The sequence below is a fragment of the Nannobrachium achirus genome (genome assembly GCF_963921795.1).
Source record: "Nannobrachium achirus genome assembly, chromosome: 17".
NCBI classification, from domain to species: Eukaryota; Metazoa; Chordata; class Actinopteri; order Myctophiformes; family Myctophidae; genus Nannobrachium; species Nannobrachium achirus.
In genome coordinates this window covers 15,762,330-15,834,418 of record NC_137824.1, presented here as the reverse complement: position 1 = coordinate 15,834,418, position 72,089 = coordinate 15,762,330, and positions in this window count along the sequence as shown.

Sequence of the window (72,089 nt, the reverse complement as noted above, 5' to 3'; positions counted from 1 at the left end):
TTTAGTTTTACATTGGAACATGTAAATCTCCGCTGGGGACAGATTTGGCCACGGGCCGCCAATTGAATTGCCCAAGAGGGCGATAGCAAGAGGGCGGGACAGACATGTACTTCCCATTTCTGCGTGACGTGGGTGATGCTGTACAGATCTGCTTTTAAAAAAAAAAAATTGAACATTTGTGCAAGTGAATATTTCAAATCCTTCTAAGGTTTTTTGAAAAACATGTTTCTAATGATACTGATTGGTTCAAATGTTTACGTTTTGGCATTGCACAACATGACACGAATGCTAATGAGGTCTTGTGTATTTTTACTTGCGTGCATTAGCTGGGATTATGTCCATGCGCTGAGAGGAAGGCAAGGTGCGCATTCTCTCTAATGCATTTGTAATTATATTTAGCGCACAGACTAAAGTCATTTTGTTTTCTTGATTAAATCATGGTGAATGTGGAGAAATGTCGCGAGCCGTTTCCTTTTAGAGTTTGTTTTCCTCCATCTCGCCTGTTATGTGACGTGAAAGGGGAGGTGAGTGGCAGGTTGCACGAAACCACTTACTGTAGGATAAGGTTACCCTTCACTTTGCATCCTTTTGATTGACGTTTTTTATTGACAAAAATTCATCTTCAGGAAACTAACGTTGTTGTCGGGTGGAAACCTTGCATGTCCAAGACCGTTCGTTTTGTATTTATCATTTAAAAAAATAACTAAACTAGTGAAAACAGCAGATCTACAAGCACACAACGCCTCGCACTGCTTGCAGATCGGCTGTTTTCACTACTTTTGTGTGACAGCCTTGTATGATGAAGCAGGGCTTTACTTGGTGAAAAAAACGTACAAATGTGAAACTTGGAGATACGAGGTTTCTGCCCGACAGTGACGATATATTTGCACAAATCTGTGGTCCTTTGGGTGTAGATATGTGCGTGTGTGTGTAAACTGAATGCTACATGTTGGGGTGAGTAGCAGAGCCATACAGACAAATAAAATCAATAATACATAAATTATACAATATCCAATGTACCAGACCAGAGGTTCTCAAAGTGGGGTCCGGGGACACCCAGGGGTCCTTGAGGGGGTTCCTGCATGGGCATCCCTAGTCAAATGATTGGTCCGTGGTTCTCAACCTGTGGGTCTGGGTCCCAAGATGACAGTGAAGTGACAATTTAAGGACCTCTAAGAACGTTTAAATAAAAAATAAAAAAATAAAAAACTCAACTCTGTGCTTGTCAGGGTGGGTCCCAGTTCAAATATGATTATTTTGGGGCGTCATGGCCTGAAAAGGTTGAGAACTTGGCCTAATGCATAGTGAAGTGGGGGTTCTTGAAATTAAAAACCATACAGTCTATCTACTGTATGGCTATTTGGCGTGCCTACTGTTAGATATGAATTATGATACATAATTCTATGATTTGTGTATGAGGCTCATATGACCATATAAGGTTATATTATGAACTGAACTTACAGTATAGGAGACCATATTTTGGTCGTATACTGTAAGTTCAGGCTAAAGATTACAGGTCAACTACGAAATCATGATATACTGTCACTAGTGGAAAGTTACCAACACTACGTGTCACTGTCTTCCCTGTTATGATCTGGGAACGAATCAATGAGTCCCACGAAGATCTTACTGTCATAATCTGTACTCTTTATATACTGAATGTTAACTTCCATTTTGGAAGAGAGAGAATTAGCAAAGCTGCCACCAGGATGGTTAGCTCACTGTTTGTCTCCTTGTCTGACTCTCTTCAAATACAGCAATTTATTGATAATCCTTTGGCTCGTCTCTGTCTTATTTTGGTTATGGATTTATCCATATCCATATTTATTTAACTTTATTAATAATTTATTCATCACCTACACATCCATGGTTGAATATAGCAGTTATGTGATGTCTATTGCCCATTATTGCTCACCAAAGCAGATCTAAACACAAACAAATTAGCAGATGAGATACAGTACACGTTTTCTGCTGTTCAGGTTTGGTTATTATTGATACAAGAACCAAGCATTGGTCACCTTAGAGAGCAGTATAAAGTATGTGTTGTTTTTGACAGCTTTCCATTTGTTTTGTTTTTGACAGGTTTCCACCTGCTCCCACCAGCCAGGTATGTATAAGGTCTCTTCTGGATGCAAGCCAGAAGGCATGTTATCTTGTTTTGTAGTTGTCGGGCAGAAACTTCTTTAATCTCCATATTTAAACGTTTAACGTATCTTCTTTTCTTCGCAAATTAAAACCTTGCTCCGTCATACAAGAGTGTCACACAAAAGTGCGGAAAATAGCCGATCGACATAGCTCACAACGCTTTGCAGCTTGTGGATCAGCTACATTTTATTTATAAAATAATAATCATACAAAAGGAACGGTTTTGGACATCCAAGGTTTCCAGCCATACAAAGGAATTCCTAAGCCAACAAGACGACAGCCAGACCCATGGCCTCCCCTAAGTAACAAGAAATCTTGTGAAATACAATGTTGTCAACCAATCATCAAGGACGATGATACACGAAAGAAGAAGAAGAATGTGATGATCGGGTCATGGTCAATAGGACCAACTCCACCGGTCATCAAATTATTGGCATAGTAATGCAACAGAAACTAAAGTCTCCATGAATTCAACAATAATAATAATAATCTTTATTTGTATAGCACTTTTTAAGACAGTCACAAAGTGCTTGACGCAATGGTGCAAAAAAAAAATAAAAAAAAAATCAACATTATCAATACAACAACACATCAGCAATAGAAAAAGAGAATAAGAATATATGAAAAACAGCCAAAAAACTATAAAAGACATAACAACTCTCGAGTGCTAGGGGTTGAAGGCAAGTCTATAGAGGTGGGTTTTTAGCAGTGATTTAAAGCGGGGCAGAGAATCAGCAAGTCTTATTTCTTCGGGTAGAGCATTCCAAAGTATTGGTGCTCTGAAAGCAAAGGCTTCGTGGGGTGTGTAACCAAAATACGATATTCTTTTTGGTGAATTACTCTGCTAACTCCTGCAGTTGTCACACAATGCCACAGACATTGAAACAGACATTGAGAGCCTTCTTCAACCAAGTGCTTGGTCAGAACCAACACCTGTACTCCACTTGTGTATTTATTCTTCTTTTTTGGGAGACTCCTCTGAGTACCACCAGAGGGGGGCTCAAGTACCACCAGTGGTACGTGTAGGTTGAGAACCACTGATCTAGACAGTATATATATATATATATATATATATATATATATATATATATATATATATATATATATATATATATTAGGGCTGTCAGTCGATTAAAAATTTTAATCCCATTAATCGCATATTGCACGATTAATCGCAATTAATCGCATATTTTGTATTTGTTCTAAATCTACCTTAAACAGAACTAGGGCACCCTAGTTCACTATGAGAAACCCAGCTGTTATGATGTAGAGTGTACTAGAGACACTGATGGCTCGTTGGAGATGTGTGGCACACAAGCCATAGTCAGCCAGACTTGCCGGATTTCAGCCGGATTTGGGCCATAACAGGGCCCAAACCTGTTTGCTACACTAACCACTAAGCTACAGCTGTCTAGGCCAGGATATATACTTGTTAGTCAGGAGATCAGGGTTTGATTGTTACTTTAGCCTCTAAAATGTTGTCCATTCAAACTGTTTCCAATGTTTTTATTTAAACCGTATTTATCTAATTGTTGACTGAATATTTTATGTACTACTATTATTATTATTATTATTATTTTCCTGTCGTGGGGAAATTAGAATTCATTAGCATACTTATTATTACAAATCTAGTTGAGTTCTAGGCACATCTAGTTTTTCATTTGTCAAATGTTTTTAACTCATTGAGTGCCAATCCCGAACTAGTTCGGCTTTATTATCGTATCGCAGAGTGCCGATCCCGAACTAGTTCGGCGATTTTGCATGTTCCACCCCCATACAACCCCATCTAACATACAGGGCAGCCATTTTTGTTTACATAACATGTAAAACATAATGGCTATTATCTCAAGAATGCCTGAACGGATTTCCAATCGGATTTTTTTGTTTGAAAGCTGTGAACAAACTGCACAAATCCACTCCAATGCAATCCAGGATTGCATTGGATTTTTTAGAGCTCATTCTTCTCTGTTTTTTTCCCATGCATGAGGTGTGCAAGGTTTAATCGTGGCTAAATTGCAGAAAATAGATCTTCTAAAATGCTTGGTAGCCAATAGCTAACTTCAAGCTAACTTCATCCTCTTCCTGTACATGCACAAAGGAAAGTGTTCAGGCATGTCATGGCTGCAGGGCTTGTGCATATACCAGCACTGTCTAAGTAGAATTCTCTGGTCATTGGGGCCCTCTAGTGGTGAAAAAGGGGGCACTCAAAGAGTTAAGTATAATAAACACAGTTGTGTATAAAGCAACAATTGCATTTCAATTCAACCAAGTTTTCTTTAATTAATAACAATCACAATGAATCTGTTCACCCTTGCTGTGTTGCCAACACTGTAATGTAGGGTTCATGGACTCACATGTGCCTCCCTGTGGCAGATCAGCCACATTACATGCTGTAACACCTCTAAAAAAGGTGGTACCACATTTACTCAGTGGCACTACAGTGGTGCCACTGAGGCAGCCAACTGGTGACACTGCCAATCTTAACTGCTAACCACTGTATGTGGGTTCTCTGGCCGTTGTTGCAAGCATTTGTTAGCGTGTTGGTGCCGGGGTCTGGGGAGGCAGGGAGGCAGGGAGCACTGTATAATAAAGGACGTCGTAGGCAACTATGTGCTCGTGTCCAAGTTGGAGCGCTCCTGTTGGGAGCGTGTGTGTCTGGGGCTCGCGCTGTCCAGATGTGCCGTTTCAACGCTTCGGTATTGGATGCGCGCGACGCCGTTAGCGGTGATATTGGGGTTGTCTGCTGCAAAAATCTCCGCCGTTTTGTCTGTCTCATACATAAAGTTATGGGGTCTCATACTATGACTAGCCCTGCTGCTAGCCGCATCACACACTGACCAATCTGGGAACCCATCGTCAAAGAAGAAAGGGCGACACCTATCGGTCGGCCTCTCTTCCTTTGACTCTGGGACCAACATAGAAAGGGGCGGGGATACATGGAATTCCCCGGTTGAGAACGAATTTTAAAACTAGTTCCGCTTTGAAGCCTGGTCCGCCCCTTGGTTTGGTTCCCTCCTAGGGTTGCCAACTCCCAGAGTTTCAAATACGGGACACTTTCTAAGGAAACATGCGCCGCCAAAGGCGGCGCCGAAAAATCGCATATTTTCGGTTATAAAGTTGGCTAAAACGGGCATTTTCCTATATTAAATCATATTTTTCCTTTCACAATATTAATTCGGGGGTCTTTAGGCCGAAAAAAAGGATATTTTCGGTTATAACGTTGGCTAAAATGTGTATTTTCCTCTATTAAATCATATTTTTCCTTTCACAATATTAATTCGGGTGTCTCTCAATTTTCCAAAACATATCGCCTAGGTCTACCTGGTCCTTATGTGCCCACTCTCTGGTTACCCAACACTAGTTTAATCATATTGGCATACAACAATAACCATTAGGTTTTAAAAACAAAATCAACGCATGCTTATGTTATTTCACATACCAGCCTGTCTGGGGTCGCTTTAGTTGGCAGACAAGATTACTGTAGTGTTCCCAGGAATACCAATATCCATGGCTTATTTTCTGTTGCTTGCCTGCTTTTTCACCTTTTTGTTTAGCCTATCACCTATCATGGATTCATGTCTAATATGTTTGTACACAATCTTCTGTCACACGTTTTTTTAAGACATTAAACAATGTTCTGAGCCGAGCACTGTCGTATGGTCGCTTGCACGCACTCGTTTCGTCTCTCGCAGGCAACTTGTGTGGAGTGAACCTACAGCCCATGCTTGGGAAGGGAGTGTGTAGGGGGCGGAGACTGTGTCTTAGCAACACTCAGAGCCGTATGTTAATAAGCCAATCAGCTGCTTACAAACAGCGCAGCGCCTCTCACAGCAATGGGATGCAGCACTTGTCTCAGAGGAGAGAGAGCAGAGTGGAAGTGGAAGCTCTCTGACAGGCAGAATCGCTGTCATTTCTCAATTAAATCATCCCGTCATTCATATTTATCCCCCAACCTTAAAATACGGGACAAAGAGCGTCCCGTTTCAGTTCAATACGGGACACGTCTTTTAGTTTCCAAAAAAGGGACGATCCCGTATTTTACGGGACGGTTGGTAACCCTATTCCCTCCCGAAACTACTATAGCGGAACTGCTACTCTACACACGGAACACAAGTTACACAACAGACAACCACAACAACGACGACGCAACATAGATGCTACTGTGGACGAGGAACTGTTTTCTAGCGTGCTTACAAGTGTTTCTCAGTTACACAATATTGAACAATTAAAACCTCTTCAGCCCATTTGTTTTAAGTACTTGATAGATCGGCGACGACGGCGAGATGTTTGGCATGTTTGGCCGCCTGGATCCTGTTATCCTGCTTTCCCAGAGAGAAGGAACAAGGACCCCATCGTTTTTACCCCATATGCTGCGCTGAATGAAGCTGGATGATCTGCTGATGATCTGCTGCAGACCAGTGACCAAGACACAACGAATTTACCCACAATAAGCAAACGTTTATATAGCCTCGGATGTCATGGTGTGTTGCAATACAGTGGATTGATGTTTTAAATCAATATGGGATGTTATGATAATGTATAACTGCTTTAACCTCGCCTACCAGGCTTTCTCCCGGCTGGCTAACTGCAGTAAGCTAGCGTGTTAGCATACGGCCGTCATGTTTTCAGCTCGTCTTTTTAAACATTTACAGTTGCCTTATATTACTCTATAAATCTATCTGTGATGTGTGCTTTTACTAATACTGGCGTGCTTAGGCAATGTAGTGGGAAAAGTACTCGCATTCTTTACTTAAGTATCATGCACAAGTCTTGTATTCAAAATGTAGCCCTTGAGTAAAAGTATAAAAGTATTGCAAAAGCAGAAAGTAGTACTCAAAGTACCCATTGTGCAGAATGTAACCACAATGCGACGTTGTTGTGAGCTTGTAGATCAGCTATTTTTAAATAGCCTGTCTAGGAATAAAATAGGGCTAGTTGATTAATGTATGTTTTATAATATAATAATTTAATACATGAGTCTTTTAGACTAGAAGTTGCAACGTTTACATTTACTCTATACTAATAATAATACACTAAAATCTAAATTCATATAGGCATATTGCTGCACTTTACTGTGTAGACTAACAAATGTAGTTCGTTATTGTAATGTAGGCCATTCTTCCTTCCATTTAATTCTATTGTTATGCACAACGATTTCCAAAAGCATTCTTTGATTGTGCAAATAGTGGCAATGTGAAACCCATACATTGTGTGGAAAACCGGGTGGGTCAATGAATATTTAAATGGAGCAATTCGCTTGTCTATATAGACTACAGAGGGATTTATTTAGCTGCACAAAGAATATGTACAGTTGAAAGATGGTTTGTTTCCACCCGTGAGGGGGAATGCATAGTCAACGCACACATTAGATACCGCCCACTATGTTTGATTGGTCAAAAGCGCTGCCTGTCACCAGACTTGGGTACCGCCCAAAATCCCTTCCGTGAGTTTGGTGTGTGACAGACTCAGTAGCGTAGCGTTCTCTGAGGCTGTTCTTGAGAGACTACACACTGACTGACTGTTGTCAGCGCATTTGCTTCCTCACTCTCTATACTACGGAGCGCACCGAGGCTCAAACATCAGCTGCGTTAATCGCACGTTAAATAAAGTTCTCTGCATTAAAAGGATTGTGAGTAAACTAGTTAATAGCGCGCTAAATTCGACAGGTATAATATATATATAATATATATAGGCCTATATACATCTGATTCTGCACACACAGAATCTGTAAACTGACGGCGTGGGCGAATGGGTCAATTTGTTCCTCAATGCTGAAAGGACAGGAGTGATGGATTTATTTATTTTTCCTCTTCTTTCTTTTTTTTTACACAGGATGTGAGCAGCATAACAGGCAATGCCATGGCAGCTGAAATATGGGCTGAAAGCTTACTGACAGTCAGGCTTTATATACTGTCTTCAGTGGTTCAGTTTATTTTGTATTTTATTTTTTATAAAAGGTGTTAATATTTTACAGAAGGGCGCACAGAATTCGAGAGGATGAACTTTATAGGATGACAGCTTTGGACATTTCGGAGTTGCTTGTGAATGATGCAACACTGGAAAAGGATACGGGGAAAAGAAACAACAGTCGGGTATTATTTATGATCGGCTGTGGGAGAGAAAGGGAATAACAAGACTAGTTCCCTGTGACAAAGCTGCCTTTAACACGCCGCTATTTACACTTCTACTAACACCAGATTAGGGTGTTTTACTGTCAAAATCCACCCATTAAACAGACAGTTATTTTTTTATCATTTCCTGTTCGTGGCTTTTTAAGCCACTTAAGAGGAATTTAGACTGCTCTGTAAAACAGGATTCTACCCTCTAATTCTAACGTCTCGATTTCCTGTTTGAAATGGAAAATAGTACTAAAAGTCTATCAAAGGAACACATTTACATTTTCCTGAATGTGCGCCGCGGCATTCATCATGTCATTCCCGCTTGTTACTGAACCCGTTTCATAGAGAGAGAGAGAGATATTCAATTTGAAAGATTTTTTTTTGTTGTTGTTGAAAATGACATCTAAACAGCCAACAATCCTGAATAACAGCCGAAACTCAATTTATGCTCCGTCGTACGACGCCGAAAACTGCCGATATATAAGCTCACGACGTGCAGCGTCCGCGACGCGTCGTGAGCTTGGAGATCGTCGGCAGAGCATCGATTTAAATTGCATAAATCAGGCCTCATCCGGGCTGCCACCCCCTCTCTGTGCCACCACAAGTGCAGCTGACAGCTCGCGTGGCTGTCTTTTGTCAGTAAATGAGAGTTTAAACCATTTAGTCCTAGAATTATCTAATGCTTTTTAACTATTGAAAAATAGCAGATCTACAAGCTCGCAGCGCGGCACCAAGTGCCACGCAGCGAGCTTGTAGATCTGCTATTTTTTTAAATCGTGATTTCAAATCTTTGAATATATCTTTTTAAAAGCGAACATTTATCCAAACTAAAATATTTGCTTCAGCGGGGTCCCTGCAACAACATATTTTGAGATCTGTGGCCAAATACATGTCATTGTGGGGGTCCTTGACATGAAAAAGTTTGAGAACCACTGACCGCCTGTCCATAGTATCTCCGAAACCTCAGAAATGTTCGGTGAGTTGCGACTTACCAACGTGCAAATTTCCGAACTCTAAAGGTGGTTGCACACTGCTGCGTTTTTCGGGCCGAATATCGGAGTGAATTTCGGAGCGCGTGAATAAAAAAATCAACCTCACGTTATGTCAGTCACGTTTGCACACTGCCGCCCGTTTCGCGCACCACTCGGTCCCTTGCTCTCTCTATCTCTCTCTCTCTCCTTGCCCTGAAAAACGCATTTCGCAACGAAAAACGCAGCAGTGTGCAACCAGCTTAATTCGGTGTAATGCTTTTCAGAAGTCAAAATCAAGTCATATCGGACCTTTCCGCTGAAAAGTTCGGTTTCGGAGAAAGCATGGACAGGACTTTAGAAGAAGGATTTAGAAAACATTTAGAGAATCGGGTCAAAAATATTCAAAGACTTATAGCAGAAAATAGCAGAAAAATGTAAAGAAAAATAGCAGATCTACAAGCTCGCAGCGTGGCACTCGGTGTCTCACTGTGAGCTTGTATATCTGCATTTTTTTTTTTCTTTTCGTAAAATAATGTTTTATGTGATTAAAATCTAGAGTGACACGTACCTGTTCCCGGTGTTGATGGCTTAATACGTGGCACCATGGCGATGGGACGCAGAGTGTGTCCCCCCCTGCTGTGTTCCCATCACTGCCTCGCCTCGTCACCCAACCGCCCTGCTTGAAACCTCTCTCATCTTCAACGACAGGAATCTAGGAAAAAAAAATTACGTTAATGCACGAATATAGGACTGAGGTGCTTTGCGGCGTTTCTTTTCCCAGTATTGCCCTCCTGAATATGCATCGGACGAGACGGCTGGACTCAGAGCTACATGTGTGAATAAATCTCCATTATGATGCTCGCACACGGTGAAGGTCGTTTATACCTCGGCTTTTCCACGAGCTACAGGATCCTTTCAATAATCAGGTTGAGCCGCAAAGCGATGGCCGTCTCTCTCTGCCTGCCTGCGGCATTGTGTGGTTTGACTACCAGAGGGTACTCGACTAGGCCCACCTCGAGGTTCCATAGTTGAGTTCGATTTTTTTACCCGTATCTTCCAAATTGTGTTGTCAATAAACGTTAGGTTTAAAGATTTGTTGTTTTTGGGGCTTCTATGCCTGAGGGGAGAGACAGGGAGCGACACACGGCAAAGGTCGTCCGGATCGGGAATCGAACCGGCGGCACCGCCGCCAGGCATCCATGCCTATGTGGCGATGCCTAAGTGGTATGCGCCCGGACCAGTAGGCCAGCGGGCGCCCCTACGGAATAGGTTCCGGCACACGTCCTTCATAGTACATGTTGTAAATGCAGAAATAGCAAGAGCAGGGACATGCTGGCCATTGGTAAAAGCGGGATAACTCCCGAACGGCCGGTTCATTGCTGGCCGGTCCAGGCCGGCAGTTAGGGAAAAAAAAAAAAAAAAAAGAAATGTCGTCCATTTGGGGGCTGGGCGGGCAGAAACCTCGTATCTCCAAGTTTCAAATGTGTACATTTTTTTTGCAAAGCAAAGCCCTGCTTCATCATTCAAGGCCGTTGCACAAAAGTAGTGAAAACAGCAGATCTACAAGCACACAACGCCTCGCACCGCGAGGCGTTGTGTGCTTGTAGATCGGCTGTTTTCACTAGTTTAAATCATTTTTTAAATGATAAATACAAAACATTTTTTTTCCACCCGACAACGACGAAATATAACTCATGTAATTGGCCCACTGGCTTGTCACTTGTCATGATCTGAAATGGCAAATCTTTGGGTAGCAGCAGCGCTATAGAGAGAGATCTCTCGAGGGCCTCTCCAACTCTTTTTCCCGGGCTGAATCAGGGGCCCAGCACGTCCCTGAGCAAGAGTTCGTTCTGCCCGCGAAAACGGAAAAATGTGTTGAGTCGGAGCGAGGCGTGCGAGAACAGACACTGAAGTGAACCGCAGTGACATTGTCACTGAAGTTAGTTTGTCTCGTGGTGGCTTCAAAGCCTCCCACAATGGAAGCCATCTGATTAAGTGAAAGGCGTATCAGATGCGGCTGTCATGGTTTCTTTGAACTGGGTGATGAAAGGTTTATGCAGCGTTGCATTTTCTTTGATGGATTATATAACGATGATTAGACACGTCAAGGTCAATCAAGAGTATCCATAACTTATAATGACTGCATGCTTAAGTCCTTAAAGTGCATGATAATGATGTGCAATGATAACGAGGCAGCATATATTTAAGTGTTACTTAAGAGAATGCAAGCAAAGTTTCTTCCAGCAGAGTGCGGTCCAGAATATTGCTGACGGGAAGGCGGACCTTGGCCTGATGTCAGTCATCTCCAAATGTGGACACTGTTTCAGCATGCATATCATGCAGACAGACAGACAGACAGACAGACAGACAGACAGACAGACAGACAGACAGACAGACAGACAGACAGACAGACAGACAGACAGACATGCATGCATTCGGTCATTGATTATGTAGGATGTCCATTATACTGAATGGGCATATATGGTGCATTTATATAAAAGGTGCACTTTATCCAAGGCGCTTTACAGAGATTGTGCATTACATTCACACACATACACACACATTCATACACTGATGGCAGAGGAAACCATGCAAGGCTCCAACCTGCTCACCGGGAGCAATAGGGGTTCAGAGTCTTGCTCAAGGACTCTTCGAGCCCGGGATCGAACTGGTAACCCTTCAGGAACCCTTTGTGTTCCAAGACGGTTTCTCTGCTCCTGAGCCACTGTATTATGATATATGATATATGTGATGAATACCCAGTTGTCCAGAACCACCGATCCAAATATTCCCATATATGGCCATCCCAATATACAGGGTCGGCATGCAGTACACTAATGACATCAGGGATCTCCATATATGGGCACAAAGGGGATATACAGTATGGGCACAAAAGGGACACAGACGGACAGGTACAATGGATACTCTGACAAAACCTCCGACACTATGACTTCTTAAACATATTGCTTGGATCGATGGGACGTAGGTGTGAATCTCTCTCTATATATACCGTACAATGCTTCACCCAGGTCCCCTTTATAAGTGTCACATCTGCTCTGACAGTGTATTGCAATGAAGAAGGCTGCGTACTGAAACATGTCCGCTTTCTGTATGCTATCCATTACTAACAAAATAAAAAGTATCTCGAGGAACATTCCCATGTGCTATAGCAATTCCTCTTTGTGAAAGGTGCATTTCTGGACAACACCTTATAGGATGAGGAATGGCCAGCACACGGAAATGTCCCCACCAGCTGCATTCTAGTGTAGCCCACGTCCAGTGGTGGAAAAAGTACTCACATATTTTACTTAAGTAAACGTATCAATGCTGTAATATATATATATATATATATATATATATAGTAAAGGTCCGGAATTCAAAATGTGCTATACTTGAGTAAAAGTACAAAAGTATTGGCATCAAAATGTACTCAAAGTACCAAAAGTAAAAGTACTCATTAGCCAGAATGTCCCATTTCAAATTTTCAAATGTGTAAAAATCTTTTGAAAATAGGAGATCTACTAGCTCACAATGCGTCGTGAGCTTGTAGATCGGCTATTTTCAAATGCTTAATGTATGTTTTGTAATAATAATCCAAATCTACAAAGTAATTAGTAAATACAGTTTTCAAATAAATGCAGTGAAGAAAAAGTATGTTTGGATCCGAGATGTAGTGGCGTAGAAGTACAAGTATTGGAAATTAGAAATGCTCAAGTATAGTACAAATACCTCCAAATTGTACTTAATTATAGTAAATGTACTTTGTTACTTTAAACCACTGCCCACGTGGCAGAGTCTGGACAGCAGAGCAGAGTACATGGCCCAGTGTGTTTTCCACTGCACTTTGGAGAGATCTCTTTTTTTTTCCAGCGACGGGCCAAACACCCACACATGAGCTCCTGAGGCAAAGTAAGTACACTCCAGCAAGTATATACATGGCTTACTGGGGTCTGGGTATGCCAGGGCCCCTGTGAGAGCTTCTCTCAACTGATGGGAAGAAAGCAGACCTCAGCCCACTGGTACGTCTGTCTGCCCTGTGTGTGTCAGGTGGTGCAGGGGGCTGGCAAGAGGTAATTGCTGTGACGTCTCGGATTAAACGCTGATAACAGGATAGGTAGGAGTAAGAAAAACTCTGCAGCTCTCCTAGGTCAGTGTTTCTCAACCACTGTGCCAGGAGACCTTTGGTGTGCCCATGAGAAGGGTCAAGTGTGGCCCTTGAAACTGCTTGAAAGCCAGTATTGTATTTATCATTTTAAAAATGATTTAAACTAGTGAAAACAGCCGATCTACAAGCACACAACGCCTCGCGGCACTACTGTTGTGCGACAGCCTTGTATGATGAAGCAGGGCTTTACTTTACGAAGAAACGTACACATTTGAAACTTGGAGATACAAGGTTTCTTCCTGACAGTGACGCTATTTACACCCCCGTATTATGTTGGTGTGCCCATGGATTCTTGGGACATGCAGAAAAAAGGTTGAGAAACACTGGGTTCCAGGGGGCCGCCAGTCCTTGACCTTGTTTGGGTCAGTGCGTCAAACCCCTCCTGCACACTGGCCAGGACCCTCTGCAGGACCCTCTGCAGGGGGTCTCCAGGGCGTCTCCAGGGCGTTGCAGAGGCCAACGTTCATGTCAATCACAACACCGTCAGGGGATAGCCCCATCTGCCTGCATTCATAGAGCCTGTTTATCTTAATGATCAATCAGTCGAGATGGATTAAACTAACATAGAAATACTTTAGGTCCCTATAACAACGCAATATTTTTTTCTTTATTTATATACAGATCCATCTAAAAAAAATGAATATTGTGTAAAAGTACATTTTCTTGAAACTTTCATATATTCTAGATACATTGCATATTCAGTGAATTATTCCAAATTTTTTTTGTAAGAAAGATTTATGGCATACAACTCATGAATATCAAAATGTCACAATATTACAATATTACACGAGAGACGAGACCACTCAAAACAAGGATTTATAACAGAGAAATGTCAACCTTCTGAAGTCAGAGTTGCTTGAATTCCAGTGGGAGGTTTCCGCAGTCAGTTATGGTTTGGGGTGCTATGGCAACTGCATATTCTTTTTGCATATTTACTTTTTTAGATGACTCTGTATATTCTGTATAAATAACATTATATTTCATGTTAATGTTATATTATCATCACTAAACTCTTGTTTGGAGGCCAATTTGCGATATCCTGGCGGTCCACCGGTGGGCTTTGGCCCACGTGTTGGGAACGGCTGCTCTAGGATATCAGCCAGGCCAGTGGCGTCAGTTCAGCAAAAGCTAGGGTATGGCAAAGATGGGAGTCCTCATGGAAAAGAAGCATTACATTTTGTATAACACAGTTTTATTGTGAAAATAGCAGATCTACATGCTCACAACGCCTCGCGCTGCGAGCATGTAGATCGGCTATTTTCACAATGTCTAAAAAAATAGTTTTGTCAGTTTTTTACACAGGTTTCTACGGTTTCTTGGGCTGGATATGGCAGCCTGGAATGGTTGTTCAAGTGCAGCTAAACTTGGCATGTTAGCAAACGTGCCACAATTAACAATAACGCATTGCACCTGTGCTGCTGACCTGCGGAACCTGGGAATATACCATTCTGTCAAGGAGAATACAAGTGGGGAGAATATAATTATACATACCTTGTTAAAGTGATCATGTTGTAAAATGTTGCATTTGTAGTTATTTTACTGTAATTTAACAATTATTTACATATTTACAAGTAACTTTTATTTTCCCCCCTGGACCCAGGGTATGGCAGCTGCATACCCCTGCCATACCCAATTGACGCCCCTGAGCCAGGCTAGAAGAACCGGTGCTGCAGGGTTCCTACTGGTCACAGCTGTCCGGAGGGACTCTTTCCCTCTCATCCAGGCTCGCTCCTCGTTCCCCCCATGCCATGCAGTCACAGTTTGAATCCCTTTCATTATCGGGGACCAAAGCAGGGGACAGGCTCCTGGTCGGACCGGGGAGAGAGAGAGAGAGAGAGAGAGAGAGAAGCCCCAGTGTCAAAGAGGGCTTGGCAGCGGATGCCATTCAGGTCACGGTTTAACCCTCGTAGGATCCTCGTGTTTTAGTCACACCCAGGGCCTTCGGGTCACTTTGACCCGGCTCATATTAAACCATTCTAAAGTAGTTAGAAATCCCCAAAAATCATATTAAACACAATTTGATTGTCATTACTAACTACTTTACTAACAATTCAATCAATATTTTGTATTATCCCCGCCAGGCCGGGATGGCCAAAGGTGAGGGATTATGTTTTCACTCCTCTGTCTGTGGACAGCTAATCTCAGGCAAATTGGACTAATTAGTGTGAAACTACACACACACACTCCCAGGAGGCCTAGGAAGAACCTCCTCCCCAAATTCTTCACATTGGCCTCTTATAGCGCCACCATCAGGCCATTGTGTGAACAGCTAATCTCAGGCACCACTTCAGCATCAAACTTGGCATTGGCACACATACGCCCAAGAGGCCTAGAAAGGAAATCTTTCCCATCTGTCTTTTATAGCACTACCATGAGACTGATCTTTGTAAAATATCTTGGTATTACCATATAGACTTTGTCTAAACCTCACACCAATTGGTACATATTATATTATCCCTATTGTCATTTGATCAAGAACTATATGTCAAATATTTCTTGTCCCACTCTGATTTGCACAAAGTGCTACAGGTGCTCGGGTGGCACAATGTCCCTGCCACCACCACAGAGGTTGTGGATTTGAATCAATCGTGGGGCATCTATGCAAACACAATTGTTGTTCGAGGGAAGGGAAGCTGGGCGGAGAGGGTGATAATTGTCACTACATGTATTCCTACAGCCAGGCTGGGCGGTAGCTGGTTTTGGGAGGGAGGAGTAGGACGAAGGGCGAAGGCCCTACGTCCTCTCGGTGGGGGCTCCTCACTGTCAGGTGATTCGGTAGGATACAACAGCAGTGACAACATAGGGGAGGAATCAATTGGCATAAGGACTGGATTGGGGAGAAAAAGAGGGTAAACTATAATTGGCTACTCAAAATAAAATAAAATAAATGCTACAAATCACGTCGGAATGCTGAGGAACTTGGAATTTGTAAAGTGGCATAGGGATGAAGTTCCCATTTGGTAGCAAAATGTGCCACTCCCGCAAAAATCGTAAGCATCTTTGGGATCGTGGCCAATCTGAATAGAAAATGTGACACATACTGTAGGTCATGACATTGATCAAATGACAAGAGAAAATCGGTATTGTAAATATCCCCCAAAACTTGTTTTGTTCAATTCTGCCTCATTGTGGCTCTATAACAGGACGATTTGGGGTTGAATATCTTCCTAGGCCTCCCGGGGAAGTACATGTAAAGTTTCACGCTGACTGGTCCAGCGGTGACTGAGATTAGCTGTTCACAGACAGAAGCAACGAAAACATATCCCTCACTTTTGGCCATCCTGGCCTGGCGGAGATAATATTGATTGAATTGTTATCAATGTAGTTTGTAATGGTGAGCAAATTATGTACTCCAAAATCTATATGTCCAATGTTTTTTCAGAAAGAAATGGTCTAAATATTAGGCATTTAGCATACACTTTCAATGGCCGGGTCAAAGTGACCCGAAGACCCTGGGTGTTATATGTTGATACAGGGGGGTGTTGCAAATGCATGACAGGTACCATTTTCATATCACATGTTTAGTACAGTAAATAAGCCAAGCAGAAGAAGTTTCATGGAAAAAATCATATTTTAACATACTTTTTCTTGATGTTGAAAATGTAAAACCGGGTCAAAGTGACCCGAAGACCCTACGAGGTAGAGTTGTGATCCTGTGTGGGAGTGGAAGAGGGATCGGACGGGCAGCTCCGCTCCGCTGTGATGCTACAGTCTGTAGTTTAACGGAGACCATGGCTGGGAAGGGGGAACGGAGGCAATTGACTTCAAATGACTTCAACATTTCTGAATCTTTTTGACATATTATTGGAATTTGGGAATTCGTCTTCGGACATAGTTTACTCTACACAAGGGTTCCCCAATAGGCGGCCCGCGGGCCATTTGCGGCCCACGGGGGGCTAATGTCTGGCCCACACCAACCCCAGTAATAATGGTGGTATAAGAGCAGCAACAACACTAGTATATCGTCGTTGTCGGGTGGAAATCTCAAATCTCCAAATTTGTACGTTCTTTCGCAAATCATACAAGGCCGTCGCACAAAAGTTGTGAAAACAGCAGATCTACAAGCACACAACGCCTCGTACCGCGAGGCGTTGTGTGCTTGTAGATCGGCTGTTTTCACTAGTTTAAATCATTTTTAAAATGATAAATTCAAAACGATAATTCGGCCCTTGGGGAAAACTAATTGGGGAACCCTGCTCTACACTGTGTCCGATTACTGTGAATGCACACTCCCTGGAGGTCAATTCGGCCTCATGGTGGTGGTATAACAGCTCACTTTGACTATAAATCTCGAACCGTAGGTCATACAAAAAATAAATAAATAAAATCTGGATCTAAACCTAATCTAACCCTGGATTCCTTGGATCATGACGCAACTCACCATATCGGCCCCGGGCCATTTGTGACGGGTAATTCTCACAATTTCTATGTGTCATTATTTCGACTAAGGGTTAGGTTTTAGGGTTAGGTTTAGGCATAGTTTTACTGAGGTTAGGGTTAGGGTTTGGGATAGGTTTAGTCATAGCGGTTAACATTCACCAGGTTAGCATTCACCAGCGTCGGCAGGTTAGCATTTCACCACGTTAACAAACGGAGCGTCCAACAAATGTTATGTTGAAATGTTGACACGCTCCCATTTTTTACAGACTAGATTTTCCGCCATTGTGTGTTTTCTTTCAAAACACACTTTTTGCTACTACTCATACGAATGTTGTCCAGAACTCGCACAAGCTGGTACACATCATCTCTGGAGTCAGCTCTTTCATTTTTCCATTCCAACTGGCTCTGACTGACTTCCATAATTTGCAGGCCCTGAGGCAGCCCGGCCTGGCAGAGACCTGTGCTCCGAGGAGTGCTGTTTTCTACTTATTAATAAATTACTTATTCATATCTCGGCAAAACTACATCAACAAAAAAACTGCACATTTCTTTCAGCATCCAAATGATTCCCTGCTTTGCGAGTTGCAACTGTACTCTTTTCCCCCCCCCCCGTCTACACCCAAAAACTCCCCAAAGATCACCGATCTACGAGTTCAAGTGGTTCAAAACATACAGTATAGCAAAAGTCTTCCCGGGATATCTTCAGCATATATCAGTAATGCCATATAAAGTACAGTACTAGGGACGTGCAGAGAATGTTAGAGAGGCAGGGGCTACCAGATTCAAAACCAGAAACTCATGTTCTTATTGAGCTGACTGAGACTCTACTCACACACAACTACTTCATGTTCCAAGACGAGAACTATCTACAAGTCAAGGGTGTGAGTATGGGCAGCAAAGCCAGCCCTTCCATAGCAAATATATATATGGGTCTTTTTGAACAGAACTATGTATTTAACTCTACGGAAAATGTGTTTCTACCCTACATTAAAATGTGGAAGAGATATATTGATGATATCTGTATACTGTGGACAGGGGATGAAACGACACTACTTAAAGGGGAAGACCACCCATTTTCAATATTGAACTGTGTCATTAATATACCTTAGAGGAGTTGTGTGGAAATAGAAAAAAAGTTCCCCCCCTTCTGTGTTGCCTAGAACTGGAGGATTGATTTTGGGGTTTGTATTGTAAAGTACAATGTGTGATGTCATCAAGTTGTACTTTACAATACAAACCCCAAAATCAATCCTCCAGTTCTAGGCAATACAGAAGGGGGGGAACTTTTTTTCTATTTCCACACAACTCCTCTAAGGTATATTAATGACACAGTTCAATATTGAAAATGGGTGGTCTTCCCCTTTAACTTCTATAACTTTCTAAATGTGAAAAATGAACATCTAAAATTTACTATGGAGCATGACCAGCACCAAGTAAATTTTTTGGATATTAATATCACAAGAGAGAATGGTACATTCCAAACAGATGTATATAGAAAACCTTGTTATAGAAACTCTTTATTGAGAAGTGATTCGTTTCATCCTACTCCTTTAAAAAACAGCTTACCTATTAGCCAGTTCTATAGAATCCGGAGGATTTGCAGTACAGAGAAGTCATTTCAGGAACAGACAGAGACTTTGAAAAATATGTTTACAACTAGAGGGTACACACAGGACATTGTAGATAAAGCAGCTGAGAAAGTTAGTCTGAAGACTCAAGATGAGTGCTTGCAGACTAAGAAAAAAGAAAATACAGTACAACCAGTGCTATGTGTGACACAATACTCACCTCTTGGTAACTTTTTTAAAAAAACTATAAAAAAACATTGGCATCTGCTGAGCTCTGATCCAACGTTAGACAAATCTTTTCAGGTACCCCCCCGTCTAGTGTATAGGAGGGCACCTAATGTTAGAGACATTGTGGTGAAGTCTGACTTGCCGCCCAAGAAAATGCATACCTTCTTAGATGACTTACCTGATGGGAATAGACGCTGTGGGTCCTGTGCCCAGTGTCACTTTACAGAAAAATGTAACTTCTTTTCTCACCCTACTACAGGGCAACAGGTTAAAATAAGAGGAAAAATATCCTGTTCAACTACTCATGTGATTTACATGCTCAAGTGTCCCTGCGGAAAGGCATATGTTGGAAAAACTACACGGGCCTTAAAGACCCGCATTGCGGAACACAGAAGCACTATTCGTAATGGGGACGAGAAAAGTCCAGTAGCGGTACACTTTAAACAGGCAAAGCACAATGTCTCATCTTTAAGATATCTAGGTATTGAAAAAGTACATTATCCAAGACGGGGAGGTGACATAGATAATCTTCTCTTAAAGAGAGAAGTGTGGTGGATTGACTACCTGAAAACAATGGCACCTGTAGGTCTGAACGAAGACTTTGACATCAGGCCCTTCTTGGAAAATAGAGGGTTTATAGCTATAGTCTGTCTATGTATATTTCTTGTGATTTGGTCAACATGAAGGTTGAAACTAAGTCAGGATCTGTTCTCCTTGGAGAGTTTTTAATTTTGTATATTTTTTATAAAAAAGAAAAAAAGAAAAAAACAATACTATAAAACCATATAATTCTTGTGAATCATGTTCTAAATCATGTATATGAAGCAGAATGTATATCACCGATACGTGCTCCAGCACACCAGGTGGGGCTAATGATCGTCAGTGTCACATTTGTATAAAAAGACATTGTTTCCTGCTTCCTGCTATACTGAAGAAGACCTCACGGTCGAAACGTCTATTTTTTGCTGTTTTGCTAAATAAAAATTGGAGCTACAGAGAAAGTGAGTGCGAGCTATTTTGTTTGTTTCTAGTACTACTGCACTGTCAGTTTTTAGCTCAGCACCAAAGACAGGAGGATGTGCGTTATATTTTTTCTCGAAGAGAGGCAGGGGCTGACATTTCTAAAAGGGCCTTTTGGTGAAAATATAGAAAATAGCAGACCTCCAAGCTCACAACGCGTCGCAGCGCGACGCGTTGTGAGCTTGGAGGTCGGCTATTTTCGGTACTTGATATCACACTAAACTTAAGCATAAAAAGGCAATACTGGAGATGTGGCGTATGGCACATCTCTAGTGCTGTTTTTTTCTGAGTGTTTTTCTGAGTTTTCTGAGTGTTGTTTTCTAGTTATTACTTATTCATATCAAGAGAACTACATCAACAAAATTATCGCATTTCCTTCAGCATTCAAATGATTCCCTGCTTTATGCGTTGCAACTCGGATTGTTTTTTTTTTTTTTTTACCAAAAACAGATCTACAAGCTCAAAACGTGGCGCACAACAAAGCGATTAAAACTTGTAGGTCAGCTATTTTTGTCTAATGTTCCCCCCATCTAATCTAACTATTAATTTACAGAATGTCTGTCCACCGGTCGCCGCCGTCTATCCGCATGATGTCCGCATGCTGAAAATCACTGATACTAAACAGCGGTAGCAGCCACATGCTGAAACAATGCCCGACATCAGTGACTGACATCACGGAACACCATATATGGGCATAAACAGGTGAAGCAGTCTGCATGCTGACATCACTGATATTAAACAGTGTCAACACCATGGTAACGTCTTGTGTTGCGAGGCGTTGTGAGTCATGTAGATCAGCTATTTTCACAATTCCTCCAATATTTTACAATTTGACCATTGTTTAATTTGTCATTTTAGAGTTATTTAAAAAGTCCTTAAATTGTCACTTTAGAAACGTGCAGATATACCCTCTATACATTTAAACTTCATCTTTGTTTGTTTACTGTTGAGAGAGAAAAGAACAAATTTGCACATTAAGTTAATCATCTGGGGACTAGGGCTGTCACGATTATGACATTTTACATGACGATTAATTTTCTCTCAAATAATTGCGATTAACGATTTAATTGTGTTTTTGTCGTTGACAATAACATTTCTGTTTGGCTTTTAGGCTTTGAAGTTGCACATGGCAGATATGACACATAACATAAAGATACAAAGACATTACTGACATATTTGACAACTTTCAACATTGATAGTTGAAATAGCCGATCTACAAGCTCACAGTAGATCTGCCATTTCCACTATTTTTTTACTTTAAAAAATATATATGAACATTTTTCAACATGGAAACGATAATGACGATTATGAAAAAGAATTGCAATTATGTCAAATAATTGCGATTAGACGATTATGTAATAATTGTGACAGCCCTACTGGGGACCGCCCCAAAATAATCTGGGGAACCAACCTGGGAGTCCCCAACCCACAGGTTGAGAACCACTGATACAAAGTACAGTACTACGGTACACTATGGACTTACATTCTTCTCATGAGTGAGTAAAGCCTGAATAAATGAAGCCTAGTAGGTTTCCTCTTCACCAGAAGCTCCCATGCTGGACCCACAGCAGCATGTACTGTACAAAGCTACAGTACGATCAGCGAAGCAGCACTGATCTAAAAATATATACAAATACAAAAAAAATAAAAGCATTTAGCTGTATCACTCCCGGAGTTTGAAGTCGAGCTTTTAGTTTGCCTGCGCGCGCGGCCCGACCAACTTATGAAATATGTTCCCTGCCGTTCCCTAAGGGGGCGTGGAACACAAAAAGCCCTCATGAAGAAAATTAACATTTCTCCACAGTTCATTGAGCTCATTTAAATTAATCACAAAAATGCAACAGGCTTAATCTTCCCACAGAAGCAGTAAGACGAGGAGGCTGAGCCGTCTTCTGTTTACTTCATTATTGCAGAAATAAGCAGAGTTCTGGAGGAATATAGTCTACTGTATGAGGGAGCAGGGACGTGCTGGCCACTGGGAAAAGCAGGGCAACTGCCGAACGGCCGGTTCATTAGGAAAGAAATAAACTGTTTGCACAAAAGTAAAAATTAAACTGTTTGCACAAAAGTAGTGAAAACAGCAGATCTACAAGCACACAACGCCTCGCACGCAATGAGGGCCTCTACAACTCTTTTTCCCGGGCTGAATCAGGGACCCAGCACGTCCCTGTGAGGGAGGGAGGCGGAGAGAATTCTACTGGTGTAATAAGAACACAATCCAGGTCCATTTGTTTGCTACTGTAACATAGTGGTTTTCAATGTGGGGTCTGTGGTCCCCAGCGAAAAGCATCTAAATCATTTTAACCACTTTATCCATAATGTATATGTTTGGCTACGGTTTGCAAAAATAGCAGATCCACAAGCTCACAGCGCATCACTTTGTGTCGCACTGTGAGCTTGTACCTCTGCTATTTATTAAAAAAAACAAAAACAAAAAAACACTTTTTTTTCAACACCTATTCTCTTCTGGGGGTGCCTGGCATAAACAAATGTCAGATGGGCCTCCGGGGACAAATACAAATTAATTTGCATTCATTAACTTCTTGACTACTGTAAAGCTATTGTGGTAGCCAGCCAGGGCAACATAGAGTCAGTCATGTCCAACATACTATTTACATACTGCTACCATGTGATGCTCACGCCGATGCCCCCTTGACATCAGCCTTTCCTTATCAATAGATAAGGGAAGGCTAACGTCAATAGCCGATGTACATGCTCCCAACGAGTCACATCGGGATACGTTGTCTGGTTGTCAGCTCGTAGATTTGTGCGTGACATCGATTTGGCTCAGTCTGTGACGACCTCTGCTGCCTCACGCAGGCTTAACGGTTGAACAATGCCTATTCATTCCGCGTACCTTTCATACAGAACAGCGATGTAGACCAAGGCCAGGGCTCCACCAAAATGACGGCGTCGTGCCGGGCGTCGGACGGCGTGAAAAAATGAACCGGGGCGAATTTGAGTGTCCGACGCTGACGTCGGCAGTGGAGCACCCTTCATTAATTAAAACGGGAGCGTTCCCAGCATTGACGTTGACGCGACGCTCGAAGTGCCCGGTGGAGCCGGGGGGTCAGGAGACCTTCTCGAAGGGAGCTATTACAATACGATGCGTCTGTGCACTCGCTTTCTTCACGTAGAAGAAAGCTGTACGCATTTTAACTCTGGCATCAAGCTTGCATGTGCGTGAGCCGCTTGTCGCCCCGCCTGTCACACTGCCTGCACCTCATTGAAAATGAAATATTAGCGGGCGCGTCAGTCGCTTCCCGTGTGAAAGGGCCTTATAACAGGGCTCCACTGCAGCCATGGAGAGTCGAGTCATCATCAACGCAGGGAATGCGTTTCCTTTTTAATCAATGAGCGGTGCTCCACTGCCGACGTTGCACTGCGTTTGGTGCCGCCCAATTCGCCCTGGTTAATTTCTTTGACGCAGTCCGACGCCGTCTTTCTAGTGGAGCCCTGGCCTTAAGCTGGGTTCAAACCTGGATGGTTTGAGCGGCACGATTACATACAAATTGAATGCAAAGACAAGACGACGTGCGGCAGAGTGTGGCGCCAACTGTCCGAAAGGGGCGGCGCGAACGGCTCGAACGGTCGTCTCGTATCATCGCCCCACTTGGAAAAATCCAAGTGAAGCGACCTTCGCTTCACCTCCACGCCACCCATCGCGTCCTGACAGCCAATCAGCGTTGATGTTGTCCGGAGACACAGACATGTTTTTGGTTTTTGGAGTTGGGAGTGGGACACACTTTTTACCGGGTGTTTCGCCTTGATTCCAACGGGACATGATTTTTTACCAACGCGGACCTGCGCGACCAAAGTGAAGCGATAGAAGTAGCTTCAGGTTTGGACGCAACTTTAGCCTCGTAACATTCCCACCTTGAACAGACTGTGTAAAAGTGGCTACTGACTGTGATCCGTGGATTGACTGAGTGTTTCATTTTTTGGTAGCGACCCCCAGCCTGGATAACCGATGGAGACGAAGTGGGAACCCCGGGGATCGGCACGGCTACAGTAGGAAATTGGACAAAAGAATTGGAACATGGATGAACAGACTTGTAAGCTTGGCGTTGCCCCTTCATTTCTCTCACCCCAGGCTTCTGCAACCCCCACCGGGTCCACTCCCCCCCCCCCCCCTCCACACTGAACCCAGAGACAGGGGCGTCACAAGGGGGGGGAAAGTGGGACTGAGTTACTAGGGCCCAAGGTGGAGGGGCCTTCGTTATTTTATACTTTAGCTATTGAAAAATAGCAGATATACAAGCTCACAGCCGCGCTGCGAGCTTGTAGATCTGCTATTTTTGAGAAGTCATGAACATGTGTGCAAATCTTTGAATATATATGTATTTTTTAAGCGAACATTTGTAACTCATATCTTGCTCCTGGGGGGTCCCTGGAACTAAATATTTTGAGATGGAGGTCCGTGGCCAAATACATATCATTTTAGGGGTCCTTCACATGAAACAGTTTGAGCACCACACTGACATAGGTTTTTCAAAAAACCTTCAAAGACTTTTTTTTCACGATTTTTAAAAATAGCAGATTTACAAGCTTGCAGCGCGGCACTCGGTGCCACGCTGTGAGCTTGTATATCTGTTATTTTTCAATAGTTAGAGCACAGAACTCTCAAAATAACGCAGTGAATCCTTGTACCCAGGGCCCAGAATTTGGTGCGACACCCCTGCCGAGAGACACTGGCTCAGTGTTCATGAGCATTGCAGAAACAGTTCCCTCCCAAATACACACACACCTTCCCTTAAACCCCTGTTGCTTTGCACTTCAGAATCTGTCTCTCTTCCATTCTCCAAGGCCAGATGCCACGAAAAGTCTGAAAGGGAAAGTAAATCCATTACATGAAGTAAACCGGGGCTTTTCAAACTTTTTATTCCGAGGCATATTGGCAAGATCTCAAGGCACACCGTGTATTAATAGTAAGTAGATTTGCATGCTCCTCACAGTGCCATTCATCGTGAGCTCATAGATTGGATATTTTCAGCATTTTCAGCCTATAGGTTACAAGCGGATAAATTATATATTGTATTGGAAAATGAGTGTGAAATAACTGTTTGTATAGTTGTATGCAGTACAACAATAATGTGATATCACAATGTAATTGTCACAAAATCCAAAGCCACACCTGGACTAGTGCCATATGGCACTGTACAATACAGTTTACAGTTTAGGCATTTAGCAGACACTTTTAATCCAAAGCGACTTACAATAAGCAGGTAATACACATCACTAAAATAAGCTAGATAATATGTCAGTTCATTAACAACAATATAACAAATGCATAATAGTGGTCCTCACTCCTCAGCACACGTTTGAGAACCACTAAGGTAAACTACAGCGCAGATAAACTATGAGGCAGTTCAGCAAGCATTTGGTTTACATTGGGATTTTATGGGGCGGCATTGTCTCAGGGGTAGAGAAACCGTCATTAGAACATGGAGGGTTGGGGTGCCCGCTGGTCTACCTAAATACCACTTAGGCATTGCCACATATGGATGCCTGGCGGTGTCGCCGGTTCGATTCCTGATCCGGACGACCTTTGCCGTGTGTCACTTCCATTTCTCCCCCCATTTCCTGTCAGTCTACTGTCCTATGCGTAAATCAAAACACCATCCCAGTTCCATCAATGGACCAAGGGCGGAGCGCTTGTTTTCGGTGGAGATGACGGAGGCGCGCCGTCTCAGGCGACCATGAGCCACGTGAGACACCGCTGAGCGAGCGAGTCACCATGTCGAGCGTTGCAACGGTCGCATGAGCCGACTCAGCGCCGTTACCGAGTTATGTGCCGTTATGGACAGAATAGTGAATCTTCGTCCCCCCGACTTTAGGCACCTCCGCGCGGTCCAGGCGAACACAACGGAGCGCTCCCTACCTCCAGTTCAGCCAATCACAAGCTTCCACTGCTGGAAGTGGGATGGTGTTTTGATACACACCTGTCCAATCAATAAAGGCATAAAAACCCCAAAACAAATCTTTAAAAAAAAAAGAGAACATGGAGGGATCCTGAAAGGTTCCCAGTTCGAATCCAGACTCCCCCAGAGTTAGTGTGGAAGAGTCCTTGAGCAAGACTCTGAACCCCTAGTTGCTCCTAGTGAGCAGGTTGGTGCCTTGCATGGTTTCCTCCACCACCGGTGTATTAACGTGTGTGTGTTTGAATGGGTGAATGTACAGTAATGCACAATCTATGTAAAGTGTCTTGGATAAAAGGCACTATACAAATGCACCATTTGGGAGCTCTGCAGTGGCAAACTCTGGAGATACATATTTCAGCTACTTTATGTACTATATGGCTAGCATGGGACACAAGCACTAATTTAAGCATAATGTGTTTTTCAAGCAATTTAGACGAGACGAGACAGTCACTCAATTTAGCAGATTTCATAATTAGTCTGTTTTTAGTATTTTTTTGTGTGTGTAAACTTTTTAACAACTGTCAGAACAAAGCAAATTGTCTGAGTAAATGTCCCATTGAAAATAATAAACTAATTGTGCAGGGACATGCTGGGCCCCTGATTCAGCCCGGGAAAAAGAGTTGGAGAGGCCCTCATTGCACGCTATAGAGAGAGAGAGATCTCTGCTGCTGCTACTCAAAGATTTGTGTGACAAGCCAGTGGGCCAATTACATGAGTTATATTTCGTTGTTGTCTGGTGGAAACCTTGTATGTCCAAAACCGTTTGTTTTGTATTTATCATTTTAAAAATGATTTAAACTAGTGAAAACAGCCGATCTACAAGCACACAACGCCTCGCACCGCGAGGCGTTGTGTGCTTGTAGATCTGCTGTTTTCACTACATTTGTGCGACGGCCTTGCATGATGAAGCAGGGCTTTGCGAAAACATTTACAAATTTGAAACTTGGAGATACGAGGTTTCTGCCCGACAGTGATGATTTACATTGTTGGCCGCCCAGCCCCCAAAATGGAACGACATTTTTTTTTCCTAATGGCCGGCCTGGACCGGCCGGGAATGAACCGGCCGTTCGGGAGTTGTCCCGCTTTTCACAATGGCCAGCACGTCCCTGTAATTGTGTATGATGCACAGCAGATGCGTCTCTGATTGAGACTTCTTTTTATTTAGGTCACGGTTTTGTTTATTCCAAATGTGTCCGTTAGCCATAAAAAAAGGAAGATTGGGAGAAGTAGCAGCTTGTTAAATTCTGCTAAGGGTTCATTTTGACATTTGATTTGCAGCATATTTGTGGTGTTTTGCATATCTCCAAATATTGCCGCTAAAAGCAATCCCTTGAAAAGTTACTTTAAATCCTTTATTTGGTGAAGGCCAGGGTACTTTAAGCTATTAAGACCGGAACGCGTCTGTGTCACGTAACCACTTTAACCTACATTTTTAATACTTTGGCTATTCAAAAATAGCAGATATACAAGCTCATAGCGCGGCACCGAGTGCCACGCTATGAGCTTGTATATCTGCTATTTTTGAAAAAGAAAAAGTGAACATTTGTCTTTGAATATATATTCTTTTCGCGTGAACATTTTTAACTGAAATATTTGCTTCTGGGGGGTCCCTGATACATAAAATTTTGAGATGGGGGGTCGACAGCCAAATATATTTCATTCTAGGGGTCCTTGACATGAAAAGGTTTGAGCACCACTGACATAGAAACATGCGTTTTTCAAAAACCTTAGAAGGATTTAGAAGACAAAATATTCAAAGAACTTGCACAGATTTTCAAGTTTTTTTCAAAAATAGCAGATCTACAAGCTCGCAGCGCGGCACCGAGTGCCGCGCTGCGAGCTTGTATATCTGCTATTTTTTAATAGTTAAAGCATAAAACAATGGTTAAAGCGCATTCCAGGTCTATATGGCTTAAAGGGATGGCGTTCATTTCACGGTTCATACTCTCTCAACGCGATTAAAAATAAATAAAAAAAAACATATTTTTTTGCGGAGACAGAAGATCCGTGGTTCAATCATAGGCTATCTCCCCCAGCGATGGTGCAGAGGACAGGCTGGGACATCATCACTGGCTGGTGTCAATCACCAGGCCCAGCGTCAAGCTTCAGCTGAAACTAGTCTGACAAGTCGTCGTCTAGTTTGACCGCTTTGACTGACTGAGACGTAAATGAGGGGTGGGCTGCCTCGTCTAAACGCATCCGCTTACTGTAATTACAGTAGTGCTGCAGTCCACACTGGAAGGATTTTATAGAGATAAGTAATAGAAATGTTGATGACTATTAACCCATTATGAAATGAGGCCAATTCTACATTGTCTTCTAATGCCTGAAAACTTATGTTGCTATTAGTGGTGCTCCAACTTTTTCACGTCAAGGAACCCCAAAAGTATTTGGCCGCCGACCCCCGTCTCAAAATATTTTTTTCCAGGGACCCCCAGAAGCAAAGATTTGAGTTCAAAATGTTTTTTTTAAGACATATATTCAAACATTTGCACAAATGTTCAAGATTTTTTTCAAATAGTCAAAGTATAAAATAATTCTTTTTAGCTCGAATCTAAAATTACACATGCTTTCCTGGGCTATTAGTTTTTTTATTTTTATAATTTTTATCCCACGATTTTGCAACCCATTTTTCACCCAGTGCCAATTGCCTATGTAATCCTGGGCTCTGCTCTCCCTCTGCCGCGCCTGGGGAGACAACGGACTGACCTCATGCTTCCTTCAATGCATGAGTAGTCCAAGTTGTTTCTTTTCACCTGACAGGGGGGATTTCCCCGGGATGGACGTAGCGCGTGGAAGGAACACGTTATTCCAACCAGTTCCTTTCCCCTCCATCAAGCGCCCCGGCTGGCCAGGGGGAGGCATTATTGAGACCAGGATTACTGCATGTTTTTGTGAGGGTATCAACCCTAGGAGACACAGGGAGAACATGCAAACTCCACACAGAAAGGCCCTATCGCCGACCCCACCTAGGTTGTGGGCGCTGATGACGCGGAGGGAGAAACACACCCCCAGCACCCACAGCGTCCCCCGGCGGGAATCGAACCCAGGACCTTCTAGCTGTGAGGCGAAGCGCTAACCACTGTGCCACTGTGCCCCTTTCCTGGGCTATTAGTGACAGTTGAGCTGATTTGGTGTTAGGGAATCACTTACTACAAGGCTCTATTTAGCTGCAATACAGTTTCACTTGAGTTTGTTGGACTGTGGTGAACATTCTTCATGTACAGCGCAAGTACTGGAAATGTCTAGTTATTTGTGTATTTGTGCAGTTGCTCTTGGATGGCTCAAGTTCCGGTCCACGACCACAGAGTCTATGAGGTTGGAATCCACCAATGCGCATCCAGTTCGGCCGGGCGTCTATATGCCGTGGCACCCTTGCGTGCCATGATGCCTGTCCAGGGGTGCCGAATACTTTGATCATATGTAGAATTCATCAGTATCACTTCAGTAAGTCTAACCACTTGGAGCCTCTATGCTTAGTAAAATAGACCAGATTTGCACTGTCCTTGATCATCAAGTACAGTGCAAATCAGGTCTGATGAGTTCTTTTTCCATCTACCTCAACTCGCTTCACCAAAAATAGCCGTGTTTGGGGGAGGGAATCCGTTCTTTGTACACTCCTATGGGCTGGGGTGGTGGTGGTGTTGTTGTACAGCAGCAGGTGTAGGACAGAGGTGATTGTGTCTTCCCGGTAGGGGCTCCTCACTGGCAGGTGAACCATAGTGTACAATGGTAACAAGTCCGTTCGCCCAAAATCCCATTCGCCCCACGGCGATCGTTCGGTGGGGTGTTTTTTTTTTTTTTTTTTTACCGAGGATAAGATGAGAAATAAGTTTAGGTTAAACATGGTTTTACGAACGGACTGGTATTCGCTACATTAGCAGTGGCAACGCAGAAATGTGTGGGGGAGGACTAATTGGCATAACTACTAATTTGAGGAGAACAAAGGGGTTTAAAAATAAATGGCTGCTCTGAACCGAACAAATTGAATAAATAAATACACGTTTTCAGCAAAAAAAACTATTTAAGACGGCGTTGTTCCTTCATTAATTTTGGTAAACATTCCTATTTTCCAAAAGCTAAACCTCGAGTGGGTGTTAAAATGTGTTTGTGATGTGTTTCGAAAAAGGCACAGATGGGTGTGTTTTACGTGCAAAGATTATCAACTACCATGCATGTACTCCATCAGTTTCACTTAGTTTTCACCTTGGCGTCCCTATTCTGGGCATCTCATTAAAGGGGCTACACACCAGGGTTCCCCAATAGACGATGAATTTAACTTTTTCTACTTTTTTCTGTGTGTTTGTTTTTGTCTCCCCGTTGACCCTTCTACCCCACCATTTTTTCTTTTCTTATAACACTCAGTCTTTCATCTTCATTTCAGGTGTTTTCTTAACGGGCCTGTTCACAGCCCCCCTCCTTTTCAGTCTTCACCTGAGGAGGGCTGGGGGAGGTGATGATTGACAGACAAACTCCCTCAATAGCGCCCCTTTGCCAACAAAGGGCATTTTGGTATTGCAGCTGAAAAGGCTTGGAATGACTGACAGACAGACAGAACATGACAATTCAATTTCGGAGTGGTTGTTTAGGCTTAAACATGTATAACAATTGTGATAAGTGGGACAAGTGAGGGAAATGGCAGTCCCACAGTAATCAGTGGGACTGGTACCTGGTGTGTGCAATGGCACCACACCTTTAAAAATGGCACCTGGACAGGCAGAGTGAGACTGCGTTTGTCCAGGTTGCCTGTATGCTTCACGCTGCTGGCGGCGTGTTGCCCTGTTGGTGCTCGTGGCATAGGCCTAATGGTAAGCTTTTGTTAATGATGTAGAACTTTCTGTTTAGTTTGATTTATGTTAGACATCCTCAAGTTACTTGTATGTTTTGTTAGACTTGGGACGAGCAGACTAGTGCCAGTCCGAGGTGTGTGTGTGCGTGGCTACACACGCCGGGAGGTACGCATGTCTTTTAGTATTGCGACATAGCACAACTGTTATGAATGAAATGAATTCGTTCTCACGATGCCTCCTTGTCCCGCAGACGGTGCAGTGCGTGCGGCGACGGCGCAAGAGTTTAACAATCAGTCTGGGATTCCCTGACCCGTCTGTTAACTGGGTATGTTTTAATGTTTGGACTAAACCTTGTAGACTTCAGTTTGCTGGTCCTTGTATTATGTGATGTCAAGTGGTACACAGAATCTGATTCTGGGTACAGCTAGACATCAGCAAACTCACACCTTACTTGTGAGACTAATTCAGTGTTTGCTTGTGTCATTACAGAGTGTATTCTGTCAGACTGCTGTTCTTTTAACCTTTGTTTTTGTATCGTTTTAATCTATGCTGCTACCTTTTGAGTCATTTGGTATAAATGGGTATATGGTATTTAGTCACCACTATTGTCACGCATCCAAGAATCAAGTGATCTTAAACCAGTACAGCAAATAAGGCAGAAATAAGTTGGGGCTTGCAGAGCTACTCCAAGGGTTTGTTGTGCTGTGTAGTAGAGTGCATTTTGCCTTTTCGTTAACCCTTTTCGTACTAATTTTGCTGTGTTTTACTATTTTGCTGTGTATTAAGTGTGGGGCTACCCCCTCCCCTTTAAGAGTACTTAACAGCAGCTACCCAGCAGTATTATTCTAGCCATTTAGTGGCGCTGTTTGGTTCACCAGCCATTGGATGCAAGTATTAGTGGTTAACCTAAATTATATTATCTGATCCCATTCGGTGGTTCAACTATTGCTGGATGTCGTAATAGTGGTGTTGAACATATTTGAAATGCATTGTACAATTCTCCTAAACTGTTAATAAATGTTACGTTTTTGCCAACCTTTGGTTATTATTCACTCAAACTGAATACTTACCTTTAAACCCGGGTCTCTCACCCTGTAATTGAGAGTGGCGTTGTCATATACATGTAATAGGAGTGCTTAGCGCCTCCACCTGGTTACACAATGTATTATTTATTTAAAAGATTTGTATCATGCATGGTTGATTGAAAGCCTTTCAGCTTATTTAGGCCTACATAATGTAGGAAACTTTTTTGTATCTCATATAACATTGAATGACAGACAGATAGAACACAGTACTATGCAGAGATATCATCAATAGCAAAAAGAAAAAACAGGAAAAATAAAATAGAAGAAAATAAATAAAAGATATTTACTGAGGAAACTGTAGTGTAGCCCCTTTAAAGGTAAAGAAATGATAGTGAAAAGGTACAGGATCACAGAGGACATTTATGCTCAACACAACCTCTTGGAAATACCTTAGAGTTTGAGAAGAAAATATATGCTTTTTTCCCACACTGGGATTGGCTCAAGTAATGGACATGATGAAATTATGTAATTGCTGATGTTAGTTGTTGATTTATCAATGAACATTTTCTCCAATCTGCCTACATTAGCTGGTTGTCCTAAGATATCTGCACTGTACATTCCTGACACTGCTTTGTTCCACCTACAGTACATTACATTGTTAATCTACAAATATATCTCCAGATATATTTGGTATATATCTATATATAAATCTCCAGTCCAGATATGCTTCTGTTTCATGACGTCATGAACCTCACAGGGTGAACTGTGTGTGTCAGGGAACCAACACACTGTACATTGTGTGCATACACAACAGGCAACCCCTCGCTGTTGTTCTGGGAGGCTTGGCATTTGGCCACGCTGTGTAAGAAAAACACCAGTCAGGACGCAACGATTGTACCACGTAGAGCACAGTCGTCAGATTTATGTTTGACGCTTCCTCCACTGCAGCACGTGGGTTAAGAAGAGCCAGGGACGTGCAGAGAAGGTTAGAGAGGCAGGGGCTGAAATCTCTAAAAGAGCTTTTTTGGTGAATATATCAAAAATAGCAGACCTCCAAGCTCACAACTTGGAAGTCGGCTATTTTTGCTGCTTGATACCACACTGAACTAATATAATCAAGTCAATACTGGAGATGTGACGTACGGCATGGATTTCTACACAGAGAGAGGGTAATTCTTTCAACATAAGATGCTGCATTCAAGTCCAGGAGAGTTTGGACAAGGCAATTCTCTTGAAAGCTGCCTTCAGGTATGGCATGGAAAGGAGGCATTTGCATTTCTTTCACCATAGTGAAAACTGCATTCATGGTCTGGAGAGAGCACTTTTTACAGACGGATTAAAGGGCAGGGGCTCAAGCCCCCTTTGATGTCTATGTGTGCACGTGCCTGAGAAGGGCGTCATTCTGCCATCTTGCATAGTATTATTTTTTCCCCTTTCCGTGGGCTATGTAACATGTTTATAAACAAAGTAGTCGGGAAGCTGTGTATAAAGAAACATGCTCAGGCCCCCCATGGGAGTACATGGTATGATTAATACTGGCCGTGTGCAGTCAGTCACTATGTAAGCAGCGTCTGGCCATGATGAAATACAGCCCGTGGCACATGAAACAATATCCATCTCATTTCTGGAGGGGTGTTGATGCCATCTCCTGCTCCATTGTCATTCCCAACAGTGGAGAATCACCTGTCACTGTGATTAAGTAAGCTTTGGATCTTCCCCGGTGTTATTAAATTAACCCATGCAGAACGGGTACACATTATTGCGTATTATTATTTTATGCTTTAGCTACTGAAAAATAGTAGATATACAAGCTCACAGCGCGGCACCGAGTGCCGCGCTGCGAGCTTGTAGATCTGCTATTTTTGAAAAATCGTGAACATTTGAATTTTGACCCGATTCTATAAGTGTCTTTTGAATTCTAAGGTTTTTTGAAAAACCTGTTTCTATGTCAGCAATCTGGCTATAGCCTTTTCACTTAACTGGAGCTCAGTTAGTCTGTTCTTGAGAGACTACTTTGTCAGTGGTTCTCAAACTTTTTCATGTCAAGGACCCCAAAATGATATTTATTTGGCCACGGACCCCCATCTCAAAATATTTAGTTCCAGGGACCCCCCAGAAGCAAAATTTGAGTAACAAACGTTCGCTTAAAAAATACATATATTCAAAGATTTGCACACATTTTCACAACTTTTTCAAAAATAGCAGATCTGCAAGCTCTACAAGAGCTTGTATATCTGCTATTTTTCAATAGTTAAAGCATTCAATAATCTTAGGCCTAAATTGGTTAAATTTCCATTTTTTCCCATATACACTCAATCAGGCGACGAAGGAGGGATGAGCAAAGTGACGCGGTCTTTTTTTCTCACTTTGAACCCTTCTGAGAGCTGTTGAGACATTTATTAAACATCACTTCAGATTCACATCCCTTGTTAATCATAATTAGCTACTCGTTAGAGCTGCATCTTCTTTTTTTATTGTGGGGGTGGGATTACGGTGGAGTGAGCGTTTTTGTGCAAAAGAGAGATAACGCGGGAGACAATAGCGCTTACAGTAGCACTTTCCTACCCTCAAATGACCATACATGTCATTTAGATAACATCTTATTTAATTTTTTTATGTCATAATTTGTAGTTTGTAATTTTGCAGTTATTACTCAAGGTGCTTGGTCTAGCATTTTTTTTTCTTAGATGATTGATGGATTGATTGAAGACTTTATTAGAAGTTTGCATAGAAAAAAGTACAGTTTCATGACGGTACAGTTCACTGGTACAAGGTCAAGTAAAAGGAGATCCTTGGAAAGCACTTGCTTGGCTTATTTACACAGGAAACCATTGAAGTATCTCATATAACATTGAATGACAGACGGATAGAACACAGTACTATGCAGTAGATATGTTCAGGAGAAAATAAAAAAATAAAATAAACAGAGACTAAAAATATATACAGTAGGTAAATACAAAGAAGGGTCAGGGGAGGGTAAGGCTGGGCTAGGTTTGTTATTGCCAGTTGCGAACGGCTGCTGCCTGTAAGTGGTTTTTCAGGAAAACTAGGGAACCACACTCCTTTAAGGCCTTCGGTAAGGCGTACAGATGGAGAGATGTGCCTACTATGTGCCTACTATTTCTTTCCATTTGTTGTATTGATGTTGATGTACTGCTCGTAACTGGTAAAAACAAACCTAGCCCAGCCTTACCCTCCCCCAGATCCTACTATTGTAAATATCTACTGTATATGTTTTTTGTACTGTTATTTAGATTTTTTATTTCTGACTATATCTACTGCATAGTACTGTGTTCTATCCGTCTGTCATTCAATGTTATATCCATCCATCCATCCATCCATCTTCAACCACTTATCCGGAATCAGGTCGCGGGGGTAACAGTTCCAACTGAGACTTCCAGATTTCCTTATCCCGAGCAACTTCCTCCACTCTCTCTGGGTGTTTACCGAGGCGTTCCCAAGCCAGTTTGGAGATATAATACTTCCATCTGGTCTTTGGTCTGCCACGGGGTCTCCTTCCAGTGGGACGTGCATCTAGGAGGACCTTCCTAGGAAGGCGCTCGGGAGGCATCCGTACTAGATGCCCGAACCACCTAAGCTGACTCCTCTCCAAGTGTATGTTTCCTGTGCAAATAAGCCGAAAAGCTTACTAGGATCTCCTTTTAGTTGACCTTGTACCAGTGAACTGTACTGTCATGAAACTGTACCTTTTCCTATGCAAACTTCTAATAAAGTCTTCAATCAATCAATCAAACTTTGCTTAGTGTAAATCGCTCTGGATTAAGAGCGTCTGCTAAATGCCCAAATTGTAAATTGCAGAAACAAAGGAGAGAGACTTTGTGTGCGTTTGAGGCTTGCACTTCAATCAACTTGGATTTTTGGCCTTTCCGGATCGGAATCAGATTAAGTTTGACTATTTTTTTAGCAAATCAAATTTGAACCCCATTCCTGTAGGTTTGTCTGAAACGTGTCAAATCTGATTTGTAACGACGGGTCTCAGTCTGGACACTCTGATGACACTGAGGCCTAATCGACACCTCGTGTGACAGAGTGTAAATGAAGCATTACTCACGCCTGTGTTGTTACATCATTACCAGCAGCAACCAGCAGTGCAGACAGATTGACGACGTGTGATAACACACACACACACACCCAATCTGATCACCCGCTAATATTAAAGTGTGGACAGTCGTCGGTCCTATAAAGGCCAGATTGGAAACAAATCAGATTTGCCTGCGGATCTGAACGAAGCCTTTAATGTCTGGTAAAGGTGAATGTGCATGTGCGTGCGTGAGTGTGTGTGTTTCTTTGTGTGAGAGAAAGGGAGAGAGAGAGCGAGATGGTGAGAGTGAGGGATAGAGAGAAAGGGAGAGGAAGAAAGAGAGAATGAGAGAGGGAGAGAGGGAGAGAGCAGGGACGTGCAGAGAATGCTAGAGTGGCAGGGGCTGAAATAAAAAACCCTTTTGGTGGAATTATAAAAAATAGCCGACCTCCAAGCTCACAATGTGTCGCAGCACAATGCGTTGTGAGCTTGGAGGTCTGATATTTTTTGTGCTCGATACCATACTGAACTAAGCATAATCAAGTCAATACTGGCGTAATGGCATAGACTTTTACACAGAGAGGGCAATTCTTTCAACATAAGATGCTGCATTCAAGTTCAGGAGAGTTTGGACATGACAATTCTCTTGAATGCCGCCTTCAGGTATGGCATGGAAATAAGGGCATTTGCATTTCTTTCACCATGAAAGAAACCATAAAAAACTGCATTTATGGTCTGGAGAGGGCACTTTTTACAGACGGGTAAAAGGGCAGGGGCTCAAGCCCCCTTTGATGTCGATCTATGTGTGCACGTGCCTGGGATGGAGAGAACGGGAGAGAAAGAAAGAGAGACTGAGAGAAGGAGGGAGAGAGAGAAAGAGAATGGGACACAGAGAGAGTGAGAGATGGTGAGAGTGAGCGATGATAGCGAGCGGCACTCATGTTGGAAACGAGGGGTTTTCTGAATAAATGTCAGCAGGCCTCCCAGCACCTCCCAAGGAGTCTATCTGGAAATGGCAGCGAGACACTGCTGACCATATGGCTCTGGTAATTAATCGCACCGATTAAAACCCATTCAGAACGGGTACACAATTTGTGTTTCATTATTTTATGCATTAACTATTGAAAAATAGCAGATATACAAGCTCACAGCGCGGCACCGAGTGCCGCGCTGCGAGCTTGTAGATCTGCTATTTTTGAAAAATCGTGGAAAATTAGAATTTTGACCCCGATTCTATAAGTGTCTTTTGAATCCTTCTAAGATTTTTGAAAAAAAAACCTAAGTTTCTATGTCAGCAATCTGGCCAGCCATCGTCAAAGAAAAGGTCCTTTTTCACTTAACTGGAGCTCAGTTAGTCTGTTCTTGAGAGACTACTATGTCAGTGGTTCTGAAACCTTTTCATGTGAAGGACCCCCAAAATGATATTTATTTGGCCACGGACCCCCATTTAAAAATATCTAGTTCCAGGGACCACCCAGAAGCAAAATTTGAGTTACAAACGTTCGCTTTGAAAATAAATATATTCAAAGATTTGCACACATTTTTCATGACTTTTTCAAAAATAGCAGATCTACAAGCTCGCAGCGCGGCACTCGGTGCCGCGCTGTGAGCTTGTATATCTGCTATCTTTCACTGGTTAAAGCAGTCAATAATCCTAGGCCCTAAATGGGTTAAGTTTTGGCTTGGCCTCAATGGCGACACACAGCCACTTATGTAATCCCACAGCCTCTCGGTGCCCGGCATTTTCCCCTCCCCAGCAGCCTTCCTCCCACAGTGAATATTACATTCTAGCCCTCTAAGGCCCACTGTTGTAATATTACAACGTTTGTATTTTATCCAAAAAAAGGTTTAAATCATTTTATTTTAGCTCCCCCTACCACCTAAACATCACCATTGGATTCTATTGTTTAGTATTACAATGCCATTGGCCACAATATTTGCATATAAATACCCCCCACAGGGGCTGACATTCACACCCGCCACACCCGCTGACATTTCAGAGTTTTGACAAACAACATCTCACTTTTTCATGGAAGCTATTCCTCACAAAAACATAAGTAAAATGCCTGTACTATTTTTTTTGGTGATCATTAGAATGTCTAGAACATGTACATATGTTATTATTGTGAAAAATATCCCCCATATGTAAATTAGAGCATGATTTATGATTTATGATTTATGGCTATAAAACCTTACAAAAACATTTAAAAAAAAAAAAACATTACATTTTCCTCTTATTAGGACTCCTACAACACCATCTGATTTTTTTCAATTTTTTATTTCAAGTATTTCTATATTTGGGCCTTAGAGGGCTAGCAAAAAAAGAAGGTCATTTGGTTGCGTCGGTCGCTCCATCGTCGTAATATAGCTGACAGCTTGAATTCATTCAGGAGAGCATCACAGTTAATTTGTCTCATTAATACATTCATGGCTATGAATTTATAACGCGATGCGGCATCTAAAGATGGGGCCGGCGGTAATCTATTGGATGTGACTCTGGATACTTTCCATCGGTTAACTCTGCATTATGTTGAGTCGTTTGTGTGTGTGCGTGCACGCGCGTGTGCGTGTGTGTGTGGATATAAATAGCAATTTTGTTAGAATCCCAAAGTTACATTTGGAATGCAAGCAGTGGCCTTGGAGGTGGAGCCAGGAGTCTGTGGCCAGGGGCGTCACACTGGGGGGGAAAGTGGGACTGAGTTTCCAGGGCCCAAGGTGGAGGGGCCTTAATTATTTTATACTTTAGCTATTGAAACATAGCAGATATACAAGCTCACAGCGTGGCACCGAGTGCTGTACAGCGAGCTTGTAGATCTGCTATTTTTGAAAAGATGTGAAAATGTGTGCAAATCTTTGAATATGTGTAAATAAACTAGAATTTTGAGATGGGGGTCCGTGGCCGAATACATATAATTTTGGGGGTCCTTCACATGAAAAGATTTGAGCACCACTGACATGGAAACATAGGGTTTTCAACAAAAGAAATACATTAGAAGACATTTATAGAATAGTGTCAAAAATATTCAAAGACCTGCACACATTTTCACGATTTAAAAAAAATAGCAGATCTACAAGCTCGCAGCGCGGCACTCGGTGCCGCGCTGTGAGCTTGTATATCTGCTATTTTTCAATGGTTAAAGCACAACAAAATGCATAATAATGCGTTCCCATTCATGGGGGGCCCACAGTGAATCCTTGTAACCAGGGCCCAGAATTTGGTGGGACACCCCTGTCAGTGGCTATACTTGGCAGATGAATTAAACATAAAAACATTCTCCTGCCCATGCTAATGAAATACTGTAGCAGGGCCTAACCCTCATTAACGGGTGGCATAGCTAATTGGGCATGTCATTATAGGTGCTTTTCCAAAACAATAATACAAAAAAAAAAAAAGATATATAAACTAACTTAACTTTAAATAAATTTCATTCTCCAATTAAAAATGCTACTGCTATGGTAACCTGGTATCCAAGACAGGTCCCAATTAGGTGCCTTTTTTCTGGTCTATGACATTGACAGTGTTTTCCCCCAAAAAATGTTTTATGGCAGACAGAATTGAAATGTAACCGTTTATTTTTATTTTTTTTAAATAACAAAGATAATAGCAAATCTATTGTCACAATTCTTGTGCGACACTGTGGTACGACAAAGTATAAAATAGGGGTTAAGTGGATAATCATACTAATCGATTTATTCGATCATAAGAAATCAATTATTCGCTTATTTCTTTTTATTATCGTGGTATATTTACGTTGTATTTAAAGGCCATTAATATACATTGTCCCGTCTAAATAAACAAAGTAAAGGTAAAGCGACTAACAGACAATGACATGAATAAACGGTAAATACACCAGTCATGATATGTGCGCATTGAACAAAACATGTAAGCCGCGTGTGTGTGTGTGTGTGTGTGCGTGCGTGCGTGCGTGCGTGCGTGCGTGCGTGCGTGCGTGCGTGCGTGCGTGCGTGCGTGTGTGTGTGTGTGTGTGTGCGCGCATGTGAGCATGCAGTGTTGTGTTTACCAATCAGGGGAAGTAATGCGTTCTCTAGAACGATATGTAAGCCAAGAGTTAGCCTGGGGACTTCTGGCCAGATGTTGAAATGCAGTCATTTGCAGAAAAGAACCTTTTTGTTGCTGTGCTTTAGCTGACTTTATCTCTGTGTTTATTTTCTTAACGATTTCACCCAGCTGTCAACTAGATTCCCAGCAAATAACCAATACAATGTGTGTTTAGTGTGTGTGTGTGTGTGTGTGTGTGTGTGTGTGTGTGTGTGTGTGTGTGTGTGCTGTCTGTCTGTCTGTCTGTCTGTCTGTCTGTCTGTCTGTCTGTCTGTCTGTCTGTCTGTCTGTCTGTCTGTCTGTCTGTCTGTCTGTCTGTCTGTCTGTCTGTCTGTCTGTCTGTCTGTCTGTCTGTCTGTCTGTCTGTCTGTCTGTCTTTCTTAAAAGTATTTCATTTTAGTTAGGGCCATAAGAGCGTCAACACGTCGTTAGTTTTTAAGTATTATTTTATTGCGACCGAAGGTCTCAGTTTACTATGAGAAACGTCACAGCTTGTCCGTCCGTCCGTCCGTCCGTCCATCCGTGTAGACGTGTACACATGTTTACGGTCTATGGGTTTGCCGCTCTGACATCATGCTCTGATGTCACTGTGATGTCAGGGGAACCACTCTACCAGAATGGGTTTGCCGCTCTGACATCACACTCTGGCGTCACTGTGATGTCACACTAACAGAATCCCTTTTATGCCCGTATATGGAGTTCCCTGATGTCATCAATATTAATGATGCCCTGTTAGAGAGATCCCTCTCTTCTCCTTCAACCTTTTCTTTATATATATATATATATATATTTCTTTTTTTGGGGGGAATGTCCAAATTCCAAAACAGCAATGAATGCATTGATATCTAAAACAAAATGTAGGCCTACTTTGTAATTTGTACTTTTGAAACAAGTTCTTAAAGTACTTAAATATTTGCCTGAGCAACTTTCACTTGTTGTTGTGTAAAATCTGACCCGGAGTATCTATATACCTACTATATATTATACTAAGTAACAAGAAATCTTGTGAAATAAAATGACGTCAACCAATCTTCAAGGACGATGATACACGAAAGGAGAAGACTCAAGTACTGCGGTTGAGTTCAATGAATTGAGTTGGTGCATTTATATAGCGCCTTTATCCAAGGTGCTTTACAGAGATTGTGCATTACATTCACCCATTCACACACACATTCATACACCGATGGCAGAGGAAACCATGCAAGGCACCAACCTGCTCACTGGGAGCAACTAGGGGTTCAGAGTCTTGCTCAAGGACTCTTCCACACTAACTCTGGGGGAGCCAGGGATCGAACTGGGAACCCTTCGGGGAACCCTCCGTGTTCTAATAACGGTTCCTCTACCCCTGAGCCAATGCCGCCCAATAAAATAAAACAATACAAAACAGTACAATACAACACAGTACGGTAACAATACAATAAACAGCACAGTACAGTGAGCCCTAATTAGTATGCACTGCAGGGCTGGAACCACCTGCAGTGTCTGAGGTCACCCCTGCTCCCCCCCCCTCCCAAAAAAACCCTGTCCTTATGACTAGAGAGAGCCCAGGATATGACACCATCCCCCGTTTATGATGCCAGTGAAAAAGGTCAGCCTCTCAGGAATATTAACCGATTTAGGCCTAGAAATTACTGAATGCTTTAACCAGTGAAAAATAGCAGATATACAAGCTCACAGCGCGGCACCGAGTGCCGCGCTGCGAGCTTGTAGATCTGCTATTTTTGAAAAAGTCGTGAAAATGTGTGCAAATCTTTGAATATAATGTATTTTCAAAGCGAACGTTTGTAACTCAAATTCTGCTTCTGGGTGGTCCCCTGGAACTAGATATTTTGAAATGGGAGTCTGTGGCCAAATAAATATCATTTTGGGGGTCCTTCACATGAAAAGGTTTGAGAACCACTGACATAGTAGTCTCTCAAAAACAGACTAACTGAGCTCCAGTTAAGTGAAAAGGACCTTTTCTTTGACGATGGCTGGCCAGATTGCTGACATAGAAACATAGGTTTTTTTTTCAAAAATCTTAGAAGGATTCAAAAGACACTTATAGAATCGGGTCAAAATTCTACTTTTCACGATTTTTCAAAAATAGCAGATCTACAAGCTCGCAGCGCTCGGTGCTCGGTGCCGCGCTGTGAGCTTGTAGATCTGCTATTTCTTTATATTTAAAGCATAAAATATTGCGTCATAATGTGTGTCTAAATGGGTTAACCGGGGCATCCTGTGTGCGAGGGGGGCCAGGGGTGCGTGAGGGTGACACCGCGGGGTGGGGGTTGGAGGGGTGCTGAGAGGGGGTTGCCGGGGCACCCTCTCATAACTCTGATCTCCGCGCGTGCTCTCTAACCCCGGACTGCCGGGATTGATAAGACTGGTGCTCCTGTGCACAGCTGAGCGCTGCCTAGGTGATAACAGACGTCAAGCTGCTATCTCCTTGAAGCTGACATTCACTTGGTACCGTGCTGCTGTGTAACACCGTGCCCGCGGGGCACGCAGGGCCCCCCGGCCCCCTCCACACAACCACAGCCTTCAGGACATACCAGGGGGAAACACTATGCTGTCCATGTTGTGCAGACTGAGAGCCAAACGCCATAAGTTCAACAACTATATTGTTTGTTGCTGTCAGGCAGAAACCTCCAATCTCCGGATTTTAAGTTACTATGAAAACCTCCACCGGCTGTCTGCTGTCAGTCTGTCCATCACATCACGTCACATCACGTCACGTCACGTCACGTCACATCACACTTTTGGCCCTACTACCAGTAAGACTCCCTAATCGGGAGATAAGCGACCGTTGGTCGCTTATCTCCACAAATAGGTCAAAAAATTTGTTTTACCAATTATCAAGACATACGGGCAGTTGACAGTTTGCCATAGTTACTCATTGAAGTTGAATCTCCATATATGGAGATAACCTACGCATCACACTAAGTCTGACCTCACCAGCCCATATTTGGGCATGAGCAACTTATGTCTCCATATATGGAGATATGATGACATCACACAGTCCTCAGCCGATGATGTGGCGTGATGTCATACAATACACAAACGAGCCCTACAGTATAAAGGGGCAATTCTTGCCAGGAAAGAAGCATTTCTTCGACTCAGACCTTATCACCAGGGTTGGCTTATAGCAGCTGTCGGTAGGACCATATATGGATTCTGTTAGTGTGGATCTCCTAACAGGGCATCATCTGGGATACAATCCCTTTTATGCCCATATATGGAGATCCCTAACAGAATCCCTTTCATGCCCATATATGGAGATCCCTAACAGAATCCCTTTTATGCCCATATATGGAGATCCCTAACAGCATCCCTTTTATGCCCATATATGGAGATCACTAACAGCTAACAGAATCCCTTTTATGCCCATATATGGAGATCCCTAACAGAATCCCTTTTATGCCCATATATGGAGATCCCTAACAGAATCCCTTTTATGCCCATATATGGAGATTCCTAACAGAATCCCTTTTATGCCCATATATGGAGATCCCTAACAGAATCCCTTTTATGCCCATATATGGAGATCCCTAACAGAATCCCTTTTATGCCCATATATGGAGATCCCTAACAGAATCCCTTGTGTGCCCATATATGGAGATCCCTAACAGAATCCCTTTTATGCCCATATATGGAGATCCCTAACAGAATCCCTTTTATGCCCATATATTATGGAGAAATCCCTGCTCTGAGTATCTGACATCAGTGTGATGTCACCTGTTTATGCCCATATATGGAGATCCCTGCTCTGCGTATCTGGTTGCTATGGTAAACAGTTGGTTGCTAGGGTAAAAAAACATGGTTGCTATGGTAAACAGTTGGTTGCTAGGGTAAACAGTTGGTTGCTAGGGTAAAACCATGGTTGCTAAGGTGGTTGCTAACGTACACTAACAAACCAGCAACAACAGACTGTTGCCACAGCAACGTACACAAAGGTTTGTGTACACATGTGGTGTGATGTCATACTGATGCGGAGATATGAGCAGGGCAAAGGTGTGACGTGTGACGTGTGACCGACCGACCGACCGACGGACGGCCGGTGGAGGTTTTCATAGTAAACTGCTCCCTGACGGTCGCAACCAGTAAGACTCCCTAATCGGGAGATAAGCGACCGTTGGTCGCTTATCTCCACAAATATCACAACCTCCACCTCTCACGTCATACGGGTAGCCATAGTTACACCTGGAATGTTGAATCTCCATATATGGAGATAACCTACGCATCACACAAAGTCTGACCTCACCAGCCCATACTTGGGCATGGACGACTTATATCTCCATATACGGAGATGGCCATATATGGAGATACGATGACATCACAGAGTCCACAGCTGATGATGTGGCGTGATGTCATACAATACACAAACAAGCCCTATATAAAGGGGCAATTCTCACCAGGGAAGAGAGCATTGCCTGGAATGTTGAATCTCCATATATGGAGATAACCTACGCATCACACAAAGTCTGACCTCACCAGCCCATACTTGGGCATGGACGACTTATATCTCCATATACGGAGATGGCCATATATGGAGATACGATGACATCACAGAGTCCACAGCTGATGATGTGGCGTGATGCATAGGCGATTCTAGCCTCTTCCAGCAGGGGGTGCACGACCTCTATTACCTCATGCACGCGCGCGCAGCGCGCGTGCGCGCACGCGAAAAAAATTGCGGATATTAGCGGTTTTGTAATGTTGTTTTAGCGGATTTCTGCAGTTAATTTTGTACCCAAATGTAACACAATATAAACAAAAAAAAGTGTAAAACAGGTGCTTCTTTTTCTAGACACCATATGTCTATCTATAGGATTTATTTACTTATTTTGCAGACAGAGGCAGCACAGCCAGGACATATAAAGCCAAACATCAAGTTAATCATCATTCATCAAGCAATCAAGCAGTCATTTACAGTGTCAAATAAGCATTTCACAAAAACAAATAGTAGACACATCCTTATTACACAATGAACTGCAGCCTCCGGGTTTTGGCACTTGCAAACCTTTCAATTATTTTCTGCACTTTAATTTCGTGTATTTTCTCAATCTGTAAAATGCCTATATCTGACACTCTTTTATCAGTCATGGTTGTCCGTAAATACGTTTTTAGTTGTCTCAAAGTAGAGAAACTGCGCTCATAACATAATAGACTATGCACTTGGAGGGAGTACAACAGCATTGTGTAAACAGAGATGTGTCTTTATGTACCTGTCCTCCTGAAAGCTTGCTCGGCGTTCTCAGAACCAAAGGCCCGACATGGAAAGCAGAACGCCCGGTCATGGCGCACGCTATACTCCAGCCAGGCAAAATCTTTAAACCACTCCTTTCTGAATTTGCGTTGTTTTTCGCCAGCGGCCTTTAATGGACATTCTACATATTCTGGCTGATATGGACCCAAAGCCAAAAACTGCTTGGCTTTATCCGGGCCATGGCAAGGGTCTCTTTCATGAACAAAGTTGGCTTCATTTGGCTCCTCTGGGTCTGGGCCTGGGGTAACAACAGTTGAGTCTGGAGTGGGGCTTGCTTGCTGTGGAGGAACCGGGGCCTCGGTCTCCGGCAACGGCGAGCCTTCCACAGTGATGTCGGTGGCTGGATCACTGCTGCTGCAAGCTCCGTCCACCTCCTCTCGTTCACGTTCATTAGCATTACTGTCAGTGTCGAGTGAACCCGTGTTCACATTTCCTGATGATGAATTATCGGTTGTGGCACTGGGTTTGCTCTTTTTTATAAAGAATTGGTCAATTGTCTTTGTATTTATAGTTCGTTTCGCCATTATTGCTGCTCTGCTGCTGTATCCATATTGTTTTAGGCGGGCGGAAACAGATAAGGAAATCACGGAATTGTGGGTCATCATATCAGAGAGTCACACAGCCGGCCAGCACAGGTGTCAATCTCACAGCCCACCCACAGTGCCTGCCAAGTCTGCCAACAGCGCCGTCGCCAAGCAAGCTGATAGGTCTTACATTGCAAGCAAGCAAGCTGAAATACTTGCCCCTCCACCTCTCTTTTTGCGCACATTTTACAAATCACGATCACTGTTTTATTTAATAATTATAAAATAAAGTTACATTACAAAAAAAAATAAAAAATCAAAATGGCCGCCTGGCGGCCAGGGGGTGCACGTGCACCCTAGGACACCCCTTAAAATCGCCTATGGCGTGATGTCATACAATAAACAAACAAGCCCTATATACTGATGCGATACGATGACATCACAGAGTCCACAGCTGATGATGTGGCGTGATGTCATACAATAAACAAACAAGCCCTATATACTGAGGCGGAGATATGAGCAGGGCAAAGGTGTGACGTGTGACGTGTGACCGACCGACCGACCGACCGACCGACCGACGGACGGACGGCCGGTGGAGGTTTTCATAGTAAACTGCTCCCTGACGGTCGCAACCAGTAAGACTCCCTAATCGGGAGATAAGCGACCGTTGGTCGCTTATCTCCACAAATATCACAACCTCCACCTCTCACGTCATACGGGTAGCCATAGTTACACCTGGAATGTTGAATCTCCATATATGGAGATAACCTACGCATCACACAAAGTCTGACCTCACCAGCCCATACTTGGGCATGGACGACTTATATCTCCATATACGGAGATGGCCATATATGGAGATACGATGACATCACAGAGTCCACAGCTGATGATGTGGCGTGATGTCATACAATACACAAACAAGCCCTATGTAAAGGGGCAATTCTCACCAGGGAAGAGAGCATTGCCTGGAATGTTGAATCTCCATATATGGAGATAACCTACGCATCAAACAAAGTCTGACCTCACCAGCCCATACTTGGGCATGGACGACTTATATCTCCATATACGGAGATGGCCATATATGGAGATACGATGACATCACAGAGTCCACAGCTGATGATGTGGCGTGATGTCATACAATAAACAAACAAGCCCTATATACTGATGCGATACGATGACATCACAGAGTCCACAGCTGATGATGTGGCGTGATGTCATACAATAAACAAACAAGCCCTATATACTGATGCGGAGATATGAGCAGGGCAAAGGTGTGACGTGTGACGTGTGACCGACCGACCGACCGACCGACGGACGGACGGACGGCCGGTGGAGGTTTTCATAGTAAGCTGCTCCCTGACGGTCGCAATTATCTCCGGCACCGTTGCCCCTATTCATGCCAAACTTTGCACATGCTCCTTGGCTGGCACCGACCACAACCTCCGCCTCTGATTTCTCACATGCCCCTCTTCTAGCGCCACTATGAGGTTGCTTTTTGCAGACAACATTAATGGACACAGCTCCTACAGTTGTTGCCTAAAAAACTGTAAATAAGACTCCCTAATCGGGACTGACGGTCGCTTATGTCAATCCTGAAAACAGAGACGATATCCAGTTATTTCATTTAAATAAAGATGATTTGTTGTGGGTTTATTTATTTGTTCTCTCTCCAAAAGGATTAATAAGAAGTCTTAGTATCTTGGTACTGTAGACTCTGTATTAAAGAGCTCACATTGTGATATTCAGTTATTCAAATACATGATGTAAGATTGTCTTGCATTCAGAAATATTTGTTCCAGCCTCACTTATCTGAACCTCATCATGCAGACATTTCAGAGCCCCAGACAACGGGCAGCATGCCATGCGGTGGCGGTTGTTTTGGTGCCATTTGTTTGCTGTCATGCCCGCTAGCAGAGACCAGGCTATACCAGGTTCAGGATAGACTTACTTTTACAGAGATAAACCTTTAAAAGATCACCTCACAGCCAGTATAAACCACTGTCAGGGAGCCCTCCTCACTTTTCTGTCCAAAATATCCGAGCACAAACAGAGGGTTGAGGCTTCTCACAGATTATGTTTTTCGGTCTAATCTCCACTGGACCACATGTTAGCTAATCGGACGGTACCGTTTCTGTTCACTGGCCATTCTTTTATTAGTAATTATTCTATCAATTAATCTTTTGGTTAATTGAATAATCAAGAAACTTGTTTTATTTGATGGTGTGTATATCAATGAATAATGATTAATAATTCTACATTTCACAATCAACTACATCAATTAGTCTAATTAGCTACTTAAGCCCTATTTATCATCCTACAATGGCACAAAATTAGCCAATCTACACGGATTACATCGCATCAATCAATATGAGTTTATAGATTAGCTAGTTACTATTGCTATTGCCTTTAAATAAGAAATACAAATGTATTATTTTATAAAAATCCATTAAATGAAATAGATTAGTTCGATTAACTATTGTACCGCTATAGGGTCCAGGCGCATACCACATAGGGTGGCTCTAATGCCTGACAGCGTGTCGCCAGTTTGATTCCCGATCCGGACAACCTTTGCTGCATGTCACTCCCCATCTCCCTCCCCATTTCCTGTCAGTCTACCGTGCTTTAAATTAAGGCATACAAAGCTCAAAAACAACTATTGTACCGCTACTTGCTCAGTGTGTCAGAGTTAAGGCCGTTCCATACATACCGAAACCGCCGTTTTCGGTCAAAAGGTCCTTTTCTACCATAAAATTATATCCCTCGGGACTTCTGAAAAGCATTGGACCGAACGAGAGTTCGGAAATTTGCACGTCGGAAAACACAACTCACCGAACATTTCGGTCGAAGTATGGAGAGGCCTTTAGGAAGTGGACAAGCTACTATTTTAATAATATAGCCAATATGCTGTGCCAACATCTTTCGAGTTGGACTGCAGGGGGAAATCATTGAGGGAATCTCAGGACGGATTTCTATGGTCTGAGACAAAAGCTGCACGCTGACACCTAAAAAGACAGCCAAGCCTCTTTAAATTAGCCTGGGCCTGCTGTGTGCCCAGCACATCACCGCTGCAGAGCCACCATGAAAACCTGACAGAAATAGATTTAGTAAATTAATCATTCAGAACCAAACATAGGAATGCAGCCTTTTGTAGCAGCTAATTGAAGTCATCTGAATAGCTTTTGTTCTTTTATAGTCTTATGTTCTGGTGATTATGGATGCAGACACACTGACTGGCCCAGGAACATTTACTTATTATTGGATTCATCTATTTATTTGTCAGGGACAATGCACATTCATCAACGCGTCAACACGTCAATTTAAATGGGCCAGAGTTTAATAGCCAGAAGCTCAATCATACAAAAACATAGTACAATACAATAATAAAATACAATACAAGACAGCTAAACATAGTACAGGGGACATAACAATTGACCTGAACATGAAACATGAATAGACCAACAGTATCCACAAGTTTCCAATGTCCCATCGTGCATGGCGCAGAAGGTGAGCGCCATTTCCGGTGTCACAGTCGAGTGTGATCTACAAGCTCACAGCGGTTGCATCTGCAACGCGACGTGAGCTTGTATGTCTGCTGTTAACCGGATGTGTCCCACACATAATTCTACAGTAAATTCTGGTGGAAACAGGTGGATACGGTTCATTCTGATTCAACCTGATCATTGAGCTTCCTAGTTTCTCCCTAAACAAGTTATGAAATCAAGGAGGAGAAATTAAGCCATATCTAGAATAGGTAATATATACACTAGGGGATCCGGTTATCCGGAAGCAAGCAATACTCACATTACAACAGGTAAACGACAGTTACAAGCCACAAGCAGCTGTGTCTTGTGTTTACATGTACATGTATAGCATGGTGTGGAGAATGCATTTGTTACACGCTTTCTGTAACTTTTTGCGCCTATAGCTAAAGTTTCTCTGATCTGCTCAGCAGAAAGGATTACTCCTCAGAGCGGCGTGTGGAAAGCCTGGTGACGCAAGGTTATTTATCGTTTTGATTAAATTGCTGTGAATCAAAAAAGGACAAGGATTTATGAAGGTGCCAAGCTTCCACATAGCGGTGACGTCACAGCCCCTTGGATGTTGCAGTGTGTTTGTGTCGGTTTCACGCCCGTCCAACTTTATAGTTATATTTATATATTTATTCATAATTTGAAAGGTGTGAGGGCCTCTAGTATGATAGTATCGTAGTATCGTTTTTAGGAAATATAGATTTTGGAATACTGAAAAATAAAGTAATGCTGACATTGGCCAGCACTTTGAAAAGCCGGGCCATAATTCACCAGGCAAACTTATGCACAACAAAGCATTAATACAATACACAGAAAGTGTCCAACATAATTCAGAAACAATCATCTCCAAACAGAAAATGGTACAAGACAGAATGCTTTGAAGCCCCAACTTCAAACATGACACGAGTCAGACAGTGTGTTGTGAACAATGTATTCTCAGGCACTTTGTTCTTCAGAATTAACCCATTTAGGGCCTAGACTTATTGAATGCTTTAGCCATTGAAAAATAGCAGATATACAAGCTCACAGCGTGGCACCGAGTGCCGCGCTGCGAGCTTGTAGATCTGCAAATGTTTTTAAATCGTGAAAATGTGTGAAAAAGTTTCAATATATATATATATATATATATATATATATATATATATATATATATATATATATCTTTTTTTGAGTTACAAACGCAAACCTTTGTAACTCAAATCTCTGCTTCTGGAGGGGTCCCTGGAACAACATATTTTGAGATGGGGGGTCTGCGGCCAAATACATTTAATTTTGGGGGTCCTTGACATGAAAAAGTTTGAGAACCACTGATTTAGAGGAAGGATTCGGAAGTCGGTTCAAAGATCCGGGTCAAAGATATTCAAATATTTGCACACATTTTCACGATTTTTCAAAAATAGCAGATCTACAAGCTTGCAGCGCGGCATTCTGTGCCGCGCTGTGAGCTTGTATATCTGCTATTTTTCAATAGTTAAAGCATAAAACAATGGTTAAAGTGGTTCAAATCTAACGCAACTCGGGCGCGTTTCCCGGTCTTTGAGAATTAAATTAAGTTTCACATTAAAGAAGGTTTGCACTTCATAAGCGGCCGCAATAAAAGGAGGAGGGTGTACCTTATCTCTCCCTGTACTCTCTCCCATTTTGCCTTTATTACGGAGGCAATTTGCATTTTAATTCAGAGCTTGAACCTACGCTTAATAGAATTAAACCGAGAGACACATTGACACGGTTTCCTGACCCTTGCATAGGCTTGTTAGTGCGGGAAGGGCAGAATCACTCACACCTGCGTCTGACCTTGACTGAGATAAGCCTTTAAGGTAAACAGAGGCAACTAAAATGTCAATTATTACCACCGTTTTTTTATTTTCCAAAGCCCCTACAGACTCTGTAATCAGAGGCAATGCATTAACCCTGCAAGGCCCAGCATTGCTTTTTGGCAACGTTTTTTTAAATATTTTTTGAAAAAAATGTTTTCCTGTTCTTTTTTTTACATTAACATCACCGTTAAATCCTATTGTTTAGTATTACGATGCCATTGGCCACGATATTTGCATATAAATACCCCCCACAGAGGCTGACATTCACACAACTTCAAGATCTCTGGAGTCCAGACAGAGCAACATCTCACTTTTTCACTGAAGCTATTCCTCACTAAAATAAGTAAAATGCCTGTAATATATATATTTTGTTTCTCGTGACCATTAGAATGTCTAGATTCTCTAGAACATGTACTGTTATTATTGTGAAAAATATCCCCAAAATGCAAATTAGAGCATGATTTATAGCTATAAAACCTTACAAAAACATGATTACCGGTCATTTTTAAACATTACATTGTCCTATGATTAGGACTCCTAAAACACCATCTGATTTTTTAGAATTTTTTTTGGCAAGTAGAAATTAATTCGGGTCTTGCAGGGTTAACCTAAAAAAAAAATGGATTGCAAAATAATGCACGCCCTAAATGGGGCCCTTTAGAATCAGGTGCTCCCCTTGAAACCATCTGCTCTTTGCTCTGTGAGATTGAAAGTGGCTTTGCAGACGGAGCAAAACAATGTTGGCGTTTCTTTTCTCCTTTCTTTTCCGTTCCCTTTTCTTTCCTTGTCTCTCTCTTGGTGGAGACCACAGATTGCGGTTTGTTGTTTTGCCATAATAACTCCCAGGCCCAATAACTCCCATCTGTGAAATTGGAAGTGGTCTTGTCAGACGTCTGAATGTTTACAGCAGCTTTGAATTTCCCATTCCAGTCAATATTAAAGCCATTTAGACCGGCTACGCATTATTGCCGCGTATCGTTGTTTTATGCTTTAACTATTTGAAAAATAGATATACAAGCTCACAGCGCGGCACCGAGTGCCGCGCTGCGAGCTTGTAGATCTGCCATTTTTGAAAAACGGTGAACATTTGAATTTTGACCCGATTCTATAAGTGTCTTTTGAATCCTTCTAAGGTTTTTTGAAAAACCCTATGTTTCTATGTCAGCAATCTGGCCAGCCATCGTCAAAGAAAAGGTCCTTTTCACTTAACTGGAGCTCAGTTAGTCTGAACTTCTTGAGAGACTACAATGTCAGTGGTTCTCAAACCTTTTCATGTGAAGGACCCCCAAAATGATATGTATTTGGCCACGGACCCCCATCTCAAAATATTTAGTTCCAGGGACCACCCAGAAGCAGAATTTGAGTTACAAACGTTCGATTTAAAAATACATTATTTTCAAAGAATTGCACACATTTTCACGACTTTTTCAAAAATAGCAGATCTACAAGCTTGCAGCGCGCTGTGAGCTTGTATATCTGCTATTTTTCAACAGCTAAAGCATTCAACAATTCTAGGCCTAAACGGATTAGGTTAGGCTGGGACGGAAATAGCTTTGCGAGGAGAAAGGGGCCATGAAGCATGAACATTGGGCCTGTCAGCCCACTGAGAGAGAGAGGGGGAACAGGACAGAATGAAGTTTGGCATTTTATAATTAGAGATGAGAGGCCGGGCCAGCAAATAATGCACTTCAATTGACACACATCAGTGTCTTGGACTGCGAGTGCAGCGTACCAGCAAACAGAGATCCACGTGAGCCGGGGTGACGCCAAACAATAACGAACGACGCGTGCTGAGCGGCAACGCACACAGCTCAAACAACGATGACACGCCGCTATGGCCGGTTGGAATAATGACATTACGGCTTACGCTGAACGGCAATGCAGAGATCAAACTACAACGACATTACGCTGCATGAGCGGCAAAGCACAGCTCAAATTTCAACGAATTGTGTAGGCTATAAAGACTCAAGCCAAAGTGCTTTCTTGTTTTTAGTTTTTTTTTGCAAACTGTTAACCCATTTAGGCCTAGAATTATTTAATGCGTTTACTATTGGAAAAATAGCAGATATACTAGCTCACAGCACGGCGCTGCAAGCTTGTAGATCTGCTATCTTTGAAAAATCGAGATTTTCTTTGAATGTATCTTTTTAAAAGCGATCATTTGTAACTCAAATATTTTCTTCTGGGGGGTCCCTAGCTGGAACAACATATTTTGAGATGGAGGGGTCCGCGGCCAAACACATGTAATTTTGGGGGTCCTTGACATGAGAAAGTTTGAGGTCCACAGATTTAGAAGAAGGATTTAGAAGACATTTATAGAATCGGGTCAAATCTTTCAAGCATTTACAAAAATAGTAGATCTACAAGCTCGCAGCGCGGCACTCGGTGCAGCGCTGTGAGCTTGTAGATCTGCTATTTTTCAATAGTTAAAGCATAAAATAATGGTTAAAGTGGTTCAAATCTTAGGTGACACAGATCAAAAACAACAACGAAACACAAATGCTCAGCAATGCAGAGCTCAAACAATAATGACGCGCAATGCTCTGCAACGCACGGCTCAAACAATGAACGCACACTGCTCTGCAATGCACGGTCCAAACAATAGCATCACAACGTGCCACAAACAGGTGTTCAGCTTCAGAGCCTTAAACCACAGGACGGAAACGAGGATGGTCTCCTCATTCTACAGTAACCTATGTTTCCCTCATTCTTATGGGGCAACAATGGCTCAGGGGTAGAGTGGCTGATTGGCAACCGGAAGGTTCCCAGTTCGATCCTGGGTTCCCCCAGAGTTAATAATAATCTTTATTGTCCCCGAAGGGAAATTTGTCTTCACAAGTCTGTTCAAACAAAGAAACAACACATAGTAACCATATAAACACAACACTTATATATCACAAAGACAGATCATCAGTATTCAGTACCCCACTATGCACAGAAAAAAACCCTCTAAGCAATGCAGATTATTTAGTGCAGCAGTGGCTGAGCGGACAAAACTCCTCCTGAACCAAACCTTGTGCACTTCAAGGATCGGTATCTTCGCCCAGATGGCAAGAGGTCGAAGTAGGGATGCAGAGGATGATCAGACATTGATTATTGAGAGAGTGCTAAGTGTGTGATGGCCTTATTGCTCATATCAGCAAGTGTGAGTGTGGGAAGTCCGATGATCTTGGAAGCAATACGGGTAATACTGTAAAGTGTGTTTGTGTTTGTCATGGACAGTATAGTGAAGTAGTTTACACGCTGAGGAAGGCCTGTGAGGCCGAAACGTCCACATGTACTGGTTGCTGTGGGAAAACAATTTAATAAGCAAGAAGGAGTCTATCTAAAGTGAGTGCTGGCGTCCTTGACTCCTAGCTCTAAGTTCAGTATAGTGAAGAAACATGCTTGCTGAGCAATACAACAGAACAGGTTGAATAATGCTTTGGTATATAATATAGAGTTAGTGTCGAAGTGTCCTTGAGCAAGACGCTGAACCCCTAATTGCTCCCGATGAGCAGGTGTGTGTGTGAATGGGTGAATGTAAGGCACAATCTCTGTAAAGTGCCTTGGATAAAGGCACTATATAAATGCACCATTTACCATTTATTCTATTTATGTGACCAGACCCAGGGGCCAGGCTTAGAAATAAATCCGCACACAGATAGCGAAGTAAAAACCTGATCTCCAGGGGCGTCAATTGGGTATGGCAGGGGTATTTAGCTGCCATACCCTGAGTCCAGGGGGAAAAATAAAAGTTATTTTTAAATATAAATCCATGAATGTCTCTTTGTCTATCTGTGCTGGTTATTTTGTTGTTAAATTACAGTAAAATAACTACAAATGCAAAATGTAACCTTTTAACAAGGTATTATAATTATATTCTCCACACTTGTATTCTCCCCATCTTGACAGAATGGTATATATAGTGCAATGCATTAGTGTTAATTATGGCACGTTTATTAACATGCCAAGTTTAGCTGCACTTGAACAACCGTTCCAGGCTGCCAAATCCAGCCCAAGAAACCGTAGAAACGGGGGGAAAAATAAAAATGTACATTTTAAAATAAATGTATCATGCCTGTTGCTGTTGGTATTGGTATTGCTGTTGGTATGGCAACATGACTGGTGTCTTGCGCGCGTGCAAGACACCAGTCATGTTGCCATACCTTAGCTTTTTCTGAACTGACGCCACTGCTGATCTCCAGTAGATTCCAGACCAGGACGTACTGTAGTGTTGTCTCTTACTGCTGTAAGCGTGCAGTATGAGTCACACAGCTGCGTGCCTACGAGCATATACATTGTGTTCTCTTACGGTAGGCAGCCGTGACCTTTGAGGTAGTTCTCATAATGAACTTATAATTGATATTGAAAAGACCGTTTGTGGAAGAGAATACAAAGTATATCGGAGGGAAACACAATTTGACCCGATGCCAGGTATAAGTGGAATTATGAATAGACCATTGTGTGTGGACTCAAGAGCATGTCATTTTACATATTCAATTTTCCGAGTGTTTTTATTGATGCGAGTGACCGGAACGGAAGGGTTAGGATGATTTATCTTGTCGTTCTCCTCTCACTCTTGTGGCCATGAGGTTGTTTGTGATCCCCTCTGCTATCAGTGCCTCCGCAGCAGGGGTGTCGCACCAAATTCTGGGCCCTGGGTACAAGGATTCACTGCGGGCCCCCCATGAATGTTCTTCATAGGGGGGTGTAGGGGGAGGGTGTTTAACCCATTTAGATTGGAAACGCATTATTACACATTATTTTGTGTTTAACTATTGAAAAATAGCAGATATACAAGCTCACAGTGAGCTGCGAGCTTGTAGATCTGCTATTTTTTTTTTTTATCTTGAAAATGTGTGCAAGCCTTTGAATATTTATAGGTTTATTTTGAAAAATGTATGTTTCTATGTCAGTGGTGCTCAAACCTTTTCAGGTGGGACCCCCAAAATGATATGTATTTGGCCACGGACCACCTTCTCAAAATATTTAGTACCAAGGACCCCCCAGAAGCAAAATTTTAGTTAGACATTTTTGCTCAAAAAATGCATTATATTCAAAGAGTTGCAGACATTTTCACGACTTTAAAAAAATATCAGATCTACAAACTCACAGCGCGGCACTCGGTGCCGCGCTGTGAGCTTGTAGATTTTTCAATAGCTAAAGTATAAAATGATTAAGGCCCCTCCAACCTTGGGCCCTAGTAACTCAGTCCCACTTCCCCCCCTCTTGTGACGTCCCTGCTCTGCAGAGTTGCTTCTGCAGATATAAAAGGGATTGAGGAAAAATAAAGTGAAACTTTTTTACAACCCGTTTATGTTTGTCTTTCCTTCACAGTGTTGAAGGGACCGACCGGGGCAACTGGAAGCAAATGTGATCGCCCGGCAGCGAGAGAAACTGGCTTTCATTTGCTCCATTTTACGGTGGCCTATTTCTGCCTCGTTTTGTGACCGAGAGAGGCACTTTTCTTTCGCTTTTCTGCCCCCCAATTGATTTACACTAATACATCTCTAGCCTGCAATAATTCCAGCCATATGTGCAACATGTAGCCTTATATTGTCGCACTTTCCATTTGTTGCCTTTGCCTTGTCAATAAGTATTTATAGCCGCTATGCCTTTGCCAATAAAAAAGAGAGATTAGTCATGGCAGAGGTGCTGCAGTGGTGCTGAACTGATGACGCCAGAGTACTGCCTCCTAAGGCAGTGGTTCTCAACTTTTTCAGGCCGCAACCCCCAGAATAATCATTTTTTTAAGTTGGGACCCCCACCCTGATGAGCACTAAGAGTTGAGGCAGTACATTTTGTATAACATGCTTCTGTTGTGAAAATAGCAGATCTACATGCTCAAAACGCCTCGCATTGCGAGGCATTGTGAGCATGTAGAACGGCTATTCTCACAATTTCTGCCTCTAATACTTGACCAGTGATATTTTTCATTCATTACATTATATTATTTATTATCGCTGTGTTCGGGCCCGACTCAATCTGAATAGAATCCTGTAATGTGTGATATGCCCTAAGATTATTTTAGGCTATAAGATTATGGTGTCGTGTGCGACGCTACCAGATTTCAAAATCGTTCACGATCGTTAAAATCATGTAGTGTAAGGCCAGCTTTAAATACTGTATGTTGGTTTGTTCCCTAGCCTGGAGGGATGATTGTGCTGAGATGATCAATTCACAGAAATTACATACGGTAGTTGTCATGAAATGATTTGAGAGATATTCCGGAATTGATGTACAGCGACAAAGATATACACACGCGCACGCACACACACACGCACACACGCACCCACGCACGCACGCACGCACGCACGCGCACGCACGCACGCACATACGCACGCACGCACGTCTGTCTGGCTGAATGCATGCATCTCCTGGCAGAGATTAATTACTGAATAGGAAATTGCCTACAATATGGATATTGTCTAACAGATGTGAGGAAGGACTGTCATAAGTAGTGAGTGATTCTTCCTCTGACCCTGGCCGTTTGAATACATCACCATTCATGTAAACCGTGTGTGTACACTCTGTACAGTGTTTAGTCAGATTTGGTAAAGTGTACAAATACAGTGTCAACATCAAAAAGACACCGTTATCATGTTCTTAAATAAAAGAGTTTTTACTTGTTTATACTGCAACCTGTATGTTTCATCACACAAAATTGATTTCACATTGGAAAAATGTAACATCTTACGGGTAAGCTACTTGAATATTTTTTCCAGTGAGTCTTTGGTAACTCCATTACATGCTATAGCATTTTAAATATGTTGTTTTTAAATCGTCACTGTCAGGCAGAAACCATATCTCCAGGTTTCAAATTTGTGTGTTATTTCATGAACTAAAGCACTGCTTCATCATACAAGACTGTCGCACAAAACTAGTGAAAATAGCAGATCTCAAAGCCTCGCACCGCGAGGCGTTGTGTGTTTGTAGATTGGCTATTTTCACTTTTCTAAATCATTTTTAAAATGCTAAATACAAATCCTCCAAAAGAATATTAATAGAAATTTAAATCAAACCATTCTACTTAAAGGAGTAGTTCACCCCCAAAATGACTTTTTTTCTATTGATTATTCATGCCATGGAGACTAGAGTTCAATAATATTTTTTGTTTTTTGTCACATTCCTAAGACAAAAATTTGATTCGAGTAAATTTTCCCCCATTGATTCCGGATGGTGACCCGTTTCGAAACGGGTCACCATCCGGAATCAATGGGGGAAAATTTATTGTTATCACATTTTTGTCTTAGGAATGTGACAAAAAACAAAAAATATTATTGAACTCTACTCTCCATGGCATGAGTAATCAATAGAAAAAAAGTCATGTTGGGGGTGAACTACTCCTTTAATGTGAGCAGGCAGATGGGAGGTTCTCGCACATCAACCAAACCGAGATGCCCCGGCTTCAAGTGAATAAAAATGTGTTAACTTGAAGCCGGGCATTTCGATCTGCCGCCTCTCCTTTCCTTTCCGAGAGGCGCGCGTGTGTGTAAACCCATCTCTCATGCTACTATAGCTCCAACACACTGACACCATTTCAAATAGTCCTTCTGCCTCGCTTTCTCCAAACGCCACACTACTATCCCCCCCCCCTGCCCGTCAGAGCCGCACGGAATGCAGAATGAATGCGCCCTGTTGTTGTTTTTGCTCGGGGAGAGAAAATGCACAGCATTCCGCTGGCGTGATCTGAGGGAGAGTAGATTGAGAGAGGCGTTGCATTGATCTATAATTGGAATCTGTTCTTGGGATGTGAAGAGTATCTAACAGGCTACCCGTGAAAACCCCTCCTCTTCCTCTCAGCTAATGGGAAAGGCACACAAGGACACTTCCTCTTCGATTTCGTCTCCAGAAGAAGATGGCGGTTTTAACCGTCAAAGCCCTGGAACGCGCCCGCCTCGCGTTAAGATTTTAACCACTTTAACCATTATTTTATGCTTTAACTTTTGAAATATAGCAGATATACAAGCTCACAGCGCGGCACTCGGTGCCGCGCTGCGAGCTTGTATTTCTGCTATTTTTGAAAAATTATTGTGAAAATGTGTGCAAGTCTTTGAATAGCTTTGACCCGATCTTTGACCCGACTTCTAAATCCTTCCTCTAAATCAGCTGTTCCCCAAACCTTTTCATGTCAAGGACCCCCAAAATTACAGGTATTTGGCCCGCGGACCTCAAAATATGTTGTTCCAGGGACCCCCCAGAAGCAAATATTTGAGTTACAAATGTTCGCTTTTAAAAAGATTTATTCAAAGACTTGCAAATCACGATTTTTCAAAAATAGCAGATCTACAAGCTTGCAGCCGGCACTCGGTGCCACGCTGTAGATAGATAGATAGATAGATACCTTTATTATCCCAAGGGGGAAATTCAGTTGTCCAGTTGTAGCACAGCAGTATACAGTTACCAAAAAAGTACAGTACCAAAAAAGAGAAGGTGCTATTTTTCAGTAGTTAAAGCATTCAATAATTCTAGGCCCTAAATGGGTTAAAAGAAAATAATTCCAGGCTCCGTGCTATAGCAGCACAGACCGTTCAGAGTGGAAAACCACCTTCACATCTTCCTCGAATCCCCAGTTGTTTTCACGGTAATGCGGGACATCAAACGTCGTAAACAGCAAGCATCACAGGGACCGGGTCGACCCCTGGTGCCAGGGGCGTCGCACCAAATTCTGGGCCCTGGGTACAAGGATTCAATGCGGGCCCCCCATGAATGTTCTTCATGGGGAGAACTGAACGCATTATTACGCATTATTTTGTGCTTTAACTATTTAAAAATAGCAGGTATACAAGCTCACAGCACAGCACCGAGTGCCGCGCTGGAAGCTTGTAGATCTGTTTTTTTTTTTAAATCGTGAAAATTTGAAAGTCTTATATTATATATTTCAAATCCTTCTAAGGCTTAAAAACAAAACAAAAAAAAAACATGTTTCTATGTCAGTGGTGCTCAAACCTTTTCATGTGAAGGACCCCCCAAAAGGATATGTATTTGGCCATCTAAAAATATTTAGTTCCAGGGACCCCCCAGAAGCAAAATTTGAGTTACAAATGTTCGCTTAAAAAATACATACAGTATATTCAAAGATTTGCACACATTTTCATGACTTTTCAAAAATAGCAGCTGTACAAGCTCGCTGTGAGCTTGTATATCTGCTATTTTTCAATAGCTAAAGTATAAAATAATGAAAGCCCCTCCACCTTGGGCCCTTGTAACTCAGCCCCTTGTGAGGCCCCTGCCTGGTGCAGTCACCAGCACTGTAGAGTAGACATTACATCACACGGCCCTGTCTATTGTCTGAGAGCCTTTGAAGGAGAAGACTAATGCGCGTGACCCCTTGTTTTTGTGTAGAGTCCGGAGACCTTGCGCTCCTTTCTCATTGATCGACCCGTGATTGCGAGGCTGCAGCTTGTGGTGTTAATGGCAGCGCTCTGTCATTCACACCGACACTGAGAAATGGCCGACCATTTCAGCTAGGCGTCTCTCCTTGGCGTTGGCCTGTCACCGGAGCCGCAGATTGGGCATCCATCCTCCTCCGCTGATAGATCCTTAATTATGTGAGCCGGGGTAAAATGAAAAATGGGTAAAAGCTTGTTTACATTTTTTCGGAGTAAAGCCCTGTCAGGCATAATTAATTTTTAGAAAACTAAGTAACCCAGCTGCAGCGGATATCTCTTAACGCAAGGGTCTTCAACAGGGGGTCCGGGACCCCTAGGGGGTCCTTAGAGTTACTACAGGGGGTCCTCCAAATCTTTGAGTGATAGAAACTTTTTTTTCTCCTTTTTTATATTAACCACTTGAACCCTATAGTGTCCATATTCTGAGAACTTTAGCCGAAAATAGCAGATCTACAAGCTCCCAACGCCTCGCGCTGCGAGGCGTTGGGAGCTTGTAGATCGGCTATTTTCGGCAAAGAGCTTTGGTGTAGAGGGGAAAAAGAGCAGACTAAGTACAGAGTGAAAGGTCAAGTTTATTAAGTATTGACGGTTCAAGTGGTTAAATAGCTGAAAACACAAATTGACATGAATCCAAAATACACTGATGATCGTGCTCTCAAACAATGAAACTACCGGTATCTATGAACAGGTTGTGGGGGTCCCTGCTTCATCTCTCTCTCGACTAAGGGGTCCTTGGCCTGAAAACGTTGAAGACCTCTGCTCTAGCGCACGGCAACTGTAGCTACACATGCACTAGTACAGGCTGGACGGACAAGATGGATGGCGGGCTCATTGCTAATGTATGCCATTGTCAGTGGCTAAAACCGAGGCTGACATTTATCACCTCAGGGAGAGAGAAGAGGACTGGGAGCTCTGAGGCGTCCTTACCCTCTAATCTGTTTGGCTATCCACAGATCCTGCAGGCTTTAGCTGGCTTCATCCACCAACGCGGCCAATGTGAGTAGGAGGTACACAAGCCAGAGAGAGCGTGAAAAACAGTGAGGCGATATGAGACGGATGAGCGGGGTTTGAATCAATCATGTAGAGATACTCTGGAAATAATGAGATGTAGTGGGGTTTGGTGTTGCTAGAGTTAGAGGCTCATATTCCAACACATGTAGAGTGTAGATACTTGAAGTACTTTGGTGTATTGTCGCTGCCGGCTGGGCGGGAAACCTTGTACGGTCAAAATCACTCAGAAAACAAACACAAAAAACTCCAAGTCCAAGCATTTTGCTAATATGGCAAGGGTCTTCAACGGGGAGTCTGGGACCCCTATAAGGGGTCCTCAGAGTTACTACAGGGGGTCCTCCAAATCTTTGTGCGATAGAAACCTTTTTTCTCCTTTTTTATATTAACCACTTGAACCCTATAGTGTCCATATTCTGAGAATAGCCGATCTTGTTGAGCTTGTAAAATAACCGAGCGTGAAAAACAGTGAGGTGAGATGAGATGGATGAGCGGGGTTTGAATCAATCATGTAGAGATACTCTGGAAATAATGAGATGTAGTGGGTTTGGTGTTGCTAGAGTTAGAGGCTCATATTCCAGCACATGTAGAGCGTGGATACTTGAAGTACTTTGGTATATTGTTGTCGCTGCCGGGCGGGAAAACCTTGTACGGCCAAAATCATTACTTTTCAGTATCGTGTCGGTATCGTTTTACAATGCAGACAATCGGTATCGAATCGTTTTGCAGTGCAAATAATTGATTGTATGGAAACTAAGTATTTGTGCCTTGTATTTAGCTAATTTAAGAAGGAAAATGAAAAAGAGGGGTTTAATGACTTTTCCATTCCATATAGCTACTCTTGGTCAATCGACATGTTTGTCCATTATGTGTTGAAATATGTCCATGTATTTGCAAGAGAATCACAGTGTTTACTTATTTATATCCATAATAATAGATTTTTTCCTTAAAAACATGCACTATTGACATGTTTCACACAGATTTCATTTCATTGTTACTTACTATATTGATTTTAAATCATTGAATCGAATTGTATCGTATCGCCATGAATGAACCAATATCGCCCATGTATCGTATCGTCAACCTGAGTCACTGCTGCCTGCAGCAGCGACTCAGAAAACACACACAAAAAATTCCAAGTCCAAGCATTTTGCTAATATGGGTCTTCAACGGGGAGTCTGGGACCCCTAAGGGGTCCTCAGAGTTACTACAGGGGGTCCTCCAAATCTTTGTGTGATAGAAACCTTTTTTCTCCTTTTTTATATTAACCACTTGAACCCTAGTGTCCATATTCTGAGAATAGCCGATCTACAAGCTCACAACGCCTCACGCTGCGAGGCGTTGTGAGCTTGTAAAATAACCGAGCGTGAAAAACAGTGAGGCGACATGAGATGGGTTTGAATCAATCATGTAGGGAAACTCTGGAAATAATGAGATGTAGTGGGTTTGGTGCTGCTAGAGTTAGAGGCTCATATTCCAACACATGTAGAGTGTAGATACTTGAAGTACTTTTGGTATATTGGTCGCTGCCGGGCGGGAAACCATGCACGGCCAAAATCATTACTTTTCAGGAAATGGAAAATAATAATGATCTGGTTTCCAATTAATCCAAAGTAATTATTATTTTAGTCAGAGGCTCTTGTTAACTATAGCCCTTTCACTTGTGGTTTTTCAAAAATGAAGCGAAATGAGCTTGCTATTTTAGCTACTTTCGTCCGACACCTTTACGACAAAGTAGAGCATTCATTTGTGGGGGGAAAAGAAACATATTTTTTTTGTTGATATATGGAGATATAAGGTTTCTTGCAGCTAATGTACTTTTGTAAAGAAAGAAAGAAAAAAAGGAAAGAAAACAAACTGAGATTGAGATTGCAATTTCCTTTTCTTGTTTTGCTTTTTAAATACATCCTGGCGAAGTACCTTTTTTGATAAGAACAAATGGCATCTCTAAATGATATGATAACAATTGAGTGACTGTGACAGTTGTTCAGATAAGACCATCCTGGGATAAAACAAGAAAGGGATCTCAGTGATAGTTCAGACTTGACAAATAGTTATGCTTCCAGTCAGACAGAGGACAGAAGAGAGGAGAAAGAAATGTCTCTAAAAAAGGCTCAGATTAGTTCTCCTGCTATGCCACTAACATGTGGAACGCCCTACCGCATGCCCTAAAGGAGTGTAAATCCCTAACCTCCTTCAAAATCTGTCTGAAAAGTCACTTACAGGCGGCTGGTACTCGAAACCTGTAAATAGACTAAGCCCATACTCTCCTCCCCCTTTCCACTGTAAATATCTGCTTCTTATGTGTATATATCTGCTTCTTATTTTATTCACCTTTTATGTATTTATTTATTTTTTGTTCTGCTTTTGTAATTGATGCTATCAAAGTACTGTGTTCTATCCGTCTGTCTTTCAATGTTATATGAGATACAATAAAGTGGTCCTGTGTAAATAAGCCGAGAAGCTTGTACCAGTGATTCGTACTGTCATGAAACTGTACTTTTTTCTATGCAACCTTCTAATAAATTCTTCAACTAATCAATCAATCAAATCAAGGGCTGGGTGCAATAACCGCGGTTGTGTAATGCATACCGCGGTGTCAAGTTCATAACCGCGATTAATCAAATTATACTGCGATTATTTGTATAACTAAAGATATTATAAAAAAAAGAAAACTTCTAGCTTAAGTGGATGACAAGAGTTCACACCAGAACTATGACAACAGTTATCGTTATAGTGCTTGGTGTGATTGATGCGGTCTAGGCTGGCTGCAATAACTGCAATACAGTGGTTGTGTAATGCATACGGCAGTGCTTTTTTACCATTCAAAACAAACAGGGGGAGATAGGGAGATACCGCCATACCGTCGTAAACAGTGACTTATGTACAGCGGGAAAAAAAAAAGAAAAAAATCCATACCGCCCCAGTCCTAATCAAATCTACAGAATAGTGTTAGTGGTAATAAATCATTCATACCAAAACAGTGTCACCTTTTAGATTTTGTCGACAAAACATTTTATTTACGTCTAATCTCTCTTTTGGGTCACGTCCACCACCTAAAGAGTTTGGGAACCACTGTTCTATAGCTGGTGCCCCCTCATACTAGGTGAGAGGCTGGGCCTTGTCTGGGAGATCATTTGCTATTGGATAGGGGTGTAACGATACATTTTAATAGCGATTCGATACATATCACGATACATGGTTGACGATACGATACATGGACGATATTGGTTAATTCATGGTGATACGATACGATTTGATTCAATGATTTAAAATCGATATAGTAACTATTTAGCAAAGAAATTAAATCTGTGTGAAAGTTGTGGATAGAGCAGGTTTTTAAGGGAAACATGTATTATTATGGATATAAATAAGTAAACACAGTGATTATCTAGCAAATACATGGACATTGTATATTGACAAACCTGCACCTTGACATGAACCCAGAGATTACACACATTTATCGATAGACCGGTGTAGCTATATGGAAAGTAAAAGTAATTAAACCCTTCCTTTTAATTTTTTTCTTCTTAAAAATACAATGCACAAGTAGGTAGTATCGATACAATCGATTCTTTGCAGTGCCAATTAGATACGATACAAAATCAAACGATACGATTCGATTTTAGCTGTTTTCATTTCGATATACTTCGATTTTTTTAAGTTAAAAACGATATTCCGATGCAGTTACTATATCGTTACACCCCTATTCTATAGCTGGTGCCCCCTCATACTGGGCGAGAGGCTGGGCCTCGTCTGGGAGATCATTTGCTATTGGATAAACCCAGAGAGGCCGCGCGCGGTGACAGCGATGGAGAGGCTGTCAGCCCCGATGACGGCGCCGACACTCAGCCACGGCACTATATACAGCCCAGGGCGTGCAAATGCCAATGATTTATGCTGACACGCGTAAACGCCGCTGTCACATTAACCCGTCCAGAACGGGTACACAAGTATTGTGTATTATTATTTTATGCTTTAACTATTGAAAAATAGCAGATATACAAGCTCACAGCGCGGCACCGAGTGCCGCGCTGCGAGCTTGTAGATCTGCTATTTTTGAAAAATCGCGTCTCAAAAGTGGCTTTTGAATCCTTCATGTTTCTATGTCAGCAATCTGGCCAGCCATCGTCAAAGAAAAGGTCCTTTTCACTTAAATGGAGGTCAGTTAGTCTGAACTTGAGAGACTACCATGTCAGTGGTTCTCAAACTTTTTCATGTGAAGGACCCCCAAAAGGATATGTATTTGGCCACAGACCCCCATCTCAAAATATTTAGTTCCAGGGACCACCCAGAAGCAAAATTTGAGTTACAAACAATCACTTTAAAAATACATATATTCAAAGATTCGCACACATTTTCACGACTTTTCAAAAATAGCAGATCTACAAGCTCGCGCTGTGAGCTTGTATATCTGCTATTTTTCAATAGTTAAAGCATTCAATAATTCTAGGCCCTAAATGGGTTAATAATTGTGTTTGCTAAAATGGACAGGAAAACAGCACAAAGAACAAAACACCGGGACAGAGCGTGGGACGTTCCTTTACAACGGAGGAACAACGGCTCTTATGACTGCGTATCGATGGCTGCAACGGAATGATATGACGGTGATCAAGAGGCTTTCAAAACCAGTCCGTCGTTGATTCAACACAATTGATGACTGCTGCTGCAGGGAGCAGTGACTCAGAAAACAAACACAAATAATTCCAAGCATTTTGCTAATATGTTATGGTTACCCAGCTTAACAGGACAACACCACTTTAAACAAGACACTGGTGATAGTCAATGAAGCCATCTATGCAATCTATAAAAACCCCAGGACAAAAATCCACTCGTCCTAGACAATTTGCCCTCCTGGCCCCCAAACTGTGGAATAAACTCCCTGTTGCACTTAGAACTACAGACTCACTCCCTAGCTTCCGCCGTGGACTGAAGACTCACCTCTTCAGACTCCACCTAAACCCATAGCACTACTGTAACACTCCCCTTCCCTCAATGACCATACATGAAGTTGGATATAGCACTTTTTTAGATTTTAAAATATATTTTTACTGCTTAGGTGCGTGGTCTACTTATGATTTAAATTTTTCTAGATTGATATTCCAATGCATTTGTTGTATTGCTGTTGATGTACTGATGTATTATCTTGCTTATTATATTGATGTATTACCTGCTTATTGTAAATCGCTTTGGATTAAAAGCGTCTGCTGTGCTAAATGCCTAAATCGTAAATTGTATGAGAATGTTTAATCTGCAACCCAAGGTATTGGGGTCCCTGCTTCATCTCTCTCTCTCTCAACTAGGAGGTCCATGGCCTGAAACATCATTGAAGACCCCTGAGCTATGCAACACAAATCGCAGAAGGTGCCCGTTTATAAATAACACATTGATTTGTACCGTGGTACTCATAACAAGGGGTACAGCGAGAAAGTACAATAATGTAAGGACCCTACAACTGATATTACACAAGGTGGCATTCCCAAACGGGCATCGTTCCCGACTTGCATTGTCCCCAGCACCACTCTATAATAATATCTAGTGACCATAATTGCGACCGTCAGGTCGCACTTACTACCAAAACCTCCACCGGCTGTCTGTCTGTCTGTCTGTCTGTCTGTCTGTCCGTCACACGTCACAATTTTGTCCTGCTCATATCTCCGCAACCGTTGCCCCGATCCATGCCAAATTTTGCACACATACTCCTTGCCTGCCAAACCACAACCTCCACCCATCAATTCTCACATGGCCCTCTTCTAGCGCCACCATGAGGCTGATTCTTGAAAAACACATTTTTGGACACTGCTCCTACAATCTTTGCCCTAAAATCACGCAAATCGGTACACAGCATGTCGACACTCATCTCATCAACATGGATATGTCAAATTTAGCGCCACGTTCAGGCCGATGTTTTAAAACACATTTTTGGACACTGCTCCTACAAATTTTGCCCTAAAATCACGCAAATCGGTACACAGCATGTCTACACTCATATAATCAAAATGGCTCTGTCCCATATAGCGCCACCATCAGGCCGATTTTTCAAACACATTTTTGGACACTGCTCCTACAGACTTTGCCCTAAAATTACACAAAGTGGTACACAGTATGGCTACACTCATCTCATCAACATGCATCTGTCCCATATAGCGCCACCATCAGGCCGATTTTTACAAACACATTTTTGGACACTTCTCCTACACATTTTGGCCTAAAATCACACTGTGACCTGGCGGTCGCTTATCTCCCGATTAGGGAGTCTTACTGGTATAGTATTGTGACGGTAATATATATTTTCAAACATTGTAAAAAATAGCAGATCTACAACCTCACACTGCTACGCATCAGTGTGTAGATCTGCTATGTTCCCAGCCTAAATCCCAGATATCTGTCGCGTATCATGGTATCGATAACATCATCAATATATTGCCCAGCCCTGAACAGTACATTATATACATGCTTCCATTGGGTACTAGGCTAGCATAATAACGAAATAGCCAGTTTAAGCAGACTGTTTCTACAACCGCGATGCCAGGCGGGACTACGGTTGCTATATGACGTAATCGCCTTAGCGGTCAAAATCGTTAAGCAACAGCCTTCCACGACGGGGTCCCACCCCCGTTACTGAACTCTTTGGTTCCCATGGCGACGCGACCACGCAGCAGGTGTTGTAGGCGCTACGTGGAAAGCTAGCCTCTGGCGTTGTAGGGACGGCTGCGACGGCGGCAGGTTGATCTATCAAGCGTACCGTTGTCATCTGCCGTTGCCGAGCGTTGCTTAAAGTCGCTAATATCATAAATGATGACACCTCCCTGACAGAATGCCCAGACCCATTTTTTTATTAGTGAAATGGAATTCTTTCTTTATTTCTTTTTTATTATTCTTTATGACCCAGAGGGGCCGCAGTTCCGTGTCAGATTTCGGGTACTCTTTAAAATTACATGACCATTTCGGTTCTTTTAATTCCACATAATGAAGCCGGTGAAAAGCCAGGTGATTCACGGCTGGTTCTTCTTATGAAGGCATTTAGATGCCAGATCAGCTCCCCCCTCAGACATCATCTCTGTATCTGCCGGGCTGCGCTACGTGTCCAGGTTGACAATGGATGTATGAAAAGCATAGCGGGCTAATATTTCTTACACTAATTGAAGTGCTTTTTATCTGAACTCTCTCTCTCTCGGCGGACACTGCAGACAAAGATGAAACACACGCAGATTTGTGTTTGCATGAGCAGTGGTGCATGCATACGTGTGTGTGTGTGTGTGTGTGTGTACGTGCGTGCATGCGTGCATGCATGCATGCTTGTGTGCGTGCGTGTGTGCATGCAAACTAGGGATGGGACGATAAGCGATATTATCGTTTATCGCGATAAAAAACACTCACGATAATCGCATCGTGGAGATTTAATTTATGGTGATATCGTCCCCCATTATGCACTGGGATCAATTCACCTTTTATTTGCCGAGCTGCATATCCGGTACCATTTAAACCCTCTATAATTGGTAAAAGGTACTTATAATATACACTTGATACAGTCTTTTTTTCACTCTCTATCAAATGTCTTTGCCAAAAAATTGCCGATCTACAAGCTCACAATGCGCCACGTTGTGACGCGTTGTGAGCTTGTAGATCTGCTATTTTTTGGCAAGCGTTCCGCCCCAGGATAATGGATTTTGATTATCGTGATAATATCGTAAATTGCATTTCTTTTGTCACAATTATCGTGATATGACATTTTCATATCGTCCCATCCCTAATGCATACGCGCGCGCGCGCGTCTGTGCGTGCGTGCGTGCGTGCACACAAGCACGCTTTGCTACTTATCTATTCAGCCCGCATAGTGTGCAGTCTCAGATTGTCTGGCCTGGCCTGTCTTAAAGTTCTGTCAGCTTAGCGATGCCAGGTTTTTATTTAATCACATATTGATAGGGCCAAATACCCCAATTAGGACGCAGGTCACAGAGCTGCACAGGCTGCACTACTCACCGCCAGTACAGTGAATTGATGGTCACGGATCACGTACGTCGTGTTGGTTAATGCAAATTATATTCCAAAAGAAGTGTCCAGAGTCAGATCATGTCTCTCCTCACAAAAGAAGCTGAATTAACGTGGGTCAGTGGACGGGGGAGGTATTGATCAGTGTAAAAAACCTCTCACACCCCACACAACCATCTCTTTGATTCCTTTCTGGGCCGCTTTTGTGGGAAGATAATTATGTGAAACACTTAAAAAAAGTTACTGAATGCATCGCAGAGGACAAGACACGAAGACAATGCGGCAGAGGCAGCACCTCAGAATGTGAAACTGAAAAAGTCTTACGCGTGCCGTATAGGCGAAGCTGAAAAAATGGAGACACTGTAGCGTTACAGTTTGACAATCTAATTCCCTTCACCGCGAGGAAAAAGCTGGCTGCAGTCTTGACAATTAATTAAACAAATGAGGCCTTATGGGATTTGAGAAACCTCAAGGATTTGGACACGTCCTTATGATGAGCAAGTTTGAACAAGAGCTGGAGGGAGGAAGTTGTATCACTTCGGTGTGTGCGTGCGTGCGTGCGTGCGTGCGTGCGTGCGTGCGTGCGTGCGTGCGCGCGTGCGCGCGTGCGTGCGTGCGTGCGTGCGTGCGTGCGTGCGTGCGCAGGGGTGTCGCACCAAATTCTGGGCCCTGGGTACAAGGCTTCACTGCGGGCCCACCATGAATGTTCTTCATAGGGTGAGGGGGTTTAACCCATTTAGACTGGGAACACATTACGCATTATTTTGTGCTTTAATTATTGAAAAATAGCAGATATAAGCTTGAGCTTGTAGAACTGCTATTTTTGAAAAATCGTGAAAAAGTATTTGCATTTTTTTCTATGTCAGTGGTGCTCAAACATTTTCATGTGAAGGACTCCCAAAATTATATGTATTTGGCCACGGACCCCCATCTCAAAATACTTAGTTCCAGGGACTCCCCAGAAGCAAAGTTTTAGTAAGAAATGTTTGCTTAAAAAATACATATATTCAAAGATTTGCACACATTTTCACGACTTTAGCAGATAGCAGATAGACAAGCTTGCAGTGCGGCTGTGAGCTTGTATATCTGCTATTTATCAATAGCTAAATTATAAAATAATCAAGGCCCCTCCACCTTGGGCCCTAGTAACTCAGTCCCACTTTTCCCCCCCTTGTGACACCACTGTGTGCGTGAGTGCGTGCGTCCGTGCCAGTCGTACAGTGCATGCTGTATGCTCTCTCAGAACTACTTTGCATTGCAGGTTCAGACTCCAAGCTCTCAACATCTCTCTCTTTCCACATGTACCGGTGACACATGACATGGTTGCTGTGAACGTCCACTTTGAATTCAAATAAGCTCCGTATAACGTGGCAGAGGATTTTCAGATGAATCTCTATCCGCATATAGGTTCTGTCCAACAACCTCGATTTTCCGTGGTAAAGACTTCACAACCTTCAAGCCATTTTTAGCATTGCAAATATTATTATAGAATAATATTAAATCCATTTCGGCCCGAACGCAAATGTGTGTCGCTTTAGATTTGAACCACTTTAACTTTATCCATTACTTTATGCTTCAACTATTGAAAAATAGCAGATATACAAGCTCACAGCGCGGCACCGAGTGCCACGCTGCAAGCTTCTAGATCTGCTATTTTTGAAAAATCGTGAACATTTGAGCAAGTCTTTTGTTTTTGACCCGATTCTATAAATGTCTTTTAAATGCTTCTTCTAAATCAGTGGTTCTCAAACTTTGTCATGTCAAGGACCCCCAAAATTACATGTATTTGGCCACGGACCCCCATCTCAAAATATGTTGTCCCAGGGACCACCCAGAAGCAAATATTTGAGTTACACAAATGTTTGCTTTAAAAAATATATATTCAAAGATTTGCAAAAAAAACCTGATTTATCAAAAATAGCAGATCTACAAGCTCGCAGCGCGGCACTGTGAGCTTGTATATCTGCTATTTTTCAATAGTTAAAGCATTCAATAATTCTAGGCCCTAAATAGGTTAACTTTTTCCAACCGGGACATTTCATCTGGGGCTACGCTTATGTGCGGTAAATCCAGCTGAATTTCCAGTGATCACTCTCTCCATGAGGAGTCCATCTCCTCCTACGACACGGCCAGTTACGCTGGCTGGAACGGCGGCTAATTAC